Source organism: Ambystoma mexicanum, chromosome 1q (genome assembly GCF_040938575.1).
Source record: "Ambystoma mexicanum isolate Mex_15411 chromosome 1q, UKY_AmexF1_1, whole genome shotgun sequence".
Taxonomy (NCBI): Eukaryota; Metazoa; Chordata; class Amphibia; order Caudata; family Ambystomatidae; genus Ambystoma; species Ambystoma mexicanum.
Genome location: NC_090922.1, coordinates 258,786,998 through 258,859,086, shown reverse-complemented (window position 1 = coordinate 258,859,086; position 72,089 = coordinate 258,786,998). Strand labels below are relative to the sequence as shown.

The 72,089-nt window shown below is 47.0% G+C and overlaps 1 protein-coding gene and 1 pseudogene across 1 annotated transcript; one reads left to right on the top strand and one right to left on the bottom strand.

The window, feature by feature from the left end:
* Positions 1–44,707: 44,707 nt before the first annotated feature.
* LOC138521194 (ER membrane protein complex subunit 6-like) lies at positions 44,708–45,026 on the bottom strand (annotated as a pseudogene).
* A 5,324-nt stretch (positions 45,027–50,350) lies between these two features.
* On the top strand, positions 50,351–51,334 carry LOC138554937 (olfactory receptor 1f45-like). Its single transcript, XM_069642602.1, has one exon. The coding sequence runs from the start codon at positions 50,351–50,353 to the stop codon at positions 51,332–51,334; it is 984 nt and encodes a 327-aa protein (XP_069498703.1).
* The last annotated feature ends 20,755 nt before the right edge of the window (positions 51,335–72,089 follow it).

Below are 72,089 nucleotides of genomic sequence, written 5' to 3'. Positions count from 1 at the left end.
CCACTCAACTAGCACTCCCACTCCGTTATTGCCTATTTGTCAGTTTACAGATCAACTCTTTCCAATTCCAATGAAGTAATAATCTATTTTGGTAGTGTTAGACATTTCTCCTGGCTGGAAAGAGGCTCCCTGCCAGTGTGCCGAAGCAATTACAATGGTTAAGACTTGCATAAGGAATTTTGTGCCAAGGTTTGGGAAAACTGTTAGCATAAACAGCGATCAAGGCACAGATTTGTCAACAAAATTATGAAGGAAAGTTTAACAGCTCTCAATGTACAACATAATCTCCACTTCCTGTACTATCCCCAATAAGCAGGTGCAGTAGATCGACAAAATTGTACTATCAAGAATAAGCTGGTTAACGAGGGTGCTGGAGAGACTAACCAAGATGGCCGTGAGCTCTAAGCACTACGATAGAAAGATCTGGCCATTCCACCGGCCAAATGTTACATTTAAGGAGGATGACTGGCTTACAGAAGGTCTCAATTATAAAGTGCCGTAATCCAGAGATTGCAGAGCCCTGCACCACAAAGATTTGAGCTGTGTAAAAGGGGCCACAGGACCAGGGGGAACCCTGCACAGAGCCATGGTGCGACACCAGGAGGACTTCTTTAGAACCCCATTTGAGGGGAAGTCCTGGGCGTGTTGGCTCGCACAGAGGAAGTATGCTAATGCAGAGCAAGGCAGTTTGAGGGACACCACGTAAACAGCTGGCTACTGTGCCCGTGCACCTGTGAGCGGGTCGAGAGACCTTGGCATGCAACGACCGCACAGAGAGACCCAATCTGTCCTGAGGGGACTAGTCCCATCATCACCTGGGGCGTTTAGTGGAGGGGACGGCCAGGGCGGCACTGCATCTCACCACAGGGTCTCCCCCACCTCTGGACGAACAGCAACTCCTGCAGCCTGACAGCTCAAACAGCATGCACGGCTGAGATTGTAGACCATCAGGGGGCACCTGGTGACTGGGGGTCCCGCCTTGTCATGGTTTCCAATGAATGGAGGAGAGGCAGAGCCGGTACCTGCCATCACTCGCAGGAGGAATCGAGGGAGATTCCCATGCCCCAGACAGGAGACACCAATGCAGTGCTGCAGGAATCCAGCCCTGAGGGACGACGTAGTACCTCAGAAAGATGTATGTGCAGCCCCAGCCAGCTCCACGGAGTGGCAGTCCAGACCTGGCACTAGAGACCGCTTGCAGGGAGGTGGGAGACACCAGTGGCTGTGTCGTGGGGGACAACCCAACTCCGCAAAGCGGAGACACGTCTGAGCCCACAGCAGGACACAGAGTGCTCACCAAACTGCACACCAGTGTGGCAAAGGACTCAGTGCCAACAACGGGGAGATATGTTGTGGTAAAACATGGCAAGCAGTAGAATACCACATCAGGGCAATTGAACTACAACCCAGCTCTGAGCCGCTACTCCCCGAGTAACCTTTACGCTTGAGGCCTGCTTCTGGCCTCATTGGAGCTCGGGCCAAAAAACACATTCCTACCCAGCCCACATTGGCTTGCAATCAAGAAGCAGGGGCAAGGTGTTGGCCCAAGTAGACTGAACATCAGAGTGCTCCACATCTGTAGGCTGCCAGAGTAGTAAGACACAGTCAGGATAAGCAGATGGGGGTATCTGCCACGTGTGGCAATTGCTGGGGCCATGGAGAACACCCCAAACTACGGTCTGATGATTGACTGGCAGCCGAGGTCGGCCCTTGCCTTGCACGAGGGGGACACCTAGTCAAACAGCCCAAAGAAGTCAATGTGCCCTATTGCTCAATAGTTCTGAATCCACAACACTGAGGATCATCACCCCTCAACTATTCGGTGGGGATGTTGCCTCACTAAATCATCCCGGCAAGATTAGACAAAGCCACTGGGCTGACATACCCTTGCGCCACTGGATAAATGGATACAGCCATCTAAACAGAGGAGAGCACAGTGACCACCACTCAGACACCGCAAAGAGTGTCAACTCTTGATCTGTCCTAAAGAGTATAGGGGCATCTGTCCCCAAGTTCCCCACAGAGAGGAGTGAATACCGCCCCATTCCAAGGTTGGCGGGGTGGTATTTCCCCATTTCACCATGGCCCTTCCCCATTCCCATTTTTGCCCCATAGGGCTCAATGGGAATGGGGAAGGCGGCAATTATGGTACCGCAAATTGCGGTACCGTAATTGCCTGCGAGGTCCCTTTGCGGGTCCCTACTTTAACGGCTGGTCCAGACCAGCCGTTCAGGTCGGGTCCCGCAAAGGGATCTCGTAGTAAGGTGCTAAGTGGTTAACGGCGCCACAGCCTTTTACAGCGCCGTTAACCACTTAGCGCCTGGGTCGTAATGAGACCCCGTGTAAGTATTGCTCCATAGTTTGGTTCACCCTCTTGGTCTGACCATCCGTCTCCGGATGATAGGCCGAGGAGTACCGAGTGTCCATACCAAGGAGTTTCGTTAACGCCCGCCAGAAGCGGGACGTAAATTGAGAGCCCCTATCAGAGATGACAATGGTAGGCAGACCATAGAGACAAAAAATGGATTTGAAGAAAAGGCCGGCTAACACGGGAGCAGAGGGAACACCTGAGCAGGGAATGAAGCGAGCCATTTTAGTGAATGAGTCAACCACCACTCATATCCTGTCAATACCCTGGACAGATCGATTACAAAGTCCATAGTCAGGGTGTGCCATGGTCTAGGAGGTACAGGTAAAGGATGCAATAGACCCAAGGGATGTCCCCAACGGTGTTTATCCTGGGCACAAATCGAACAGGTGTTCACATAGCACTTGACATCCCGTTTCATAGACGGCCACCAACACCAGCGATTAAGGAGTGCTAGTGTTGGTTTCTGATCGGGATGACCATTGATTGCAATGTCATGGGACCATTCTAGGGCGAGATTGCGAGTATCCATTGTGGGCAGTACTAGCTTTTTCTGAACAAACAGTAAACCATCGTGAAATACAGGATCCCAATCGGACAATTGATCCGGATGTTGAGCCACCCAGTTACGGATCGAAGACAAAAGAGATACAGGGGGAGTGCAGAGACAGATGACGTGTTTCTTTCCCAGTATGGTCTCAGGATATGTGGGCAAAGGAACCCCCCCAGGAGAACGAGACAAAGCATCTGCCTTCCCATGCGCCAGCCCCACCCGATGTTTGATTTGGAAATTGTAGGATGCAAAAAACAGATGGCAGCGCATCTGGCGTCGATTGAGGCACTTAAGAGAGGCCAAATCCTGCGGTGATCAGTGAACACGGTGACCTGATGTCTGGCCCCCAAAGATGATGCCGCCATACCAGAAAGGCATCCTTGATTGCCATCAACTCCTTTTCTGTAACTGTATAATGACATTCAGTGGATGTGAACTTTCGGGAATGAAAGGCTACCGGGTGTAGAAGACCCGAAGCAGGGCAATGTTGGGACAGGACAGCCCCTAGTGCAAAGGAGGAGGCATCAGCTTCCACCACAAAGGGTAACTCCGGATCTGGGTGTTTTAAAACCGGGGCAGTGGTGAAAGCGGATTTCAGTGTCTCAAAGGCGGCTTGATGAACTTCCGACCAAAGGAACGGTACACTGGGGCTGGTCAAAGCAGTGAGGGGTGCTACAATGGACCAGAAACAACCATAGATACATCTTCTATAGAAGTTCGCGAACCCTAGGAAGGACTGCAGTGCTTTGAGATTACCAGGTCTGGGGCAGTCCAATACAGCCCATACTTTAGATTGGTTCATGGCCAACCCCCCCCCCCGAGTTATGTGAAACCCCAGGAATTCGACCTTGTCGGTGTGGAACTGGCATTTTTCGGGTTTGGCAAAAAGGGAATACTGACGGAGGCGGGACAATACTTCCCGAACATGTGTCACGTGCTCCTCCATGTTTTGTGAATATATGAGGATGTCATCCAGATATACCGCAAGGCACATGTGCAGCAAGTTGCTGAATACTTTGTTCATGAATCGGTGAAAAGTGGCCGGTGCGTTGCAGAGTACGAACGGCATGACCGTATACTCGAACAGCCCATAACGAGTACAGAACGCCATCTTCCATTCATCCCCCTGACGGACCCTGACCAACTTGTAAGCACCCCGAAGATCGAGCTTCGTATAAATGTAGGAATGGGTTAAGCGATCTAACAACGGTGTGATCAGTGGTATCGGATACCGGTTCTTTATTGTGATGGAGTTCAGGCGACGGTAGTCCACACAAGGACGTAGATCGCCCTCCTTCTTGGGGACAAAAAAGATTGGGCTAGCGGCCAGAGAGGTGGAGGGACGGATGTGCCCTAGTTCTAAGGACTTCTGGATGTATTCCTTCAGGGCCTGTTCTTCAAAAAGGGACAATGAGTAGATGCGACCCGAAGGTATTGAGGAGTCGGGGAGTAGATCAATGGGACAATTGTAAGAACGATGTGGCAGAAGTACCTCTGAAGATCCTTGGTCAAAGACTTCCTTGAAGTCCTGGTATACTGTGGGAACCCCGATTGCGTTGACCCTTACCAGATGTGAATCCGGAACAGAAGCATCGTTGTCGTTCTGTGAAATGTGAGCAATGGCGCCTAATGCTTGTGATGGTGAACCAACCCCTTCAGGTGATGTGAGACAGAAGTTCTGACATAACTCGGTCTCGAAATGTACTTGCCCCGATCTCCAGTCGATCAGCGGGTTGTGTTCTTTCAACCACGGAATGCCTAAGATCAGGCCAAACTGCGGCATGCAAATCAAAACCAAGGTGATGGACTCTTGATGGGCACTCTGAATAATAAATTTAAGGGGGGTAGTTTGTTGTTTGATTGGTCCGGATGTTAGGGCCGTGCCATCCACTGCTTGAACGGGATCCGGATGGGGCTTATTGATCAACGGGAGGTTCAAGGATGTAGCTAACATGATATCGATGTAATTCCCGGTGGTACCTGAATCGATAACAATAGTGACTGGGAGAGAGGTGTCTGGAGTGGGTTTCAGAATGGCTTGTACCAACACAGGCCTGATACGGCCAAACGCAGGTCTTGTTTCCGAGGAAAGACATGGCATGCTCGATCCGGTCCCCGGAACTAGGGTCGAGCACTCTGAAAAACCTGGTTCTTTAATTTTGGACGTCGGGGACAGGTTTTGACGAAATGCCCGTTCAAGCCACACTAGAAGCAGGCATTGTCAACTCTCTGACGTTCCCTCTCTGTGGAAGAGATGGGACTGCGAATCCCACCCACTTGAATGGGTTCACCACTTGTCTCTGAGGGGGAGGCCTGAGCTGTGTTGAAAAACCCGGCTTCGGTTTTTCGTTCTGATCGCCTAGCGTCAATCTGTAAAGAAAGATCCACTAGTTCAGTGTACTGAGCCGGTAAAGAGGGTACTACTGCCATGGCGTCCTTCATAGTGTTATTTAGCCCCCTATAAAATACCACTGCCTCCTTGTTCTCAGACCATGAAGTCTCGACTGCTAACTGATTAAATCGGGTGATGTATTCGATAAGAGAGTATTTTCCTTGGTGTAAGTCTAGCAACTCGAGGTCACGGGACTGAGCCTTATGCCTTCACCATGAAACCTCTCCGGGGCTGCCAGTGGGAACGGGGTAGAGATGACTACAGGGACCTGTGGTGTGGCACTTGGTACATGGGGTTGTGAAGTAGAGGGTTGGGCCGTGGAATCCCCAAATTCTGAATCAGCAGGTAAGGGATGTTGGGCGCTCTGAATTGAATCGAGGCGTTGGTGTATAGCGGTATTGGCTGCTGCCATGTCCGCCCGTAGTACTGTAATTGCCTGCACCAAAGCGGCCACAGGGTCCGCTGATCCCTCCATACCCAAAATCACAATAAAGGCTTCACAGTCTGTCAAGTCTTGATCTGTCGTGAAGAGTATAGGGGCCTCTGTCCCCAAGTTACCCACAGAGAGGAGTAAAAATACTCTCTGTGCGGTCCTTGATGCCACAGGTGTGGATGAAGAGATGCTGGAACCACGCTACGCAGATAACCCCAAGGCCGCTGTAAAGAAACCAGGTATTAGCACAGACAGGCACAGTAAATATCAACAGGCAAATGAGCACAAGGGAAAAAGTCTTACCTAAAAGAGGGCTACCCAATGCTGTAACATAGGCCTGGGATACTTGCAGGGAGGGCACGTGAACAGCAACTTCAGTCGAACTGAAGGATGGTAAGTGCCGACTGCACACACCTGAGCGGGTCTTTGGTGTTTTATGCAAGACGTAGTTCTGATGGAAGCGTAGTACTAGGAGAATCAATAGGGTTCAGCAAAGAAGTCAGTATAGCAAGCCGAGGTCCAATGATGCTGGGTGGATGTAGAAAAGAACAATGCCAAGGATTATCCAAGAAGAAGTCCAAAAGTCCGTAAGCCGTGATCCGTAAGTCAGTGAAGTCAAAGATGAATCGAGTGAATCGAAAATGCCGAACAGAGTTACTGGAAAAGCTGTGAAGCAAAGACCACTTATGTGGTCGTAGCTTTTATCCGGCTTGCTTTCCAATCAGACGAGCAGGAATGGAATCACGTGCTCGGGATACCGTCACGTGATCTGGAAGATGGCATAACAGCCTGACTCTGCCTGACCGTAACCTCCACGTCAGCTGCCAACGCCGTTAAGGAGACAAACAAAGCTGAAAACGGCCTTTATTTTGATGCAGAAACTGTTCACGTGACCCCTGCAGCACAAGTGGATTGGCGCTAATGGCTGACGGGGAAATCTTAGCAGAATGTCTACCTGAAGGAGTGGAATGTGATACCGGGGAACCAATGGGGGCACTGGTGTTGTGCATGACAAAGAGTCATGGAAACCATTACCGCAAGCGTTAGACCCTGCTGAACAGTTACCATCTCTAGACCCGATTACCAAGTGGAAATTAACACCCAGTCACCGGGAAGAGACAAATAGTCCATAAAGGAACTCAACCCCTAACGGGGACGAGACATAAGTGAAGAACGGCAGTGTGGAAGATGGCCAAGGCAAATAAGGGCCATAAGCAGCCAACCAAACTCCACTTCAAGGCTTCTTCTCAGTCCAAGCACAACGAGACTATGGACCTCCAAGAAGGATGTAACCAGCCACTCGCTCAAGATGCTTCAGCTGTGTTCTGTGACATAAAAGAGATGTTTAACCAGCTACAGAACACTATAGAGTCCCTCAACGGGAAGATGGATACGTTAACATGTAAGGTGGACCCCATGCAAGTTCGCCTAGATAAACAGAGAGAAAGATTGAATGAAGCAGAGGGAAGGATCTCAACGGTCGAAGTTGAAGCGATATCGACATTCAGGGGCTTGCAACAAGTGAAGAGAGCGTTAAAACAACTAACTGAGAAACAAGATGATTTATAATCGAGGTCCCGGAGAAATAACCTACAAATAATAGGTGCCGTAAGGTCCTCCTTTACTTGCATCATCATCAAGTGGGAATTGTGTTCTTATAAAGAGATGCATCTGACACCAGAGGTGGAATCCAAATTCAGGAGAGGCTGGGGATGTCACTGATATTACTCTTCCTTTTCATCATATGCGAGAGGGGTGGGCATCCTTGTTCATAGTGCAGTAGGATTTAACTTGATATTCATGGTTAAGGGCCACAAGGGGAGGGGCCTAATAGTGCGGGGTATGATCCAAGGCTGATAGTACACTCTTGTTAATTATTACGGTCCGAATCAGGACACAGTGACAACCCTGGAATGGCTTACCCTTCACTTCGGGGGATGCACCACCAGGAGATATTATCTGGGCTGGAGATTCTAACGCGGTGATGGACCAGACTTTCGACTGCACAGCAGGCCCCCCTCCTCATGATTAGGGGAACTGGCAAGTTGAGAGGTATGTGTCAAACGTGGGAGCTAGAAGACGTTTGGCGGCTCAAGAACCAAGGGGTGAGGAAATACACCTTCCATTTATCACATCAGCTCATAACTTTGCATCTCGCCTGGATTTCTTTCTGATTTCCCGGCATTAATGGGGCTATAATGGAGGTGACAATCCTGGCTTGCACGCTTTCAGATCATTCCCCTGGTATTACTGAACATGGAATTGACAGGCAGGGGAAGGGAGAGAAAACCCTGGTGGTTTAAAAGTGAGGAACTGATGGATACACTATTTTGAGAAGGCCTATTGGGATCAATAGACACCTTTTTTTTTTTAAACCAATGTCGTATCGGTGGAATCAGCAGGGACCCTCTGGGAGAGTTTTAAATGAGTGATGAGAGGGGAGTGCATTTTGAGAGAGGTGGGGATGCTAAAACAAATTAGGCGGGAGCTGGATGATATAGAGTTACGCATAGGTTGCCGATTTTTGCAACCATTCCTTTGCCTCAGGATCCTTGCCCTCCCCTCTGAAACACTCCCTGGTGAATCCGCTTCTCAAGAAACCCACAGCTGATCCTTCCTGTCCGGCTAACTATCACCCAATCTCCATTACTCCCTTTCTGGGCAAACTCCTGGAAAAGCTGGCCATCTCTCCGTTTAACCTTCATTCTGATTCTGTTGGCTGTCTCCATGACCACCAGTCTGGTTTCAGAGCAGCCAGAAGCACAGAAACTGCTCTTCTGAACATCCGTGAAGATCTGCTCTCCAACCTTGACTCTAACATTCACTCTGTCCTCATGCTACTCGATCTCTCTTCTGCCTTCGACACTGTAAACCATACCATCCTGCTCAACCGTCTCTGTGAGAACCTGGGTATCCCTGTTCAGGCTCTGGCCTGGCTGACCTTGTTCCTCTCTGATTGAGCCTCACAGGTCCAACTGGGGTCCTTCCTATCCTCTGTCTTCCTCTCTACCTGTGGTGTTCCCCAGGGGGCTAATCTCTCACCCTCGATTTTCAATCAATACCTAGCAACTCTCGCCCACTGCATTGCCATTCTATGCTCAAATTTCCAGTGTTATGCTGACGACACTCAACTCATTTTCAGGCTGCTCTCAGCCACCTCCTCTCCCTCTCTCATCTCTGATTGCCTAATTGTCATTCAAGATTGGTGTGCCGCCAATGATCTTTGTCTGAATGTGAGCAAGACGGAGATCCTCCTCATCGGCACACCTTCTCCATCCTTTCCCCTCTCTCTCTCTGGCCAGCCTCGCTTGGCCCTCCTCCTATCCCCATCTGTGAGGCTAAGAACCTCAGGGTCATTTTTGACTCCACACTCTCCTTCGCCGCCCACATAGCTGAGTTCTCTAAAACATCAAACTTCCTACTGCACCTCCTCAGAGGGAATCTTCCTTTCCTCTCCTTCCCCAAGAAGCTCACTGTCTCCCAAGCTCTGGTTCTCTCTAGGTTGGACTATTATAACAGCCTCTTTCTAAATCTACCTGCCTCTACTCTTCGCCCCCTGCAACTAATCCAGAACAGGACTGCGAGACTTGTCCTTGGCCTCAAGCCCTGGGATCGTATCTCTCCAGCTCTGAAATCTCTCCATTGGCTCCCAGTGGATGCAAGGATTACATTTAAAATCCTCTGCATTGGCCCGTAAGATCATGGCCTATGCTAAAAGGCATAGCTGTAAAATACAATTTTTACAAGAAACGCACTCCAATGGTTATACACCGAGGACCATGACTCCGCCGTGGGCCCCCGCTGGATACTTCACTTCCTACTCCACTCAATCCAGGGGTATGCTCACGATGGTCCATAAATCTATTAAATTTGTACTACACAAAAGTTACATAGACCCCAAGGGGCGATATATCATACTACACTGCACACTGGTAAACAGAAGTACCTGCTTGTTAACACCTACTGCCCTAACGTTCACTCTCCTGAGTTCTTTGACACTGTGGCCACCATACTGCTAGGTTATGTGGGAATCCAGGTTATATGGGGAGGGGACCTGAATCTTATTCTAGACTCTGTTCTGGACAGAAATGGGACTGCCACCCGATCTCTATCTAGTGCTGCACGCAGGCTACATGGCCACATTGAAAACCTTAACATCTGTGATGCCTGGAGGACGCTATACCCCCAACGGCGGGAATATACTTATTACTCGACGGTGCATGATAGTTCATCCAGAATAGATCTGTTCTTCGTATCAAGGGAAATCATGGGTAGGGTTGGGGAGTCCCAGATGTTGCCCCGCACATTGTCAGACCACGCCCCAATTACACTATACGTGGAGTTGGGAACATCTGTCCCGACATTCAGCACCTGGCGCTTTAAATCCGAAGCCCTTAAGGACATTGTGTTTAAGGCCGAAATTCTGGCTGATATTGAGACTTTTTTTGAGAACAATTCCCTCCAAGCCACGTCTGCTGGGGTTAGGTGGGACACCTTCAAAGTGTACATTAGGGGTATGTCTATATCAAGGGAAGCTGGAGTTCTGAAAGCTATTAGAGCTGGCCTTGATCGTTCCCAAGTCAAACTGAGGCAGCTGGAGTTGCAGTGCTCCACGGGTGCTGACCCCGCCATGCTCGCCCAAATCAGCAGAGAACTCCAGACTTACAATGCACTTGCTACTAACAAAGTCCAATACTTTAGCCGCCCACAGGCCGCCCGGAAATATGGTGAGGGGGACAGGCCGGGGAAAACATTAGTGACACTTGTAAGAAGGGAACTTGGCCGAGCTCAAATTGCATCCATCAAAGACGAGCAAGGTAACGCACAGTGGGCGGACTAGCAAATCCTAGACACATTCACCGAGTTTTACAGGTCCCTCTACTCCCAGCCTGCTGAACACACCGAACAACAAATGCGTGAACTCCTTGACCAGATTCCCACCACATGCATCTCCCCTCTCAACCGGGACCAACTTGACTCCCCAATCACGCTGGACAAGATAGTCACTGCCATCTCAGACTTGCCCAAAGGTAAGGCGCCGGGCCCGGATGGGATTACTATAGAATTCTATCAGGAACACATCGCTATACTGGCCCCCAGGTTGCTCGAAGTTTAGGACGCATCACTCCGTGCCTCCATTCTTCCTCCCTCCTTGCGTGAAGCTGCCATAACGGTATTACTTAAGCCTGGTAAGCCTGACGATGAATGTGGATCATATAGGCCTCTCTCTCTCATGAACCTGGATACAAAAATCTTTGCAAAAATCATAGCGAATCGCTTTCTCCCCATCATTACATACTTGGTTCATGAGGACTAGGCAGGCTTTGTCCCAGGGTGGACCACCTCCCATAACATCAGGAGGCTGTTTAATCTAATGTCCCGCATTGACCAAGATGTGTAGGCTGTGGCGGTCACCCTAGATGCTCAGAAGGCCTTCGATATGGTCTTGTGGAGGTACATGTGGCTAGTGTTGGAGACAATGGGTGTCGGCCCAAACATGATTGGGTACATTCAATTGTTATATGCTTCCTCTGTGGTGCGAGTACGAGCTAATTCATTGACATCTAACCTGTTCACTCTTTTTAGGGGTACCCGACAGGGATGCCCCTTCTCCCCAGTAATAGAGCCAATGGCAGGCTATGTCCGTGCACGCCATGCCCGCAAGGGAATAAGATTGAAAGATGACCCTGAAATTATATCCCTATATGCGGATGATGTACTATTATACATCAGAGATCCCACTACCCATCTTGACACCATACTGAGAGACATCAATCGCATTGGCACCCACTCTGGGTTCACAATGAATTACTCAAAGTCTGAGATGTTCCCGCTCACTAGATCTACCCAACAACCCACAACCGAATATCCTCTTTGCTGGTCCCCGTGTGGTGTCAGGTATTTGGGTGTTCAGATATGCCTAACCAAACCCACCTTGCTTGCCGATAACTACCTGGCGGTAGCACAAACAGTTGAGGCAAAAATAGCACGGTGGTGTGCTCTTCCATTATCCATGGCTGGTCGGCTCTCCCTCATTAAAATTATTCTACTTCCCAAGCTCCTTTACACTTTTAGTAACATACCCGTATGGCCTAGGAGGGAATACTTTCCCAAACTGCACACACTATGCGCACAGTGGCACTCTGGCGCAGTGCGCAAGAAGTGGACCGACATGATGCTTCCATACAAACATGGGGGATTCAAGGCTCCTGATCTAACACTATATTGGACTGCGGCCCAGGCCCAACACGCCTCTCACTGGTACCCTGGCTCTCCAAAGCGTCCACATGTTAAATTGGAGGGGCTGGCAGCGGCCGGCATCAACATAATGTCCCTTATACTGCACCAACAGTACACACCTGACTCTCCTATTGATCCAATCGGCACAACTCTTTGGGTCTGGACACGCTTGCTGCACCCTACAACTGAGTCCTTTCCATACTATAAATGGTTCCCTGTGTGGGCCTTCCCTGGCCTGGAACCTACACATGACAACGCTCTGGCGCGACACTGGGGGGGCTCTGGGATACCAGGCACTGTCTGACTTCTACCCCGATGGCAGGTTCATTGACCCCCAGACATGGAAACCAGGGCACATCAGATCCGTCATGGAGACCCTCCAATATTACAGACTCCGGGCTGCATTTCGCAGCAAATGGCCCTCATTTCCGGATGAGCCCCCAGATAATCTGGCGATCGCATACATTGCTAACTCGGGCGGCGCCCGTGGCATCGTCTCCTCATTGTATAAGATCCTACAGGACACTTTCCCGATTCGGGCTCTCAGGGCACGAGACGAATGGGCAGTGGAACTGAGCCTGGAAATAACCGATCAAATTTGGGAGAAAATGTGCCTACACACTCAAAAGGTCTCACTCAACTTCCGCTACCATGCTATGCTGTATAAACTTCTGAACAGGCTCTATTATACCCCACATAGGAGTTCGAAGATCACCCACACCATTGTGCACCCCTCCCCCTGTTGCAGAGCGGAGGAAGCGGATCACTTACATATGTTCTGGACCTGTAATGAACTGCTTGGATTTTGGGAAAGCATCTTAGAAACACTCACTGTAATAACGGACACTGTGATTGTTCCTGACCCCCTAGCTGTCCTGTTTGGAGTATGGAGAACAGATGACACCAGACGTATGGCTACATTTCTGAACATAAGCTGTATGATTGCTAAAAAGTGTATACTCCAGAGTTGGAAAAATCCCCCACCCCCTGGTCTTTCAGAAATGGCTGAGCTTGCTTACTCAGTCCCGAAACTGTATGAAAGAATACCTGACCATGCTCCCCGCCCACTCTCACCCCAAGAACATCTGGGTTGAATTCAATACCTATTTTAACAATCAAGGTGAAAGCACACCCGGGTCTGGCCTGTCCCTTGCCCGGTCAGGAACTACTCCTATATCATAAGTCCTTATACCCCTTTCCTCTCATGTGATGTTCTGTTGATATTGCAGTGAATACTGTATTGTGTCCAATGTGTTGCTCCAAAGTATACCTGCTATGTACAATTGATGCCTTAATTTATGTGCCTGCTGTGTGCCTCTGGCGCAAAAAATAAAAGTAAAAACAAAAATCAAAAAGTCCTCTGCATTGTCCACAAGGCTTTCTGGGGCCTGGGTCCAAAATACCTTCAGCTATCCCTCCGCAAATACCTCCCCTCTCGAGCTCGTCACTCCTCTACCTCAAACTCCCTCAGGGTCAGTCGTTTTTCGAAGAAACGAGCTGGGGGTAGATCTCTGTCTTCGCCTGGGGCCTCCCTCTGGAACAGCCTCCCTGCCACTCTAAAACTTGAGGAGAACCATCTCTGGTTCCGGAAGCACCTCAAGACCTTACTCTTTGCATTCGCCTTTGCCCCCCATCTCCCTTGATGATCTGCTTTCTCTTGGCACTGTGCACCTGGCCACCCTTTGTCCCCTGGGCACAGGTACCTGCTCACCCTGCCACCCTTCTGCACTGCCTCCCGGCCACCCTTTGCACTGGGGACTGTATCTGTACCCAGACTGTATCTGTACCTATACAGTCCTCCAACCCCCATTTTCTTCTTTTATGCATTTATCAGACTTACCCAGTTTTGCTGCCGTAATCACAGCACTTGCCACTCGCTGGCTGCACTACCCCTGTTTATTGCTGCATCATCTATTTTATTTATATTTATTATTATTGAACTGTTTCTCCTCTGATCCACACTTTCCACTCTCTCCCCTCCATGCACTTTTCCCCTTTCCCATGCACTTGCACGTTCTCAATGTCACTGAGCCTAGTAAGATCGTTGTTTTGTTCTCCCCTGTTCCCCTCCCTTGCCTTGTCGCGCTCTGAAACACTTGTGTACGAGCACGATACAAATAAAATATCATATATTATATATATTTATCACACTGCAGGCGGCTGGGTCCCTGGCGACCCCTCGTCAACAAGCAGAAATAAAGCAACACATGGAGCAGTTTAATACATTAGCGCATAGAGAGACAAAACTGCTAGGATGGGGGCAATATGGGGAGGGACAGAAACCAGGCAGACTGTTAGCGAGGGCCGCAAAGCTGGAGTCTCACAGGGGACGGGTCTTGTCAATAACAGCCATGCAGGTAGCAGAGAGATTTGATGACGTTGGGATAACGCAGGAGTTCTACTGATTTTATAAGGAACTAATTTCCTCTCACACACTCACCTGCCAGGCGTAGCTAGATAACTACTGAAAGTAAGTGTCCCCCATTAGGCAATAAAGGAGACACCCCGAGAGGGAATGAGACCAGGACCAAGTGCGGGTGAAGTAAAAAGGTTTTTTATCTAATCAATATAGGGCATGCAAAGGACTCTGCAAACTCTGAGAGCGCTATGTCTGACAATAGCAAAGACAGTCAGTTATATTACAAAAACATGTCATGCATAATCTACTCTATAGGGGCCACATAGTCTCGGGATTGGATGGCAACGTCTAGCTACTATACAGGCTGTATGTGCTCCGTGATTGGCAGGGATCCACGTGGTGGCATCACGAAAAGCTTGGGTCAACTGGTCTCATCAGGGTGGAGCTCCTGGGCACTGGTTGTCAACCGGAGATTCACCACTGTGGTTCTAGAAGCTTGCCCTTGTGGCCTTTCATTCCCATTCATCACACTCATCTATACCAGGTTGTTATGTAAAACCGCTAACACATCAATCTAATACCTGGGTGGGGACACAGGAAGGCAGTTATGCAATATGTGGCTTTTTCCATACATCATCGTAAAGTTGACATTATCAAGGGGTCAAGTCGGAGAGGTCCAGGTGTCTTATCTGGGGGCACTGGTCAGGCTACCGCCATAATTTTATTCTGTTTGATGCAGTGCATAATGGCTTTGGGGGATGTTTGCACAAGGACAGATAACTGCCTTTGTGGTTTGTTGAATTTGGGGTGAACTGGAATACCATTAGGTCAAAGGGGGCACCTTGCTGGAACCTCAAAAGCGGTGGGATTTAGGACCGGGTAGCTCATAATTCACTTGGCCGGGCCATGGCGGCCTCTGACTTGGGGGAGATAAATACTTGAAGCGGGTCCAGCAGGAATGTGGGGAGGTGAGGCTGTGCTGCTCGAACACCAGCGAGCCCCGGCTGGCCTTGGCGGGAGGAGTGGGAGGTGGCCTTGTAGCTTCGAGCGATTCTCTGTTCACTAGGCTGCACAATCTACCATTGGAGGGGATAGATGTTAAAGCTGGGGGGCATTAGGGGAAATACACATTTCTGCCGTTTACATGTGTTTACATTACTAGGTTCATAGCAATGTAGGTGTTCATTGGCACATACAGTTCATACTGTTAGTTGGTCTAATACTTATAGTTCATGAGAAAGGCAAACGGATAACAAACGTGAGGTAGTATCAGGTTGGATTGTATACTCCGGAGCAAGAGAACAACATGTTAAGCTAACATCTCGATTACAATACAAGCTAACTCAATGCCCTACGTGGCTTACATGCAATATAACATATTTTGGCACAGGATATCCAAGCATTTTATAGATTGCTTTTCAATTACCCTTTTTACAATAGCAGCAAACATTGGCTGGTACAAAATGGATATTCAAATAGGCATACACTGGGCCTTGGGACGTGCAGGTATCACAGGGGTGGGTGGGGTCACTTTGCTTTAATATGAGTAATTTGTGTTCTATGTTTAGAATTATTTACCACACATTCTTTAGCAGCATGAATAAGACTGAGGAACTCGAGGGGTTAGTATGTATGGTTGACACTTCATCTGGGGAACCGGGATAGGGAGTCATGGACACCATATATTACCCGTGCAGAGGTTAGGTGTGGGGTCGGGGTATGCTTGGCAGGGAGGGTTTTCTGTTCTTTTCCAGACTCTAACTACAAGTCCGGTCACTTCTAGGGCAATGGTGTGCTGTGGAAGGTAAATGATACAGTGTTTGTTCTGTTACTTGTTTGTGTCTAATTGCTCGTGAGAACGGGCTTTCAGCGGATCTGCCATGGGCTGGAGGCTGGGGGAAGTGCAGGCCTCTCTGTGCGTGGTCAAGTGGGGGCCGGGCTGCAGCTTTTGTATGCAGGATATTCGGCTGTGGCCTGGGTTCTGTATACTTAAAATGGAGTCTTGCTTATTACAAAATGGTGCCTAGGTTATGCTAAACTATGGGCCGTGCAGCCTCACGTGTCAATCCGCAGCCACCCTGCCTCCCGGGCCCAGGTGCATGGGGGGCTGCCGATGAGTCATGAGCCTCACGTAGGTGGGCAATGTGGGGGAGGGGGGTCCTACAGACCCATCCTCCCATACATTTCCCCCCTTTCATTACTTAAGTAACGAATACTGTAATTCGCCCAACCTCTGACATTCTTTTTCATTCATTAGCAACTGCTGCATCCCACGCTGGTGTCCCCTTTATTGGCATCCAAGCTCTACACACCCCTCAGAGACTTCCCCCCTCCTAGCATAATCGTCCGGTGTGCAGGTCATGTATATACATCCCCCATCCCCCTCCAAATCTACCCACACCTCCTGTATCATTCCTGTTCCAGAGGTTCTTTTATTGTTGTGTGGTATAACCTATCCACTATGTCCCCGTCATAGTATAATGGCACTATTCTATATTTGGGTTCAAGGTCCTCACCTGTTTGTACTTGTGCCTCCTGCATGATCTGTGCTGTTCCTCTAGCGTTGCCCATTGTCACCATCATCATTGCACCATTAGGGACTGCGTTTGCGCAGCACCGAAGACCTAACTGGCACACACAAAAAATCAGGAGTAAAAATACGATGATGGGTACCAGCATTTTGACGGTCAATCCTAGCCAGGATGATACCCAGGAAAACATTTTGTCGAACCAAGAGCTTGGATCCGCTCCACCTTCTTTCTTCATCCACTCACCCAAATTGTGCACCGCTGTTATAACGTGTGATAGTTTTCCGTTATCCACATCTGTCGAAGGCACAAATGTGCAGCATGCGCTCCTGATTTTTTGGCAAACACCTCCATCCATCACCGTTAACAGGTCTAGGACATATCTGTTCTGCATTGTCATTAGCCTTAGGGCCCTTAGCTCCACCTTGATCATGTTTAACCCTTCTTCAGTGTCGTTGGCCAATTGGATCAGCTCCCAACGCGTTATTTGCAGCCATTTTGCATTGGCTCGCGTCTGGATACTCGGGACAAGGGAGGCAAAGAATGTTTCAACGGAGCTGAATAGCCGCTACCTGTCAGGGATTTGTGCCAGTAGTTCTGTGGAGGCCTTCGATATGTAATTGGATGATCTCCGCTTTCTGGATATCACACCTCGCGTGTTGTCTGCGCACAGGACATACATCCGTGGTTCCTCTGTTGGCTGCGAATTTTCTGGGCGACGGGCAGCATGCAGTCCCTCATCTCCGTCGATGTGGCTCTCTGGGATCACCATCAGGGCAGAGTGTAGCGTTGCCAAAGAACATGTGCCCCTCCAAGATTGTGTGAGGTGCAAGTATGCCTGTTTACCGCAGACCCAGTAAGTGTCCATAAGGGCTGCAGTCCCTTTCTTCATATCAGGGATAATGAGCATTCTTTTGCAGTTCTTATTCGTGCCCATGTTGTTTTTCCCCTCGCAATAGAAACATAGTTTGCATGCTATTTCTTTTTGCAATTTGAATGTTTTTTCTATGGCTGCTACCCAGGTTAGCTTTGCGATATGCTTCATCCAAACTGGTGTGCATGTTTTCTCGATCCATTCCAGTTTTTCATCTGGCAATCCTCGTAGTGCTTCTGCTTTGCATGTTACTACTTCCTCCTTCCACTTATTTTCTGAAAACAATGTTCCTTTAATCACTAAGAATGGCTCTTTTAGACAAATCACTCGTTTGGCTCTTGAGTAGCACGTTTTCTCTTTTTGTACCATTTCAAAAGAAACTGTGTGTGCCTGGAAGGTGTTCTTAATTCTACATAGGGTGAGATGAAGGAGACACTAGGCGACTGCGATAGGCAATTCTTGAGGCAGTAATACCTTAGGTATGCCAGAGGCGTGGGGATTCATGGAGCTTATATAACAGCTCTCATTTGTTGTTTGCTTTGCGGTAGAACTCAAATCTGCATGCCATCTATTTGACTGATGTGGATGTCTAGGGTCTTCTATTGTGTCTAGCCCCAGGCCAGAATACTCATCATATTTTCTCCTCCCAACCTCCCTCCTCCGTCGGCTGCTTTTTAGGTAGCTTTTTGCATTTCTTGCTGCTTGCAGTGTTGTCCCCTGTTTACCCGCCCCCCCTTTCCCACTCATCATATAGAGTCAGAAATCTTTGGTCATCGCTGCATTTTCTTCCTTTCTCCTTGTGGGGGTTTCATGTTCTATGATTGGAGTGGTTGTTGGTGCGGGCAGGGTGGTGTCATATAACCAAGATAAAGCAGAAGGGTTTTGTCATTTAATCAATAAATACTATATTCAGAGGTGTTGTACGAGGAAGTAGGGAGTTGGATCATCTTATTGCCGGTGTCATTTCGGTTTTGTGCATGATCAGGGGGAGTGTCATATCTCATATGAGCTGAACACCACCCCAGGTTAGATAGGCCCATTCTTTAACCATCCTCCTTCCATTACCCATGTTGGTTCCATTCCCTCCCCCCTCATTCATCTCAATAGAGATGAATGTAATAGCCCAATACAATATTAGGCCAAACATCATTGTGAAGAATATAACTGCACATACGAACAGACTACATTCATATGAATATCTCTGCAAATCAAAGCACTCATTGCTATTTCTATCTACCCTAACGTTATTCTGTGTGGGCTGCCCTTTCGTTGCCATGGTTTCTCCTATATGTTGAAACATAAAAGTGCATTAAGCATACTCATATAACTATGTATGTTATTTTCATTAGAGAAAGAGAGAGAGAGAGAGAGAGAGAGAGAGAGAGAAAGAAAGAGAGAGAGAGAGAGAGAGAGAGAGATTCACGTCACTTTAAAAAAATATACATATATTAATTTTACATATTACATGATTATTTTGTACATTTTTACATGTTCCACAATTATTCTTATTCAGTTGTTTATTTTTAACGTATACCACTAGGCTGCAGCTACATTTCTTCCCTCCATCTATTGTGACACTGCGTCTGTATTCTGTACCCCTTCGTCCTGTCCTTGTGTGACATTTTCATAGGCTTATCGCACGTCTGTACAATGTATCCAATATCTCAGGCCCTTTACCTTCACTGCCATTGGTGTGCAATACACTACCTCGTACGGGCCATGAAATCTTGGGGCATTCAACCTACGCACAAAACTCCTTACATATACCATCTCCCCTGGCATTAGTTGACCTGTCGGGTGCTCTTCTGTTATTTTTATCGCTTCATTTCCTTCCTCGTGTGTGAATGGGGGCACAAGCTGTCTTGCTATCATCCGGGCCACTTTGGTGAGTTTCGTTAAATACTCATTGCACTCTTCACTTAGTACAGTGGCATTTCTATGGGCATCTGAATGTCTGCATAATGGGGAGTGTGCCGTGTGCATGCGCCTTCCTGTCACAATTTCGTGTGGTGAAGATGGTGGTCCTTGCTAGGCTGATTTCTCAGCTCAAACAAGGCCAAGGGCAAACAGTGCACCCAGTTCTTTTTCAGTGAGAAACACAATTTCGACAACCTCCCTTTGAGGAGGCCATTGATCGTCTCAACCACGCCATTACTTTGCGGGTGATAAATCGAGCATAGTTTGTGTTAGATTCCTAGCAATGCTGTTACTTCCTTGAAAAGATCATTGACAAAATGTGTGCCATTATCTGAGCGAATTACGTTGCAAATCTCCCAGCGCAGGAATACTTCCCTCACCAAGAACTTTGCAGCACACTTGGCATCCAGATGTGCACATGGTCCTGCCTCGACCCATCATGAAAATGGACAAACCACTACTATCATGTAACATGCCCCATTACACCTCTCTCCCATGTCCGCATAGTCAATATGAAGCTCTCTAAAGGGGCTTGTAGGTTTTGGTATTGTCCCTCGTAACATTCTCAGTGTCATTCCTGAATTATATGTTTGGCATGTTGTACATTCCATTGCCATTCTTGAAAGTTGCTCCTGTAGACCTGGGACAAACCAATTCTCCTGGATCTCTGCTGCGATATGCTGTTTTGCATTATGTGCTGGGAAATGTAGCTGCTGGAAAGCTACTTCTAATAGTTTGATTGGCATGCCTGTTTTACCTGTGTTGTTTTGACGCCATAGGAGGTCTGTCGCTGACTGGCTACATCCCCTTTTTTCCCACAGCTCCTTTTCCTCTTTTGTTACCCCATCTTGTAGCTCCAGTATTTGTGACACAGGCATGGCATTATAGCCATCTGGGAGATCCTCTTCTACGTGTTTTTGTATCAAGTACTTACCTGTTCTCTCCTTTATTAAGTAAGAGGCTTCCTTGGCAGCAGCGTCCGCTGCCGCGTTTCCCAAAGAGATCACATCTGTATTATTTGTATGGGCCTGGCACTTCACTATGGCTACCACCGTGGGGTTTTTTAATGCCTCTATCAGTTATTTTAGAAGCTCTGCGTGTTGTACCAGTGAGCCATCTGTTCTGTGGAACCCTCTCCGCCCCCATCTTGCCAATCCCCCGTGCACAGTACTAGTCATATATGCCGAATCTGTGTAAATTTTAACCGCACACCCCTTTGCTGCATGCAATACTTCAATCAGGGCTATTAATTCTGCAGCTTGTACAGAGTAATGGGCAGGCAGGTGCTGCTGTATTAGCACTTCGTACTCACCATCTTCTGACCTTACAACAGCTATTCCTACGTGTTTCTCTCTTGTCTCAGAATCTATTAATGCGGGCCCGTCTATAAAGAATACCTCTCCCTCACTTAGTGCGTTTTCACTTACCGTGGTTGTTTCTCCCTCCTCATCCTTGTATGTTGCACAATCGTGTGCTTGCATGTCCTCTACTTTGCATGGCTCTGTAATGAATCGTGCTGGGTTGCATCTCACTATGTGTATGTTTGCGCTAGACAGAATAATTTCATACGCAGTGGCTTTTTGTGTCGTGAGTGTGCTTTTTGATCGTTCCAGGATTGCGAATAGTGAGTGCTCCACGAACAGTGTCACAGAACCTCCCATCACTATCGTTGCACTTTTTTCAATTGCGAACGCTGCAGCTGCGAGAGATTGCTTGCAAGCGAAGCGTCCTTGCATTACAGCATCCAGTGTGCCACTGTAATATGCCAGGGGCTTGTGTCCCAGCGATGTCTTTTGTGTTAGTACTGCTGTCATGAGGGACCCCTTACAATGTGAAAACAAATAGAACTCGCACTCATAATCTGGGTTCGCAAGTACTGGTGCGCTTGAAATTAGTTCCTTGAGTAATGTGACAGCATCATCTAGTTCTGCAGACCATTGTACCTCAGTGTTTTCTCGTTGAGCTTCTTTGAGTCCCTGCAATGAGGGTCTTGTATATGCTGCGTAATCTAGTATCCATGCTCGGCAGTAATTGCACATGCCGAGAAATGTTTGCATTTCCTTCACTGTTTTCGGTCTGTCTACTGCTGTGATGGCTGCTACCATGTCTGGTATGATTCTTTTACCGTCTTTTGAAATTAGCTGTCCCAGGTACAACATTTCTCGTTGGCAATATTGCAACTTTCCTTTGTCCACCTTGTACCCTTTGTGGGCCAGCAATGTCAAGAGAGTGATAGAATCTTTCCTGCACTCCTCCTCATTTTTCCCGCAGATCAGCAAATCATCCACATGCTGAATAATTGTGCTGTCTGTGTCACATTTCCTAGATCTTCACGTAGAATTCTGTTGAATATATTTGGGCTTTCGCAGTAACCCTGGGGTAGTCTGCAGTGCTCATACCTTTTCCCTCCCAAAGTAAATGCTGTTAGATATCTGCACTCTTCTGCAAGTGGTATGGAGAAGAATGCGTTTTTCAAATCCACCACTGTGAAGTGAGATGCATCTTTTGGGATGCTGCGTAGAATGGATGCAGGATTGGGGACTTAGGGGAACTCTTTTTGGATGACCTCATTGAGTGGGCATAAATCTTGGATCATCCTCCAAGCCCCTCCCTTAGCTTTTTTAATGTGGTAGATACAAGTATTGCATTGTGAGGTTGAGGGCACTATTATTCCCTGTGCTAGTAATGCGCTAACTGTCTCTTTTATCCCTTCTTCTGCTTCCCGGGACGGGGGTACTGTTTTACTCTGGGCAGTATGGCTCCTTGTTTGAGTTTTATCTTAATTGGGGTCACCCCGTGCAACAGTCCCACATCATGGGGGCCGGTGGTCCACAGCTCCCCTGGCACTGATTGCATATCATCATCAAAGAAGGAAGGTGGTGCTCCTACCACTGCCATTAGTTGTACTGGCACTTGTCTTTCCTGTATCATGATATCACAGGGGATGGCTATTTCCATTATTATTTCCCCATCACTATCTGAATCTGTGAAGAGGTCTTCATCTGATAAAACTCGCAGTGCAATGTCAGCATTGATGCACAACACTACGCGCCACTCGCAGCCATGTATGTCCATTGCAATTACTGCTATTCTTTGGGTTGATACTTGGACCGCATGTAAGTCTAAGGACATGACCGTTCTGGGTACTATGTCGGACGTGCTATGGGGCGGAAAACAAACTCTGCAGGCACCCTCCATTCTAGGCGCATCAATTCTGGGACCACCAGTGCCAATACTTTTAACCCCTCGATGAATATGTCTGGGTCCACTGGTATGCCGCGCACCTCTGGCGCTGTTGCTCGCGCGTGCACTACCAGCATTACTCGCATAGGGCAAATCCCTGGTGTTGAGCATACTATTCCTGTTTCTGTAAAGGAGATGGTCATATTAAGCTCACTGAGGAGATCCCTCCCCAATAAGTTAATCGGCGATTGTTCATAGTACAATAGGGGTGCTTTTACTGTTTTACCCCCTACTGTTACATCTAATTCTTCTGTGTAAGGAACTTTGACCACCGCCCCAGAGAACCCCTGCGTCTCCAATTTACGATTAGATAACGGAAACCTGGCCTCACATAAGCATGATTTTTCAGCTCCCGAATCCACCATAAAAATAAATTGTTTGTTCCCTATCTCCGCCCCTATCAATGGATCCTCTGCTGCATTGAGGGTCGTCGATAGTACTGGACATGCAAGTGCTCTCTGTGGGCTGTCCTATGCTGGATGTCTCGTGGTCCCCCCTTGAATGAAAATTTCCTGATACCATTGCCACTCCTCCATATGGTGCAGGTGCACCATTTGCTGTTGTGGTCCTTCTTTCTTCTTGCTGTCCCTGTCCCATAGGTAACCCGTATGGGCTCCCTGGGTGCGGCTGACCATAATGTTGATCATCTTGGTAATTATTGTTTGGCCTGCTCCTGCATTCGCGTGAGAAGTGTCCCCATCTCCCACATTTCCAACAATTTCCTTGCCCTCCTCTTGGTCCTTGCCCCCCATACCTGCCATTTCCTCCATACCCCAGGCCACCCCCTCTGCACCCTCTGTATCCACCTCTTCCTCCCCGGAGACTCCACACTTACCACTGCGGTCTTCCGTACTGCGCCTGTCCATTCCACTGTGCCTGCCCATTGCCAGCCCAGCTACCATCCTTCCTTGTATCACTACTGATCCCTCCTCCTCCTCCGCACCCCTCTCCGTGGGGAGTGCTTCTACAGCTGCAGCGACCTTCACTAGTTTTGTCTGTATTAACTTTGCCTCGTCTGCCAACCTTTTCTGTGCTATCTCCTTCTCTCTTTCTTTAATTCTCTTGCAATGGTGTACTATTATACTTTGAATTTCGGGCCAACCTTTCGCTTCAATCCCTGCTATATTGTAGAGTGTTTTCTGAACTTCTTTTGGGAGCCCTCTCGTTATTATAAAGTAAAATAGGGATGTTGATTGATCCCAGGCTGTACCTGTCGCCGCTCTCCACATCTCCTGTACCTGTAAAATGAAATCCATAGCATCTTCCCCATCATTCATGGTACATTGCATTACTTACTGTAAATCTGGCGTGTCTGGGAAGGTCTCTCTAAAAGTATTCCAGATTCTTGCACGTACTGTATTGAAGAAGGCTCCATCATGGCGGTCACAATCTAGTGTTATTCCCGGGAAACCAGCCTTTGCCCAAACTCTATCTGCTTGGTCACCCACAGCTGATACCAACACACTTTTGACATCACCCACTGCTAATGGCACCCCTGCTGTATGCTTCTCAAATGCGTATATCCACTTGCTTGCTCCTCCCAACAGCAGGGGCAATGCTTTTAATAGGTTAGCCTTATCCATCTGAGCCCAGGGTATGTAATTTGGCCTTCCACGTCCTCTATGTGTCAGCGGGATCTGTAGTTTGTTTTTGACTCCTTTCCCAATACTTACCTTTGACCCTTTTCTCCCTACCGTGGCCATTCTTCCCATCCTGTTTCTTAACCTCCCAGCCCACTCTTCTTCCATGGCCCTCCCTAGAGGTGTCTCATCCAACTTTTCTGACCTTCCCCGTGCTGCTACCCCCAATCTTCCAGCTTCCAGCGCTGTCATGGTGCCTACCCCCGGGGACCCAGACCACGTGCAGCAACCCCGGAAGCAGGCATCAAGTTATCCTAAGCAAGCCCAACAACCCCTGCTAGGGGCTATTTGGGTCCAGTCCTGGCGCCTATGGTGCCAGGCTCATATGGAGAGTCAGTCCTGGATCCATAGGCGCAAAACTCATAGTTTAAAACTTACCTGATGCAGACCATGCTGCAAGAGCTCCAAGCCAAAAGAGGCTTGGAAGGGACTACTTTACTTAGGGACTATTTTTTACTCGGGCGGGGCTGGGGAGGAATACTTACCTTGGACTACTTTGGTGGCTATTTGAACCACGCCCGAAGAGCAGCACACGCTTCGCGTTATTCTGCATCCGGCAGCGTAACGCTCACCGTGCCTGCAAGCCTGCATCCAGCCTTCTGCCACGCCCGCCTCGAGTTTGGAGCTCCTAGAAAAAGGGACAAAGAAGGAGAAAAGGTTAGAACAAGAGCAATACCTTTAATCTTTACCTGAATTCCCGATCCATCGTGCCCTCGAGCTGGAAGAAAGAAGCTATTTTATGCGCGTCGCCTCGCCTGCTGCAGCGCCGCACAGAACTCACCGGCCTTCGCAGCATCTTCACATTCCACCGCATCCTCCTGCATGTTCCGGCGCACTCCGGCACCTAAGGAGAAGACAAGAACAGCAAGGTGAGCTAAGGGAATACACAGAGGAATATTAGTTACCTCCCCATAGACTTACCTGATTTTACCACCGGGGGTAATATTCCTCTTCATGGGTCGGCGCAGCTTCCACTGCATCTTCGTTGAACCCCGGCCCCTAAGTGGAAACAAAAGGACAGCAAGGTGAAACAAAGGGACTAACAAGTGGAACCCTCCTCACCACAATAGACTTACCTGATTTTACCACCGGAGGTATTATTCCCCAAGACTTCATACTTTCTCTCAGCGCCTGAATAAGGGAGAAAGCAACAGGTAATATATTGACTTTATTTTATCGAACTGTGTTGGAAAATACAAATCCTTACCAGAATACCACGAGGAACTCTTCATTAGGGTCAAGCTGCAACCTGCAAGGAATCGGACAAAAGTGAAAGTCAGGCATTTGAACTCGTAGGAACTTAATACTTAAGGGGGCTTGCAGGGAATCTCGGAGTCAATATTGTTCTGGAACTCACCAATTCCTTCGAGCCAGTGAAGCAACTGCGCTCAATGCAGGATGGAGAGCTCATCTTTTCAAACCATCAGGTGAGACTATAAGAGGGGACATCAAAGGCGATCTCTGGTGAGAACAGCGAGGGTGGGGGGATTTACGCTCAACTCCACGGGTGGTTAATTCCCTTTCTCCATTTGCAGAAGAATATTCCTACGGGCCAAGCAAACAAAGCGAGGTGGGCCAGTCCAGTCCGTCATCTCGGCCCTGCGCGTCACATTGGTGGAGACCGCAGCTGTCCAGTTCCGATCGACGCCTCTGTGGGAGCCAGGTGAGTGTAACAGAACGTGAAGCCTACCCACAAATTCCCACCCGGGCGTTATGGATACCTCAGAGATGCTCTTAGAGAGAACTGATTTTGTGAAAGGAGCGAACTGATGACCTTGCTAGGCAACTATTGCAAAGCCAGGCTGGACAGCACCCCACCTGGTTCAGGGGGAAATCCAGCTCCTGTGTTATCAAGTAACCATGTGCAAATAAACCTACCAGGAAATATTCCATTAGCTTCACCCGAACGCTTTGCCGGAGATCCCAAAAGGTTTGCCGTGTTTATGAACCAATGCCGCTTGCACTTTTTATGCAGACCTGGAGCCCTCCCAAATGATCAAGCCATGGTAGCCTTTGTATTGTCATATCTCAGCGGCAGTGCAGCTGATTGGTCAATTCCATTAGTTACTCGGGATGACCCAATTCTTCGGGATTTTCCGGGCTTTCAAACGAACATGGAAAGACTATTTGCCCGGCACTCCCAAGGACAGGCCCTGGATAACAAACTTTTGTCCCCACGACAGGGTTAGCAGGACCTTCTATCCTACATCGCAACCTTTAATAGGTTGATAGTGGAAACTGGATGGCCTGAGGTAAAACGAATCACGTTATTTCATCGAGGGCTTCGAGGAGAACTCAAGGATGTCTTGGCTCAAGTCGGGAACCCACCTCAAGACTGCGCTTAATATATAGACTTAGTGGTTCAGTTAGATTACAGACTTCAGAACAGAAAGGCTGATCGAGCCAAGTTTGAGAATCTGGTGTTGGTCAAAACCCACGCTAACCCCAAAGGAGCAGATGCTTCAGAACCCATGCAAATCCGAGGGGTTAAAGGACCCCTATCCCAGAAGGAAAGAGAAAGGAGACGGCAAATGCAATTGTGTCGATATTGTGGAACTTCTGGGCATTTTCTACGGGATTGCCCTGTAAAACTACCCAAGAAGGTGGTAGGAGCTGCTGATAAAAGCCATATGGAGTCAGACTCGGGAAACGACCACGCCCGACAAGCGTAGAGGTCCGCTTGCCGAGCTTGAAGAAGGATACTCAGACCTCGCATTTCATCATACCAATGGTCCTCGTAGATCCAGGACAGCCAACGCGTATGCACACAGTAAGGGCATACATTGATAGCGGGGCCATAGGAAACTATGCAGACTATGAATTGGCTTCCAGGATGAATCTACCTCTCTGCCGAAAAACCACCTCAGATGTCATCACCACAGTCGATGGAACTGAAATTGCCTCTGGGCCTGTAACTCATTCCACCGCAGAGATGACACTATTGGGTCAGGATGGGCATCGAGAGACTATTGTGTTTGATCTAATCAAAGCCCCACAGTTCCAAATAATACTGGGGATACCTTGGTTGGAAACACGTAATCCTTGTATTGATTGGCGAGAGAAGAGAATAACCTTCCCGGATTGTGCACAAACCTGTTACCCAAAGAAAAGTCAGAACGCAGGCCTGGCCATAGTAACCACAGCAGTCATGCAACTACCTCCAGAATACCAAGAATTCCAGGATGTCTTCCAAAAAGAACAGGCAAACACCTTACCTCCTCACAGATCGTACGATTGTCAAATCGATCTCATACCCGGTGCACAGCCCCCTTGTAGCAGGATCTATGCCCTTACGGAACCTGAGAACCTTCACCTACGACAATACTGTTAAGACGGATTTCTGAACTCTGTCCTGGTGGCGCAGAAGTTCAGAAGGCCAACCTAATTACTTGGAACAGGGTAACCTCTGGACGAGCCAGACCAATCAAGGTAGTGATCGTGGCGGTCAAGACTAGGTCTCAAGAGGGGTGAGGGTGACTGAAAGCCCGCAATGAGCACACAATGCAAGGACACTTACAAACTACTCCAAACAGGTGTTATATTAAAAATATATACACATTTATTCCAAGGCCTTTAAAAGAATGACCGTAGCGAGAAATCACAATACAACTCTACTAAACCAACACATACCATACCAATACAATATATATACAAATACAACAAGTCTCAAGCGTTAGATGCACGAAATGTGTAGTCCACCTAAAAGGGAGGGAAAACAGGCAGTGCGAAATAATGCTTAGACCCAGTCCGCCTTCAGAGGCACCTAACTAAAAGGAAGTCCGAGCCCTGCGAAGAGTGGAGCCTTGTGCTCAAAAGTACCTGCACACGCTGGTGCCAACGGGCAAAAGGGGAGTCTCTTCGAGGGAAATCAGGCAGTTCAGTTTAGTGCACAAATGAAGAAGAACAAGTTCCGCGACTCAAGCGCAGCCTCCACTGTAGGCAGAAGCAGAGCGCGAGTACGGAAAAGGGTGCTGTTTTGACACAGCGGGGAAAAGCTATGGGCTCCAGCAGGCGGGCGACCAGTTCCTAGCTATGCTACTCACCGGTCCCCGATGCAAGCAGACCCAGGCTTCTCCGCGTCAGTTTCAGTCGCTGGCAGGTTCAGAAGAGCAGGGAACGTCTCGTCGTCGTGTTGAGTCTGCAGCAGCAGAGTTGAGTAAAAGACGTCCCAATCGAAGAAACCCGCACAGTTTGTTACCACAGCAGGGCAACTGAGCGGCCGTGTGTATCTGAGCCAAATGTACACTACTCACTTCAGACCTGGGAACGCCAAGTGTATGAAGCGTGTGAGAGTGACAAGGACTCAAAATACTACACAACCTGGTGGCGGTTACAGAGCAGGACTCCGGTGTAAGCTGGTCAGTCTGCTGGATGGCCCAGAGACGCTTCCGAAGGCTTACTAGCAGGAGATGGTGAAGATGCCGAGAATAGCTGTTCCCGCTATTCCAAGGGTCGAAGTACCAGTACAGGCCTTCTGGTGCGATCAAAGGTGAAAAGGGTTTCACAAGGCGACAGCAGTGCAGAGGAGCAGTCCTTCAGCGGGTCACCAGCGATTCCTCGGTTCAGCCTCTTGGTTGCAGGATACTTGGCTCCTGTATTCCTTCGTTCGTGAGAACTCAGGAGATCGACATGGTAGTGGTGTTTCCAGCCCCCTCTTATCCACGGTTCCCTTCGCGCCAAAACGGAGGGGACCCAATGGGAGATCCGCTCATCAACACTCACACCATTCGTGGACCAATCACGGACCACGGTGGTCCCAGGCATTCACACCACCCTAGACTCTCTGGCACCCAGGATGTGTATTGGGACCAGACATCCCAGCCCACATCCTGGAGGCACACACAAGACATGTAGAAGCCCGCGAAAGCATCCGTGTTTCGCGGGAAAGTACATGCCCAAATAAGGAAGGCCCCGGGTCGGCTCGACCTGGGGAAGGTGAAGGGAGCAAGACGGTCAGCGGACAGGACAAAGGAGCCTCGTGGTCTGCCCATTTTGGGAGCCAGGCCACCATTTTGGGTTAAGCGCGAGAAACGCGCTTAGAACGCCAAAAGGAGCTCAAAACACAAGAAACGATCGCTGCCACCATTCCTGTCCGTGAATCACTTGCAATGATCAGTTACAATCCTAAACGAGTATCTAGGGCCTGTAGAAGGCTAGAGACCCAAGAGAGCTGTAACTTGGCTTACAGTGCCCTCTTGTGTCATGTTGCACGAAAGCCGCAACATGATGAAAGAAACTACGGAAAACAGCGTTTCCCGGTACTGACTGTCTTAAGGGCATGTCAGTTTCCCCGTAAGAAAGGAGCGAAAGCCCAGAGGAGTGCGGCAGAAGGCTGCACTTCTCTGGCAAAGTCGAGACCAAGGTAAAAAACAACAGCAAAAGGTTTAGGGGTTGCCACATGGAAGGAAAATTACCTACAATTCCGAAATCTTTCCTAACACTCGCCCCTCCCAGACTATGGACAGGGGGAACTAATCGACCCCTGGATGAGTCTCTTTTTCAGGTCGGTTAAACATTCTGGACAACCCATCAGCATTGCTATGTTGGACACCTGGCCTATGCTCAATAGTGAAGTCGAAGCCTTGTAGAATTATGGACCACCTAAGCAACTTTGGATTCTCCCCCTTCATGTTCATTAGCCACTTTAAGGGCTTATGGTCAGTTTGCACAGTGAAGTGGGTCCCATAGAGGTAGGGCCTCAGCTTCCTTAGGGCCCACACAACAGAGAAACATTCTTTCTCTACCGTGGACCATCTGAGCTCTCTGTCCTTAAGCTGGCGGCTAATAAAACCAATAGGGTGTTCCTTACCCTTCTCATCTACTTGTGATACTACAGCTCCTATCCCAGTGTCAGAGGCGTCCGTCTGCACGATAAAAGGTCTTTGATAATCAGGGGCCCTGAGGACAGGGGCCTGGCACAAGGAGTCTTTTAAGCCATTGAAGGCCTTCTGACACTCGTCGGTCCAAGTTACCTTCTTGGGTTTCTTCGGAGTTGTGAGGGCAGTCAGAGGGGCAGCTATGGTGCCATAGTCTGCCACGAAATTTTGGTAATACCCCGTGAGTCCTAAGAAGGCTCTCACTTTGGTTTGTGTAGTGGGGGTAGGCCAGTCTTGTACTGCTTGTACTTTACTGGGAAGAGGCTGTATCCTCCCTCCACCTACTTCATGTCCAAGGTAAACCACTGAGCCTTGTCCAATCTGGCATTTACTAGCCTTTATGGTCAATTGTGCTTTCTGAAGAGCCTGGAGCACAATCCCGAGGTGTTTCACATGGTCTTCCCAGGTGGCACTGAAAACTGCTATATCGTCCAGATATGCAAGACAGAATTCGTCCAACCCATTCAAAACATGATTCACAAGCCTCTGGAAAGTGGCAGGTGCATTCTTCAACCCGAACAGCATTACCCGGAATTGGTAAAGGCCGCCTGGAGTAGAAAATGCTGTCTTCTCCTTGGCATGTTCTGCTAAAGCTATTTCCCAATAGCCAGTAGTGGGGTCAAACGTGCTGAGGTACTTGGAGGCACCCAAAGTATCCACCAGCTCATCTGTTCGAGGCAAGGGGTGTGCATCTGTCTTGGTGACAGCATTCAGGGTCCTGTAATCCACGCAGAACCTCAATTCAGAAGTGCCTGCCTTTGGAACCAAAACCACAGGGCTGGACCAAGGACTACTGGAGGGTTCAATCAACCCAAGGTCTAACATCTTGTTGACCTCGGTCTTAATATAAGACCGTACTTTGTCTGACATCCTGTATCCCCTACTTTTGGTAGGTACACTGTCTCCTGTGTTTATGTTATGTTTGCACCAAGGTGTCAAACCAGGCGACTGTGAAAACAGGGGGGAAAACTGCCTAAGCAAACTTTTCACCTCAGCCTGCTGATCAGAAGTCAGGTGAGGGGCCACTCGGACACCCTCAAAGGAGCTATCTGAAGGACCGCTTTGGAACAGGTCGGGGAGAGGTTCCGACTCCTCTTCCTCAACATCTGAAGCCAGTAGCAGTGCTGCGATTTCGACTCATGGGACGAAAGCCTTCAGCCTATTCACGTGAAACACTTTTGGAGCCTGTCCAGGCCTTCCAAGGTCCACTAAATAGTTAACCTCACCCAGGGGCTCCACCACTGTGTAAGGGCCTGACCATTTGTCCTGTAAAGCTTGAGGCCTTATGGGATTCGTGATCAGGACTTGCTGATCAGGTGTAAAGTTGATGAGGGAAGCTTTCTGGTCGTACCAATGTTTCACCAGCGCTTGTCCTGCCTTCAATTTATCACTAGCCAAGCCCATCAGAAGTACCATCCGTTTTCTGAGCCCTAGCACATAATCAACTACGTTGGTAGTAACAGGGGGAGTGGGCATCTCCCATCCCTCTTTGACTATGGCTAAGGGTCCCCGTACAGGATGACCGAACAGAAGTTCGAAGGGGCTGAAGCCAACACCCTCCTGTGGTACCTCTCGGTAGGCAAACAGTAAGCATGGTAAACGAAGATCCCATTTTCTTCTCTGAGGTTCCTCCAGAGCCCCAATCATGCTTTTTAACGTTCTGTTGAAACGTTCTACCAGACCATTGCTCTGGGGGTGGTATGCAGAAGAGAACTTGTAGTGACCCCACATTCTTTCCACATAGCCTGCATATACTTTGACATAAAGTTGCTGCCACGATCCGACACAACTTCTTTAGGGAAGCCAACCCTAGTAAATATGCCAAGTAAAGCTTTTGCAACTGACTTGGCAGTTACAGTTTTCAATGGGATGACCTCAGGATATCTGGTTGCATGGTCGACCAGCACCAGGATAAACTTATTGCCCGAGGATGTTTGCGGGTCAAGGGGACCAACGATGTCGATCCCTACCCTTTCAAATGGTACCCCCACAACTGGGAGCGGTACCAACGGAGCTTGGATTGTCGCGCCAAACTTACCAGACAACTGGCAGGAGGCACAACTCCTGCAGTGACTTTCTACTTGCACCCCCATCTTGGGCCAGTAGAAGTGCATGGATAACCTTTGCTTGGTCCTCTTCATACCAAGGTGACCAGCAAGGGGCACTTCATGCGCCAACTGCAGGAGGAAGGGCCTAACAGCAAGGGGAACCACCAACCTCCTATGGTCTCCTTCTGTAGACTCTGTGGGCTCACTATACAGGAGTCCACCTTCCCAATACATCCTATGCGTCCCAGGAGGTTCACCCTCAAGCTAGGAGCAGGCCTGTCTCCTTAGGCCTTCCAGAGATGGGCACTCACATTGGCCTTTACTGAATTTGTCCCTATCAGGACCTCCTTCAACTAACAAGTCTTTTAGTTCAGGATGGTCATTGGGGTCAAATACTTCAGGCATCGCCACCTCCTCGTCAGGCCCGGGCGATTGACCAACTTCCTCCACCGCAGTGGTAGGCGAGCTCGGGGGAATATTCTCTTTCCCTCGTCTTGACTTGTTGACTCCTTTCGCCTTGGGTTTCCCCTTCGGCTGGGGCGGCGTATTGGTCTTGGCCAATGCTGCCCGTGCTTGAGACCGTGTGTAGGGTCTTTCGGCAGTGTCTCCTACGAGCCCTAAAGCTCTGAGATCATTACCTAACAAGACCTTTCCCGGGACGTTTCTCTGAATGCTCACTGGAATCCTGACTGCTGTACCATTTAATGTAAGATTTACAGGTATTACTGGGAACATACGGAGTGGGCCTTCAGCCAACTTAGTGGGCATCAGAGTAGCTCTGGCAACTTCCTCGGAGTCTACCAAGGTAGAATCCACTACAGTGCGACTGCACCCACTATCCCTAAGAGCTGGAGTATCTACTCCATTGATCAGCACACTGTCTTTAAAGTAGTGCTTGGTATTATCTGGAATCCTAGCATAAGCCTCTGCGACTTTAGGCTCCCAGGAACCCAGGGAAACTAAAACTACCTCAGCCTCTATCCCGGTGGGAAATGAGTCTGAGGAGAAGGATGCTCCTGTAATCTCTTCTTCCTCGTAGGAGGAGAAGGCCAGATTAGCGGAGTGGACCCCCAAAGGTCTAACCTTACACCGGGGATCCCCCTTCACGTGGTCAGTTGCTCCACAAGCAAAACAAGATCCATTGGGTCAGTTTACATAGGGAGGCTTATTGTAACCAGAGTTCTGTTTCGGAGGCTGACCTCCACTACCCTGTGAGTTCTCTTGTGTCTTACCCTTATTTTTCTTTTTGTGGCCCTTTTGAGAAGAAGATTTATCAGATTCTCCACCCTCCTTATCTTTGGACTTTTACCCTTCCTCCTGCTTACCAGGATGAGTTTTGTCCTTAAGGGACACTCGATGTGACACCCATAAGTCTGCTGCAATGGCCATAGGATCTATCTCCTTCGAATCGGCCAAATGCTGCTTAAGCTCCGGGGAAGAAGATGCAAAAATGTGTTCCAGCATGACAAGATTTATCATGCCTTCGAAGGTAGAAACCTTATAACCTTCGACCCAGCCAGTTAAGTTTTTCAAGGATTCAGTGACATAAGATACCCAAGTACCACCTTCCTTTTTCTTATACTCTCTGAATCGTTTCAAATATTGGACCGGAGTCTTCCCAAACTTTAAAATGAGAGTTTGCTTTAACATTGCGAAATCAGCTCGCTCAGCCTTCGACATTTCCATAATGGCACTACAGCCAGAATGGGGCAGCCTGCTGAGTAACCAGGCAATCTTATCAGCATTGTCAACTTGTTGAACTTCGCATGCATACTCAAACGCATTCAGCCAGTCCATAATGTCATTCCTTTCCTCATACACACTGAGCAGATCTTTCGGAAACAGTGGATGAGAGGAGGCCCCAGACCCATGTCCAGGACCCTTGGGCCCATTTGCAACCTGAAGCTTGGCCAGTTCCAACTGGTGATCCCTGTCTTTCTGTTTTTCTGCCTGTTCGATTTTTAGTTTGGCTATGCTGAATTCAAGCTCCTGCTGCCTAAACCGCAGCTTTTGCTTCTTGAATTCAAGCATAGCCTCCCCATCAGCACTGGCAGAGGAAACATTAGACATCTCATCCTCCCTGTCCTCGTGGTCGCGGTGGATCAGTGCAGCGGCAGAACCGTCGGTTCTACCAGTGAGAGCAGCCCCACCTCCTTCCGCACTGTCCTCAGAAGTTATAGCGTCAAGCTGCGCTTCTTGCCACGCCACGATTCTTTGGATCATATCCAATTTCGTGCCTTGAGAGGAAACACCTCTCTCTGCACACATCTTTTTCAATGTTTCTGATTTGGAAGCATTTAAAGTTAACAAGGTATTTGTTTCCATACTGTTAGATAGGACTGTGGCCTTTTTAAAGTTATACTACAACAATTCACTACGTGTCCTGGTTGGAATAACCTGAAATGCCTTAGTTCGTGCGCAACACTGGATACCTTCAGTCGTATCCCACCGCAGTACACCAATTTGTTAAGACGGATTTCTGAACTCTGTCCTGGTGGCACAGAAGTTCAGAAGGCCAACCTAATTACTTGGAACAGGGTAACCTCTGGACGAGCCAGACCAATCAAGGTAGCGATCGCAGCGGTCAAGACTAGGTCTCAAGAGGGGTGAGGGTGACTGAAAGCCCGCAATGAGCACACAAAGCAAGGACACTTACAAACTACTCCAAACAGGTGTTATATTAAAAATATATACACATTTATTCCAAGGCCTTTAAAACAATGACCGTAGCGAGAAATCACAATACAATTCTACTAAACCAACACATACCATACCAATACAATATATATACAAATACAACAAGTCTCAAGCGTTAGATGCACGAAATGTGTAGTCCACCTAAAAGGGAGGGAAAACAGGCAGTGCGAAATAATGCTTAGACCCAGTCCGCCTTCAGAGGCACCTAACTAAAAGGAGGTCCGAGCTCTGCGAAGAGTGGAGCCTTGTGCTCAAAAGTACCTGCACACGCTGGTACCAACGGGCAAAAGGGAGTCTCTTCGAGGGAAATCAGGCAGTTCAGTTTAGTGCACAAATGAAGAAGAACAAGTTCCGCGACTCAAGCGCAGCCTCCACTGTGGGCAGAAGCAGAGCACGAGTACGGAAAAGGGTGCCGTTTTGACACAGCGGGGAAAAGCTATGGGCTCCTGCAGGAGGGCGACCAGTTCCTAGCTATGCTACTCACCGGTCCCCGATGCAAGCAGACCCAGGCTTCTCCGTGTCAGTTTCAGTCGCTGGCAGGTTCAGAAGAGCAGGGAACGTCTCGTTGTCGTGTTGAGTCTGCGGCAGCAGAGTTGAGTAAAAGACGTCCCAATCGAAGAAACCCGCACAGTTTGTTACTACAGCAGGGCAACGGAGCGGCCGTGTGTATCTGAGCCAAATGTACACCACTCACTTCAGACCTGGGAACGCCAAGTGTACGAAGTGTGTGAGAGTGACAAGGACTCGAAATACTACACAACCTGGCAGCGGTTACAGAGCAGGACTGCGGTGTAAGCTGGTCAGTCTGCTGGATGGCCCAGAGACGCTTCCGAAGGGTTACTAGCAGGAGATGGTGAAGATGCCGAGAATAGCTGTTCCCGCTATTCCAAGGGTCGAAGTACCAGTACAGGCCTTCTGGTTCGATCAAAGGTGAAAAGGGTTTCACAAGGCGACAGCAGTGCAGAGGAGCAGTCCTTCAGCGGGTCACCAGAGATTCCTCGGTTCAGCCTCTTGGTTGCAGGATACTTGGCTCCTGTATTCCTTCGTTCGTGAGAACTCAGGAGATCGACATGGTAGTGGTGTTTCCAGCCCCCTCTTATCCACGGTTCCCTTCGCGCCAAAACGGAGGGGACCCAATGGGAGATCCGTTCATCAACACTCACACCATTCGTGGACCAATCACGGACCATGGTGGTCCCAGGCATTCACACCACCCTAGACTCTCTGGCACCCAGGATGTGTATTGGGACCAGACATCCCAGCCCACATCCTGGAGGCACAAGTACGACATGTAGAAGTCCGCGAAAGCATCCGTGTTTCGCGGGAAAGTACATGCCCAAATAAGGAAGGCCCCGGGTCGGGTCGACCTGGGGAAGGTGAAGGGAGCAAGACGGTCAGCGGACAGGACAAAGGAGCCTCGTGGTCTGGCCATTTTGGGAGCCAGGCCACCATTTTCGGTTAAGCGCGAGAAACACGCTTAGAACGCCATAAAGGAGCTCAAAACACAAGAAACGATCGCTGCCACCATTCCCGTCCGTGAATCACTTGCACCAATCAGTTACAATCCTAAACGAGTATCTAGGGCCTGTAGAAGGCTAGAGACCCAAGAGAGCTGTAACTTAGCTTTCAGTGCCCTCTTGTGTCATGTTGCACGAAAGCCGCAACATGATAAAAGAAACTACGGAAAACAGCGTTTCCCAGTACTGACTGTCTTAAGGGCATGTCAGTTACCCCGTAAGAAAGGAGCGAAAGCCCAGAGGCGTGCGGCAGAAGGCTGCACTTCTCTGGCAAAGTCGAGAACAAGGTGAAAAACAACAGCAAAAAGTTTAGGGGTTGCCACATGGAAGGAAAATTACCTACAATTACGAAATCTTTCCTAACAAATACTTAGACCAGTACCTTGCCAATGGCTTTATTCGCCCATCCAAGTCCCCTGCATCTTCAGCTTTGTTCTTCGTGCCCAAAAAGGAAAGTGACCTCAGAACGTGCATAGACTACCGCGCATTGAACCAGATAACTGTTAAGAACCGATACCCATTGCCTCTGATCCCTGAACTACTAGACCAAGTGAAGGACGCTTGTATATACACTAAATTAGATCTCCGGGGGGCATACCATCTGGTACGTGTAAAAGAAGGTGACAAATGGAAGACTGCTTTCTGCACTAAGTATGCGTTGTTCGAATACCAGATGATGCCTTTCGGGTTGTACAATGCACCAGCAGCCTTCCAATACTTCATGAACGATGTCCTTCGTGAACTCATTGACATTTGTGTTGTCGTATATATCGATGATATTCTAGTATACTCCTCTTCAGAATCTGACCATGTGAAGCACGTCCGAGCAGTCCTTGAGAAATTGCGCCAGCACAAACTATATGCAAAACTGGAAAAATGCGTTTTTCATGCCACAGAAGTTGAATTCCTTGGGTTTATCCTGACCCCAAAGGGAGTCCGAATGGACTCACGAAAGGTGGACGCAATCCTTAAGTAGCCATCACTAAGTTCAGTTAAAGGAGTACAAAGCATGCTCGGCTTTGCCAATTTCTACCGCAGATTCATCCCGGATTTTTCACATGTTGTACATCCCATCACAGCACTCTTGCGAAAAAAATAAACGCGTTATGTGGACTGAAGAAGCTGAAAATGCCTTCCAAGAGCTGAAAGCGAAATTCACGTCTGCACCTGTATTAAAGCACCCACGCCCTGAACTTCCATACATAGTAGAAACCGATGCATCCAGTCTAGCCATGGGAGCTGTCCTGTCTCAAAAGGACCCTGAAACCGGCCAGCTTCACCCAGTAGCATTTTGGTCCAGAAAGTTCTCGGCACCCGAGTTAAACTATGCGGTTACCGACAAGGAGTTATTAGCCATTAAGTCCGCCTTCAAGGCTTGGTGGCACTATCTTCTCGGTGCCAGGCATACCATTACTGTGATCACCGATCACCGAAACTTACAGTATTTAAAGACAGCCAAGGCCCAATGTTACGTCAACTCCGATGGGCACTGTTCTTTGCCGAGTTTGATTTCGTAATAACCTTTCAACCAGGTTGTAAGAATGGTAAAGCAGACGCCTTATCCCGAAAAGGGATGGGAGAGGCAGAAGTGAACCCAGAACCAGTACCTATAATTTCCGAACAAAGAATTCTTGGCATGACTACTCTACAGACACTAGAGGACATTCAGGTAAAGATCCAGCATCTCTTTGATCCTACAGCCCAACAGGACTGGGTAAAAAAAGGCCCAGACTACTCTGTCACCAATGATCTGCCTTATTACCAAGGGCGGCTATTTCTGCCATACAAGGAACTGCAAGAGCTAGTCATTTCCCGTTATCATGATACCCTAATGGAGGGGCACCCACGTATTGCAAAAACTGAAGCTAAAATTAAAAGACAATTCTGGTGGCCCACCTGGCGAAAGGATATTAAATCATTTGTGATGTCTTGTGGCATTTGCGCCCAAAACAAAAGTCAAAAGAAAAAACCAGCTGGACTCTTACAACCTTTAGACATTCCGCCTACACCTTGGCACACCTTATTGTTAGACTTTATTACTGATCTACCCCCATGCAATGGATTTAACACCATTCTAATTATTGTGGATCTTTTTTCCAAGATGGCCCACTTTATTCCTTTAAAGGGAAGCTTGAATCCTGGCCAAGGAGTTCCTCGAAAACATTGTTCGCATACACGGATTTCCGTCCATATTGGTCTCTGACCAGGGCAGTCAATTAATTTCAAATTTTGGAAAAAATGCTGTCAATTGGCGCAAATTGATGTGAGGTTATCGACAAGTCACCACCCCCAGACCGATGGTCAAACGGAGAGGACCAACCAGACTCTTGAACAATACCTGCGTTGTATGTTACATCAGACTGAGAGTAATTGGAAAGACATTCTTTGGATCGCCGAATATGCATACAATAATTCAGTACACTCTGGAACTGGACAAAGCCCCTTTTACACCTTATATGGGCACCATCCTCGAACCTCAGACCTTGACTCACCCCAACACTTAGAAATGCCCGCAGTGGACCATCTGCACGCTACGATTACACAAGCCTTTAAGGAAGCAACTACACATTTAAAACAGGCGAAAGAAAAATACAAGAAAGATGCTGATTGGCATAGAAGTGATACTCCACAATACCAGATAGGGGACCAAGTATGGTTAGCCACAAAACATATACCTCTAAAGGGAACACGGACCTTTAACCCCAGATATTTGTGACCTTACTCTATTAAGGCCATTATCAACCCGGTGGCTGTCAAGTTGGACTTAGCTGCTAATATGCAAACTCACCCCGTCTTTCAAGTGTCACTTTTGAAGCCAGTGCAACCAGGGACAAGACTAACCAAGCCACCAGACCCTATCCTTGTAGACGGAGAACCTGAATTTGAAGTTAAGAACATCCTGGACTCCAAGCTGATAAAGTCAAAACTCTTTTATTTAATCGACTGGAAAGGTTATGGACCACACGAAAGGTCATGGGAAACTAGTGACCATGTTCATGCACCCCGGTTGGTGAAAAAATTCCACTGAAATTTCCCAGACAAACCGAAACCACAGGGAAGAACGACTTTAGGAGGGGCCTTGGGGGGGAGTGCTGTCATGATGCCTACGCCCGGGGACCTAGACCACGTCCAGAAACACCGGAAGCAGGCATCAAGTTATCCTAAGCAAGCCCAACAACCCCAGCTAGGGGCTATTTGGGTCCAGTCCTGGCGCCTATGGCTCCAGGCTCATATGGAGAGTCAGTCCTGGCGCCATAGGCGCAAGGCTCATAGTTTAAAACTTACCTGATGCAGACCATGCTGCAAACTTACCTGATGCAGACCATGCTGCAAGGGCTCCAAGCCAAAAGAGGCTTGGAAGGGACTACTTTATTTAGGGACTATTTTTTACTCGGGCGGGGCTGGGGAGGAATACTTACCTGGGACTACTTTGGAGGCTATTTGAACCACGCCTGAAGAGCAGCACACGCTTCGCGTTATTCTGCATCCAGCAGTGTAACGCTCACCGTGCCTGCAAGCCTGCATCCAGCCTTCTGCCACGCCCGCCTCGAGTTTGGAGCTCCTAGGAAAAGGGAGAAAGAAGGAGAAAGGTTAGAACAAGAGCAATACCTTTAATCCTTACCTGAATTCCCGATCCATCGCGCCTTCGAGCTGGAAGAAAGAAGTTATTTTATGCGCGTCGCCTCGCCTCCTGCAGCGCCGCACTGAACTCACCGGCCTTCGCAGCATCTTCACATTCCACCGCATCCTCCTGCATGTTCTGGCGCACTCCGGCACCTAAGGAGAAGACAAGAACAGCAAGGTGAGCTAAGGGAATACACAGAGGAATATTAGTTACCCCCCCATAGACTTACCTGATTTTACCACCGGGGGTACTATTCCTCTTCACAGGTCGGCGCAACCTCCACTGCATCCTCGCCGTACCCCAGCCCCTAAGGGGAACAAAAGGATAGCAAGGTGAAACAAAGGGACAAACAAGGGGAAAAATCCTCACCAAAATAGACTTACCTGATTTTACCACCGGAGGCATTATTCCCCGAGACGTCATACTTTCTCTCAGCGCCTGAATAAGGGAGAAAGCAACAGGTTCCATATTGACTTTATTTTATCGAACTGTGTTGGAAAATACAAATCCTTACCACAATACTACCGGTTGCCACGAGGAACTCTTCATTAGGGTCAAGCTGCAACCTGCAAGGAATCGGACAAGCGTGAAAGTCAGGCATTTGAACTCGTAGGAACTTAATACTTACGGCGTCATGCTGGGAATCTCGGAGTCAATATTGTTCTGGAACTCACCAATTCCTTCGAGCCAGTGAAGCAAATGGTTATCAACGCGCACCTGCGCTCAATGCAGGATGGAGAGCTCATCTTTTCAAACCATCAGGTGAGACTATAAGAGGGGACGTCAAAGGCGATCTGTGGGGAGAACAGCGAGGGTGGGGGGATTTACACTCAACTCCACGGGTGGTTAATTCCCTTTCTCCATTTGCAGAAGAATATTCCTACGGGCCAAGCAAACGAAGCTAGGTGGGCCAGTCCAGTCCGTCATCTCGGCCCTGTGCGTCACATTGGTGGAGACCGCAGCTGTCCAGTTCCGATCGACGCCTCTGTGGGAGCCAGGTGAGTGTAACAAGCTCATCGTCCTCTATGTCACACCAAAGCTCTTCCATTCCCCATTTGGCCATTCCTTCATCCCCTGTATTTTCCCCGAGTGCATGTGGTTCCAATTCCATTATCCGAGTTGGCTCTTCCTGTATTTGGGATAATATTTCACCCTTTTTCCACCCTTCCTCGGAAGACCTGTCAAGTGCTTGTGTCCTTGGTGTGTGCTCTGTTCTTGCCATGCTCGTTCCACCCTGTTCACATATATTTTGTATTCTAGATAGCTTGTTCTGAGCCATTGAGAGTCTGGAATCTAAATCCTCTGTTAATTTCTCAATATCTACTGTAGGGGTACTTAACTGTCAACTAGTTCGGGGGCAGTCATATGGTGGCGGTGCAGTGGGCCGTGGGGCAACTGCAGAGGAAGGTGTGGATACATACACAGGATCACTATACCCTTTGGCGGGTACTGGCTTATTTAGGAGGGGAAACAATCGTGTTACCTCTATTGATCCCTCTTTCCCCTTACCCTCCCCTTCAGTTTTGTTTGCTGCCAGGGGAGTACTGGTAGTGGTGGGCTGGGCGGGTGCTATGTCTTTCTTTTTAAGTGAGGGTACCTCTTCAAACAGCCTCCATAGATCTAGTATCTCTCTTCTATTATGGAATTGTTTCCCCTTGTATTTTATGAATATGCATGTGGCTACCATGTCCAGGACACTTTTATCAAACGACCCTCCTTGGGGCCATACCTGGGGCAACCATTCTCCCTTCAACTCCGTGACCCACTGGTCATGGTACTTTGTTATGCGTTCTGCAAATGTGGGCATGGGGTGTTTCAGCCCCCATGTTGTTCTCTCACTGTTTACCTTCCTGTGTCACCTGTGACTATAACTGTGGCTTATGTATGTGTATGTGTGTTAGTACTAACAATTCACCACTACTGTAATATTTCAACGCAATATATCTACCCTAAATCTTACTGGGCCACACTTACAATGACCATTTGACCGAAACCTTTGGTGCCATTAATTTAACTTTATTACTTTGCAGTACAAAATTTTCATTTACAAGAACATAGCGCAGTCAATTTACGAAAAACAACCAACAAACATTTAACATACAACATGTAACAAAGACCCTCCCTTTCCTTGTCCTACAATTTTTTCTTTACAGCAGAACCTCTGTCCCTCACCCAGTTATTCCCTTCCACCGTTTATATAATATTCCCTAGTTTTAGTTCACCCAGAATAAAGAAGAGGAAAAAAGCATTTGCTAATTTGTACTCTGTGTCTCTCTCTTTTCAGGCACTTTTATTTCTATTTTCCACAATTCAACTTATTCCCAGTACTAGTCAAGATAGCAATTCTATCCCCTTGCAGAGCTAGGTTCCCGTCTTCCTTTTATCACCTTGCAATCTCCTTAACTTGTCCTAATGGCCACATGCAACAGAAAAGAGAAAAGTATTAAAGCACCAGTTACTTTACTCCTAAAAGAACACCTTTCTTCTGTCTTGACCTCGTACCCCCTTATCTATGTCCCACTTCATTTAGTGTCACTCGCACTTAATACTCACGTGCCCGTCTTGATCCGAGACTCTCTGGATTTGGTCCATCCAGGCGGCGCTGCCTCACACACAGTGGCCGGCCTTGGCTCTGGCGAGCGGTACTAAGGGTTTTTTGGAGCGGGACCCGTGTCCTTTCGCCCTACTGCGCACGTCTAAGCGTACCAGTTGCTGTAGGTGGGCAGCTCTCTTGAGCGGGCGCGCCGTGCGTCTCCACTGTGGCCGGGGACGTCTCGTGCCAAAAGGGAACAATAAAGACGAATCACGTCTAAGGAGTCACCACTGAAAGTAAGTGTTGCCCACTAGGCAATAAAGGACACACCCTGAGAGGGAATGAGACCAGGACCAAGTGCGGTTGAAGTTAAAAGGTTTTTTATCTAATCAATATAGGGCATGCAAAGGACTCTGCAAACTCTGAGAGCGCTTTGTCTGCCAATGCCAAAGACAGTCAGTTATATTACAAAAACACGCCATGCATAATCTACTCTGTAGGGGCCACATAGTATCGGGGATTGGATGGCGACGTCTACCTACTATACAGGCTGTATGTCCGGTGCTCTGTGATTGGTGGGGATCCACGTGGTGGCATCACGAAGAGCTTGGGTCAACTGGTCTCATCAGGGTGGAGCTCCTGGGCACTGGTTGTCAAACGGAGATTCACCACTGTGGTTCTAGAAGCTTGCCCTTGTGGCCTTTCATTCCCATTCATCAAACTCATCTATACCAGGTTGTTATGTAAAACTGCTAACACATCAATCTAATACCTGGGTCGGGACACAGGAAGGCAGTTATGCAATACGTGGCTTTTTCCATACATCATCGTAAAGTTGTCATTATCAAGGGGTCCAGTTGCATGGGTCCAGGTGTCTTATCCGGGGGCACTGGTCAGGCTACTTCCATCATTTTATTCTGTTTGATGCAGTCCAAGCTAAAATCAACGGTTACCAACCAGGAAGAAACCTAAGACAGAGCAACAACGTCCATATCGAAACGAAACACTACAAGAATAGAAAATTAGGAGAACTGCATTCTCCTATTTAATAGCCAAACTATGGAACTTATTACCGAAAACGACTGAAAACCTGGCTATTTAACTCACTGAGACAAGCATAAAACCACACACCCATGCAAACCATACTCTGAGACCAAAGCAAACATGGGACAATACGGATTGAACAACCAACAACATAACCACCACACACCGAGAGCCAATCAGAAACCAACTAACCACCCCCTCCTCTTTTCCACACCCGCATACCTCTCATGTACTACAAACACCCAAAAAATACTGGCAAAACCGCACACCAAAAATCATGTAAACCACACACCCACTGCTAACCATGGCACAAAACCAAATAGTTGCAAACAACACATACACTGTATGCTGCCCCTGCGAACACAACAAGGCCAGCACACACAATAAAAAACACCCAAAAGCTCACACCCACAGAGGTCAGTTTCTCATGGTTCTGCAAGCATCAACAGAAGGGCACAACCTCTATCCTATCCCTCTTCCCCCGCAAGCCAACCCACACCCACTTCACAGAACCATGTGAGCTCCTGGAGACCATGCAAATGGCAGCTGTGCGTGGTATAAATCATCATAACATAACATAACTACCAACATTAGTTGTATTATTAGCACTGATAATAGTAATAATACAACTATTCCTAATATCTGTAATACTAGTATTACTAGTATTTAATTTGGTAAACAGAAACCATGTACAACATAAGTTACTACAGCATAGGCACACAATTAAACAAAAATAAAAATGAATAGGGAATCTGGATTTGGTTGATTAAATGAACTGAGCAATAGTCCTCACATTTCATGAAAAAACACTAAGACTGCTTCAATAGACGTGCACCATACCATAAAGGAAAGTCCAGAAATGGACATATGTAAAAAGGCCTCTAACGAGCCCACCAGTGAAGAGCGGTCTTGGGGATTTGAAGTATTTGTTCCACAGCCAGCCATACTTTAGCATGACGAGCAAAGACAGAAGACAAGGAAGTAAAAGAAGAAGCCATAGAGACCAGTCAGGCCACAAATTCCTTCCAAGACAGAGCAGACACAGATGCCCTGCAATAGTCCAAAACTGCTGCATTGACTCTCACTGCACCTCTGCTGATGAACTGTGGGCCTTCCCACTTCATAATCAACATGGCCATTGCGGTAGGAGGTTTCTGTAGTTAGAGAACTACATCTCACGATATCCTTCGGATGGGACAGGTAACAACCTCATATCCCCCTCTAACGCTCAGATACAGCAACCATTAGGGCCAGAGGATAATAGTATTAGTAGTACCAGTTGTATTACTAACTTTAGTGGTAGAAGTAGGAGTGGTACTATCACTAACAATAATAGCTGTAGTAGTACAAGCCATAAAGTGAGTGGCCATTGTGACGCGTCAGAAATGTGAGGCAGACAACACTTGGATGTTTTCTCAATTTGTGCCATTTTATTAAATTATCATTTTCATCAAACGCCTCACTACCCCTAACCTGACGAGGATTTTCCTGCCTATCAATACTAAAGGAAAACACTATAACAGAGGATATCTGGCCCTCACACTTAAGCATAAAATAAACAAGAAAATATATGGCAAACAAATCTTAACAATGGCATTTCTAATATATTTACAGTCTCCCCTGATAACCTGGGCAAACGCCCCCTTCCCCAGTTTCAAGTTAGGTTTAGTTCCAAAGTTCAACAACAAGAAACAAGGAAATCCAGGTTTGCAGCAAAGTTCCAATTCAGTTCTTGCCTCATTCACTTTGTCAAATGGAGTCCTGTTAACCAATGTTCAACCAACAGAAAGATTTCTCTCCTTCCTTGAGTAATAATTTCCACTTCATCAAATAGCATCAATGAGGTTCTGGGTCACAGTGCTTTTTCACATCTTAGAAATGTCATAGACAAACACAGTTCCTTGTCAGATTCAAAGAAACACAACTTCTGGCAAGGGAAAAAGAATCCCAGCTTTCTGGCAGAACTTCTTAAGTCTCTTTATAACATTAGAATTACAGTACATATATTTGTCAGGATTACTTCACAGCACCACTGCTTCTACCTGGGTAACTCTCACACCAGATTAACTTCTGTAAGGATTCACCATGCAGGATTACTCTCTAGCCCCATAGTGTTCCCATTCAACTAGGATTCTGATGTTTTAAATCTACTGGCAACCACATTTTTATCACAGCTCTCATAGTTGCCAACGTTGTGACTTTTATCAACTTTCCAGCAAAGACGATATTCACATTAGTGTTCCACGACACCTTCATGTAGGCAAGGCACTCTTCCAATGAGCCTTCACCTTTCAGAAAGGCAGCCTTTTGCCATCCTTCTCTTTCTGCAACATGGAGAACCAATATTGTCTTTAATTCTACATTTGTTCTTGACGACTTTGGCAATGTGAGTTATACCAGTTTTTATTAACCATTTACTATAAGCGAGCTTCACCTTTTCACAACCTTGCAGTCGCTCTTGCTCTCTCTGCCCACCAAAGCAGCTTATTTGTATGTCTGGTGTTAGACTCTTTGGGCTGAAGACAATACTTGCACAGTTCTTGGCTTGGGCACTGCTGGTATCCCTTTAGGCCTGAGGCGGTAACACTTGCACCATTATTGGCTTTGGGAACGTGTTTGTTTCACTCTTGGCTTATGAAATGTGCAATTCCCTCTTGGTCCAAGCAATGCTGTTCCCTTACTCTTTGGGCTGAAGATAATACTTGCACAATTCTTGGCTTGGGCACTGCTAGTATCCCTTTAGGCCTGAGGCGGTAACACTTGCACCATTATTGGCTTTGGGAATGTGTTTGTTTCACTCTTGGCTTATGAAATGCGCAATTCCCTCTTGGTTCAGGCAATGCTGTTCCCTTACTCTTTTGGCTGAAGACAATATTTGCACAATTCTTGGCTTGGGCAATGCTTGTATCCCTTTAGAAAGTGTCTGTTTCACTCTTGGCTTATGAAATGCATGTTTCCTTCTTGGCTTAGACAATGCTTGTTCCCTTAACTCACAATGCAATGTTTAATCACTTTACTTCAGTGAAAAATCATCTTCAACAACTTCATAATGGACTTTATCAACTTTCCAGCAAAGACGATATTCACATTAGTGTTCCACAACACCATCATGTAGGCAAGGCACTCTTCCAATGAGCCTTCACCTTTCAGAAAGGCAGCCTTTTTGCCATCCTTCTCTTTCTGCAACATCGAGAACCAATATTGTCTTTAATTCTACATTTGTTCTTGACGACTTTGGCAATGTGAGTTATACCAGTTTTTATTAACCATTTACTATAAGCGAGCTTCACCTTTTCACAACCTTGCAGTCGCTCTTGCTCTCTCTGCCCACCAAAGCAGCTTATTTGTATGTCTGGTGTTAGACTCTTTGGGCTGAAGACAATACTTGCACAGTTCTTGGCTTGGGCACTGCTGGTATCCCTTTAGGCCTGAGGCGGTAACAATTGCACCATTATTGGCTTTGGGAACGTGTTTGTTTTACTCTTGGCTTATGAAATGCGCAATTCCCTCTTGGTTCAGGCAATGCTGTTCCCTTACTCTTTGGGCTGAAGACAATATTTGCACAATTCTTGGCTTGGGCAATGCTTGTATCCCTTTAGAAAGTGTCTGTTTCACTCTTGGCTTAGGAAATGCATGTTTCCTTCTTGGCTTAGACAATGCTTGTTCCCTTAACTCACAATGCAATGTTTAATCACTTTACTTCAGTGAAACATCATCTTCAACAACTTCATAATGGACTCTTCGGTTAACCTTTTCCTCAGAGTTACCTTTTACGCACACACAATCAGTCTATTAGTTGTTTTCAGAAGTTTAAATTTCAATTAACGTGGTTTTACTCTTACGTGAGTATTAAAAAGAGTTCACTCATATGCAAGTCCTGCTTTTGTAACCTCTGATTGTCTGACAATCAACGGTTAGTTTATAAATGCTTTCACTCGTGCACGAGTGATTCTGCTTGGCTACAGTTACCTGTCTTTGTTGGCAGAAGGATTCAGAACACTCAGTAACACTCACTGGCTTCGGTCTTGCTCCCTTCGTGACTTCCAGGACTTTCACTGCTTCAGGATTTGTCTGGACACACACCCTTCCTCTGTGAAGTTGTCTATGACCCTGCTATGCAGGAACAGAGCTCCTCTCACTTCTGAGACCCTCGGCTGCACACCAACACTAAACCACTGTGTTTGGCACATTCTGGCTGCGCAAACTCTGCAATTAGGTTCACATTGGGAAAAGCAGTCTTCCTTCACGTCTTCTGCTGTGCAACCTCTGCACTTCAGATTTTGGGGAAACAGGACCCTGTCCAGACAGGTAGCTGGAATCTGCTTGGTCAAAGTCATGGCATCCCTTCTGTTCACCCTCTTTTGCTTGGATTTCCAACAGTGTGCTCTGCTTCTACTGCTGTTACTGCTGCAACCATTCCATCTACAGCTCGTTCGCAATCTAGACTTAATGACCTGCACCTGATCGGTCTTTTAATCCTCTCTGCTTCCTTCAGGTGTGGGTCATAAAGCTTAACAGCCTGACTACGACTGCATAATTGCTCTTCAGCCCTCTTCCTCGTCCCAGTGTTTAGGGGATTATGGGATTTGTAGTCCCAACCAACAGAATTAGGCTTTCTCGTCAGTTTTCTCATTTTAAATGCATATCTATTTGTCTTAAATGTATTTAAAGAAGAATCACAAAAGTTTACTTGAAAAGAGGAAGGCAGATCATTCAAGCCATTATTCATATATTTCTTTTCACTGTACCTCTGGGAGTAAGGGGGATGTTTAACCTTAGAAGTCTCAAACGGTTTCCCTTTCCTTGTGGTATGTAAAGATGTTGCACCAACTTTGCCCACATCAACAGACATAATATGTGGCTCAAACACATCATAACGATAATAAGCCATGACTTGTCTTGGTACCTTTGAAAGGTTCTTCCCTTTCAAGAAAAAAAAAACTGTGTCTCCTCCCACGGGATCTCTTCACCACCCTAGGCCATGTCTTCTCCCAGGTGATCTTCCCGCAGCAACCACCCCCAAGGTCAGGATCAATAAGCGTCAGCCTTTCCCTGGCAACCAGGGAGGAGACTTTAAGCAGGGTTTTAGTGAGGGATCCATAGGATTCCTCACGCTGTAAACTGAGTGTCTTAACTGCATCCAATCAGTTTGTTACTTGACCACTACTCAACCTCCTTATCCTCGATCATATTCTTCGGATTCATAGTAAAAAGATTGTGGTATGCAGCTTTTGGAAATCGATAGATCATTCTGGCAGGCAGGTGGGAGGATAAAGGATTGAATAGTTCACACAGGCCCGAGCCTGACACATCATGTTAGCCAATACAGGACTAAGATGGATATTTTAGAGTGGTGCTGGACTCTTACGTGGGATGAACTGTCTGCCTCGCTAGGAGATGCTCAGAGCTGAAAAATTAAGAGAAGAGAGAAGGGACACATTTAGAACTGACAGTGATCCCCAACTCGGCATCCTGGTAACTCCTCATGAAGTAAATCCAGGTCTCTCAAATTAGAGGGTGTTGAATAATGCTTAACATTTCTTTGTTAGCAGAAAAATACAATTTTCATTCAAGGTCCCACCAGATTATTCCTTGAATTTAAAGCATTTGAATATAAAGTTTGAATCAGATCAGCATTTCAATGTCAGGAGACCATCATTAGAACTTTAAAAGGTTAAGCTGTGTAGAGATCCCCTAAGCAGAAACCCAGAGATGAGCCCTCAGTAGTCATGTGTCGGGGCTGGTAAGGGAAGAGCAGGGTCAGAATATGAATTTACCCATCTGAGGCAGAGCTCTAGGGTCTGCCAAAGGATCCAGGAAGAATTTCAGTACTCAAAGACGTGTCCCTAATGCATTCAAAGTCCTGGTGCAGCAGGAGACTGACTAAACATATTCATTTCTGTTGTGTACTGCCACTCTTTTGTGTTAGCTCAGCAATTTGTGGTCCTCCATTAAACATTGAAAATGTGTTTCCTCCATGCTAATTGGGCTCATGATGATGATCACATATTCTGGTTTGGAAGGCCTCCTACATGAATATGAAAAGGAGTTAAGGAGAAATATACATTTTTGTACAGATGCCACTGAAAACACCAGTTATTATTTCATCTTGTATGTAAAAGAAAGGTTTAACTCTTGACTACGATAGAACATATATTTACAACAAGAGGTCCGATTTCAATTTTTACCTTTCATTGTATTTGATTGGGCCATTGCAGTCTTGATTGGAGGGTGACAGAGGTGGGGATGGGTGGGAGAGGTTAAAGGGTTAATAATATCAGATCCTGTGTCTTTGGCCAAAATATATTGTTTTAGCTGCTGGTGAGCGAAGGGGTGACAGAGGTGGTTGAGTGGTGCTTAAAGGGTTAATCTGAAGAAAATGTGTGACGATGATTGTCTTGGACAGCTCACTCTGATATAAAATGGGAGCATTAAGTCTACCCCTTTCTTACTTGTTCAGGTAATGAAGCATGACAACCTGAGCAGTGTCACAGAGTTTATCCTCTTGGGTATCTCAGAGCGGCCAGATCAGCAGATATTTCTCTTCTTCATATTTTCGCTCATGTATACTATAACCTTGGCAGGGAATTTTGCTATACTTGCAGTCACAAAGGCTGACCCAAGACTGCACAAGCCAATGTACTTCTTCTTGGGGACATTCTCATTGGTGGACATTGCCTTCTCTTCTGTCACAGTCCCTAAAATCCTGATCAACCTTCTTCTGGAGAGTAAAGCAATTTCGTTCCATGGTTGCTTCACACAGCTCTTTTTCTTCATGTGGTTTGGAAGTATGGAGGTCTTGTTTCTGGCAGTCATGGCTTACGACCGTTATGTGGCAGTCTGCGACCCTCTGCATTACACCATGATCATGAAGAAGACTGTCTGCCTGCAGTTGGTGGCTTGTTCCTGGGTGGTGAGCCTCTTGAACGCATTGTTACACACTGTAATGACGTCCCAGTTGTCCTTCTGTGGTCCTAACACCATCCACCATTTCTTCTGTGACATTCCACCACTCATGGAGCTGTCCTGCTCAGATATATTCATCAATGAACTTGTTGTTTTCATGGAAGGGGGGTTAGTTTTGCTCAGCCCCTTTCTTTTTATTGTGCTATCATATGCACAGATCATCTCCACCATCTTAAAGATCCGTTCTAAGGAGGGAAGACGCAGAACCTTCTCCACATGCTCCTCCCACCTGGCAGTTGTGGGTCTGTTTTATGGCACTGTCCTCTTCATGTATTTCCGGCCTTCCTCCAGTTTTGCCCTTGACTATGATAGAGTTGTGAGTGTAGTGTATACAATAGTAACTCCAATGTTGAACCCATTCATCTACACCCTGAGGAACAAAGAGATGAAGGATGCTTTGATAAAAGTATTTGGATGCAGAAAAAGGTCATTCAGAATAAAGACAGCGACTATGATCTGTGTGACGAAGGCACATTTTTAACCAAAAATGATAAGCGTATATTTATTTTAAATCTCAGGTTATCATTGGTAAATAATTGGATAAAGTCTAGCACAGCCATGCCGATTCCTTGGGAAATTTTCCCAGACAGCTATAGACACATTTCTGGACCACAGCGATCCACCTCATGAATCTTTATGTTTAACAAGGAAGGGTGGTCTGATACATATTTATTTAGGTTGTGATGCTACATATTTCATAGCTAGAGATAACATACAAGCAATTGCCAGTGCCTCGACCCAACAATTAGAACCGCAATTCAAAGTTCATTTAATACATGTATCTTTATTTGAAGATGTCACGTTCCTTTGGGGTACCAGAAGCCTTAATCATCTTTGCTCTGAACTTAGGCTGACATTCTAATTAAGAAATAAATTCAGACTGTATTTTGAGTCAACCTTCTTTACCTTCTCTTTCCGGCTGATGCAGCTCTAGGCTGCTAGGCCGGAGTTTTGCCATTATTTTGGAATCCCACCTAACAAGGTTGCATAGTTCTTTTCTCATAATCCATCACTTTAAGTGGAGGCCAACTAACAGCATATAGGTTTTTATTTTTGGCTTAGGAGTACCAACGGAAGGCCTTATCATACAAGATCTCTCTATTACTTCCGACAAACCACTAGAGAAAAGCCCAGTCTTGAGAAAGATGTGGAAAAGGTAGAAACGTGTTGCCACAAAGGGCATCAGTAGTATTTGACACTACAAATGATGTTTGAACACTAGCATTAAACCTGTTTCTTACACTACACGACAAAACTAATGATGATATGATTATTTGAGATTATTGAATTTACCAGATTGCCATTCTCAACTACTACCTGAATAGGATCATCCAAATAAATAGCAGACAATCAACAGGTTATGCGCTTGTGATATGGTGCATTAACCCAAATCTTAAATATTATTAGTATTATTACCATGCCAGCTCCCAACAAATTAAATGGTTTATTCTTAATACTTTCTAGAGTGATCCGCAAAATATCAGAAATAGTTCACAAGGTAGCAGACTGGTCTGTGGTTTCTAAGGCTTTTCTCTTGACATCATTAATATTTTGTATAATGAGTGTCTACCTATTTCCGAGGTTTGCTGGACCATTAAGCAGCATAACAGCAGTGGTCCGGACATACTTTGGCATTACTAGTTGTTCTATGTGATTTGACTTCTCCTCTATTTCACTCTGCATGCATTCCTTTCCAGACGAGACCTCATTGTGCCAGTCCGCCATGTGATTGAACTAAGTTTTGTATTGTGGCTTTATGATACTAATTGTACTGTTGAACTTGACGGTTCTCTTTTGCATAGTAATTCTCTACAATAATAATAGCACTGCAATACATTGCAGCGCACAGGTTATGTGTAAAGCACTTTAATAAATGTTAGTGCCTTGCAGATGTAATGTTTGCCTTGTTTGCCTTCTGTGATCCTCACTGCACATATCAAGTGTGTCATGGACTTTTTATGAGCCCAGTCACAAAACATTGGTTTCATTCGAAGTTTCTGGTAGCTTCATGGTAATGAGATTGCCTGAATGCATTTGCCATTCAATGTTTCTCACCAAGGATGAATAATTGTAAATAATGTATCTATTTTCAGCTAGGGACATTTCCGAGTGTATTACACCTTTTCCTTTCAGCTAACCAATATAGGGTGTGCGTCCGGAGGGTCTACACAAACCGAAATGCAACTATCATTGACTCAGTTCCCTCTAAGAAAACTCATAACCTAATCTCTTGTAACATATCATATTAACCACTACTACTATCTGACCTAGTTCATTTTTCGGACATACTGCAATTGGGGCAGTTCCAAGGTCCATAAATGCCTGTTGGTTTTAATACCTAACCATACATCCAGCGTTATTTCTGGGGCACTGAGCACGAATATTCTAGGCTTGCCCCTCAGACAGTCTTTATCTGCTCACATTTCTGTGAATAGGTTCTGGCCCAGTAATATATTGCCCAACACCTGGGCAGTATCCAACTAGTCAAAGTCCAAACTTCTTCGATGGGTCCATAAGCTTGAAACGAACATTTAAAACACTGCCATTTTCAGCTTGAATACTTTCAAAACAGCCGCCATTGAAGGCTCTTCAGTGAGCTCTCTGAGCCAGATTTGAAGTTGCACATCCTCACAAATTCTTAGCAACTGTGCATTGAGGAAGTCATAAACTTCTGAACAAAAATTATCGAACTCCATTTCTTCACCTGTGGTTGTGACATTTCAGATCAGGCTCATCAACAAGTCCATAATGATGGTGTTCAGTGCAGAAAAGACTCAATACGCACCGACAAAGCATTCAACATTTTCAGCTGCTTAACAGTTAGATGCCTGATTGCTATTTATAATTGACACAGTTGGATGTGAAGTAACTGGCCCTCGTACACGGCCAAAGTTCCCGGCTGCCCTTTTAACTGTGAGATATCAAAGTGGATAAAAAGGAATATTCAATGAGAGCGTAATCTCCTTGTGAAAGATTGGACTATTATTGACTTTACAGGAAATACCAGACACATTTTGAGAGACAAGACGAAACATAGGGGAAGGGAGAACCCCTTTCCTGGAAGAACTTTATTCCATTCTATTTCTGCACTTTAGAACTTTATGTTTAACATTTCAAGAATAAACTACAGGTTTATAGCTCAGAGGAATCCCCCTTTTCCCCTTGTATTTAGTTTAGCATGTAAGGGTCAGTTTAGGGTTTTGGACACAGGACTGAGGAAGCTTTATTTATTGAACATCCAGACACAGACTTTCCTTAATTTTGTTGAGGCAGGGAAACCCCTCATAGAGTTAATGATAGACAGGATTCATGCAACCACTCCTATTATTTTGACAATAAAACTCAATAACCAACATCTAACATGCCACTGTGTCCGACCCTTACTCTTGGTCGCTTACGGTACCTACTAGAAAGGACTAAACCAAGATGAGCTTAAAACTGTAATAAAAAAGTTCCATCTTGTCATTTGTTTATTGTACATATGATATTATGGCATGACTAAAATAATGTTTAGTTCTTAGTTATACGTAATAGTACAAACTAAACACTGAGATGAGATTGGCTGCAACCTTCCAGGGCATTCATTCATAAACATCTCTAATCGCTCATATGTTTATCATGCCATAGTCTGCATATCTATCATATTTCTTGTCCCGATGTTCGGGCTGTGACAATTCTAGACTATTCATCCCTTCTCCCCAGAGGGGTGCCACCCCTTTGAGGCTAGGAAGGTGAGTCCGCTCAGCAAGACACTACCTAGGGGTCTGGGCAAGTGGGACCTCACTGGGAGTGACTCTCCTCTTGGGGACAAGGCCTTCCCTTCCTGGAAGGAACTCCCTGTCCAGAGTACATCATCTACCTACATGGATATCAGAAATATTGTTGTTACTTCTGGTTTGGACTTTCCAAATTGTAATGTTTCTTCAAACTCTTTCGCATCAGGTAATGCTGGGTCCACCTGAACTCCACAGTCAAAGAGGAAGGACATGTGCCCTTTCTTTGTGATGATGTACATAAAACCACAAAGACTTTGGAATTGGAAAGAGAGAATCCAGCACAGAGGCGAGTCTCTGACGGGAAGATGTCATGGAGGGGCAGAGCCAAGCTAGCCCATGGAGCCGGTGGTAGTGTGGAGAGTCACTGAAAGGCTTGTGTCCTGACTGGCAAAGAAGACAGAGTCGAGACAGAAACAGAGATGGCAACCATCTTTCCTTTTGGCACAAACACACAGAAGCTGTGGTGGGTCTGGGGCCCGTTAACTGATACCGAGTGCAGACCGCAGTGGAGAGACTGGATTCCTGACCTCCACATACAAAGCGTATTAGCTGCTGAGCCAGGCAGCCGAAGGGACAGGAATGCTCCCGAAGAGGTGACGCCACTGAGAGAGACAAACAGTGGTATTAGAGGCTGGGAGATCCACAAGGGTTATGGGAGCCTGACAAACCTGAGCGGGCAGACACCCAATGGAAACCAACTTAAAGCAAGCCTATTAGTGAGCCAGAGGGATTTGAGGAACCCAGGAAACACGAAATACAACAAGCAGAACTGGAGAAAGAGAGAACCTGGATGGTTCCAGATCTTAAGCACAAAACCAGCATATTGTCAAGCAGCAAGGTGAAAATGGTGGAATTGTGTTAAGAAAATCTTTTCTCCCTGGGACAGATGAACCATATAGAATTAAGATTTGACATACAGAGAGACTGAGAACTGTACTGATGGGAAATTCATGAATGTTTAAAACAAGCCTTCTTACGAAAGGGATTCAAGTCATTGTGTCAGGTACAGCTAAGGACAGAGGCTATTTCTCTGTCCCACTTTTTTTTGTGTTATTTTTCCTAAGTGATAGGGCCAGTTAGCTAATAGGATTTGGACTAAGGACTATTTTCTTTGGACTTTGATGAGCACACATATGTGTAGTTTGGTTAGGCAGGAAACCTCACTCATAGCAGTAGAGCCAGATAGTATTGTATTGCATCATATGTATAGCACCTTTCACCATTGGTATGGTCACAATGCTCTGTAGGTTGAACGCCCTCGGGGGAACGAAGTTGAGGTATCGTAAAATTCAAGAAGTGATAATGCGTGTGTGCAAACCAGCCATTACAGAGTTATAGAGGGGAGGCCAAGCCCCTGCTAGCCACCCATGTCGAGCTGGCATGTGGATGGGTTTTGAGAGGCAATCTAGAGGGGGTATGTAAGAGCAGGATAGTTATTTTGTGTGCAGCTATTTATCAAATAGTTGCATTATTGTGGCCGAGCTGTTGTGCAAAAGGTTTTGAATGGTGTATGATTACAGATGCATGCAGTCTGTGGTTATCCCCTCGTTCAAAGTTCCATAAGCCTGGAGTGCAACAGGTTTAAAAGCATTGGCTATAAATTAATGAGTGCCACAGTGCTGTGGCTACATTCAACATTAACCTACAGTCTTTGATTTAGCTACATTCTACCCTCACCTAGATATCATGCACTGGATGGATTGTATGGTCATCATGCTTAATGCACTGTCTATGTTCTACTCCATTCTTCTAAGTGTGATACATGGTATATCCTTCACAATTATTCTGAGTGTGATACAGGGCAAACTGCATATTCCCTCCAAGTGCAATACAAGGTCTAACCTTCACAGTTCTACTGAGTGTGATACAGGGCTTTCTGCACGTTTCAGGATAGTTGGGGCTTGACAATAGATGGTGCACCGCTACATCTAGCCCAGCTAAGTTTGGTACAATGGTTACCCTCCACATTTCCCCAAGTGCCCCACATTGCCCGTTCCCAAAATGCATCCAAGTACAAGACCCTGCCTGCTCCCAAAATACATCTAAGTGCAACACACTGCCTGTCCCAAAATAAATCTATTTGCAACCCATTGCCTGCCCCAAAATACCAACACATAGGCATTGTCCTTCTAATTTTAATAAACACCATTGAACATGTCACTACTTAGTCCGACTCCATCTTCTGGTTTGTCATATATGGTGTCAGAGTGGGATGTATAAACAAGGGGGGTTCTGGGAGTTTCTCTACTACCGGCCTATATCCCGGGTTAGAGTCTCATTTAGTCTTTAACTCACAATCCTTTCACAGAGGAGAAAAGTACACTACATATCAGTCTTTGTCCTGCCCAAGGGCAGTCCAGCACCAAAATGCCTGGCAATTCTCTGCTGAACAAGAGTACCAACAGCAAATCCAGAAACGTGTTTCGGCCTGGTTGGGCCTCGTCAGTGAGGTGGAGCTGTGCCTCTCTAAGAACAGTGAGCAAGGGTTCCACGTCTGGATTACCCTTGTAATTTAGGGTGAAAACCCAAAGCCACTTAATATGCACAAACAAGGCGGGTTGTGGGAGTTTCTCTACAACCGGCCTATATCCTGGGTTCGAGTCTCACCCAGAGTTTTAGCTCACCATCTTTTCACAGAAGAGACATTTCCACTACATATCAGTCTTGGTCCTGACATTTAGTGACTGATATGTTTTAGATATTTCTTCTCTGTGAAATATAGTGACCTAAAGACTCTGGGAAAGTCTCTCGTAACCGGGACTAATATCTGGCAGAGGGACTCCCAGGACCCTCCTTGTTTTTGGCATATTTAAGTAACTTTGAGTCTCACCCTAAGTTACTAGGAGAATCCAGACGTGGACCCCTTGCTCACTATTCTTGGAGAGGCACAGCTCCACCCTAGTGATGAGGTCCAACAAGACCAAAACACGCGTCTGGGGTTGCTGTTGGTACTCATGTTCAGAGGAGAATTACTTAGCAATTCGGTGGTGGACTGCCCTAGTGCAGGACAAAGACTGATATGTTTTAGATATTTCTCCTCTGTGAAAGATGTTGAGCTAAAGACTCTGGGTAAGTCTCTCATAACCGGGACTAATGTCCAGCCAAGGGACTCCCAGGACCCGCCTTGTTTTTTTGCATATTTAAGTAACTTTGGGTCTCACCCTAAGTGACTAGGGGAATCCAGACGTGGACCCCTTTCTCACTATTCTTAGAGAGGCACAGCTCCACCCTAGTAATGAGGTCCAACCAGACCAAAACACGTGTCTGGGGTTGCTGTTGGTACTCTTGTTCAGAGGAGAATTGCTTTGTGTTTCAGTGCTGGACTGCCGTAGGGCAGGACAAAGACTGATATGTTTTAGATAGTTCTCCTCTGTGAAAGAGAGTGAGATTAGGACTCTGGGTAAGTCTCTCGTAACCGGGACTAATGTCTGGCAGAGGGACTCCCAGGCCCCCCCCCTTGTTTTTTGCAGAGTGAGATGTATGCCAGCTGATATATGTTGGGAACCCCTGCTATTCTCAAAGTTGTCAGAGAATGTAAAAACCCCTACTTTAGTAACTCCACAGTCCATCGGATTTCATGTCTGTAGTACCGAACAAGTTCCTATCCCGCCAAACAAAAGGCACTTAATACTGATAAGTCAAAGGGCCTCATTACAAGATCCCCGGTCCGGTAAAAATTCCAGGAAAATTGCTGGTAATACCAGCATTTTAACTGGGCCTGGGAAATCCAAGTTTTCCGATGGGGGCTCTGATCTACAGTCAGGCCTGACCTGCTGGTAGATCTGGCCCCTACCAGCAAAGAAATGCCAGAATCACTGGCACCGGTACTACTGGTGATGGTCATTCCAGTAATCCCATCCCATGGAGTCCTAATGGGCTCCATGGAATGGGAATTTACCACCGTCTCTGGTGCCCGTAATATCCCGGTAATACCGGGATATCAGGAGGCAGAGATGGTAGCAGCAGTTTCCCGGTATCCCGCCGTAATTACCGACAGGAAACGGGGAAACTTGTAATGAACCCATACGTCTTTTGCTTCCACTGGAACATTCATCAGATTAGCGACTGAATCTGGACTTGCCTGGCGACATGCAAAAGAGGTTTCAGCAGGTGCGATAGATCCCGATTATAGGGGCATGGTGAAGGTGATCCTCCATAATCATGGGACTAGAGCCTATTTGTATAAAGAGGGGGAAGCCGTAGCCCAAGGCATCCTTGAAAAATCCATCACCCCAGTACCCCAAGAGGTAGGAAACCTAGCCAAAATAGATATAGGGTCACTGCAATTCAGAGAAGCCGACCTCGTTAGAGATTAAACCAGTAGGGGAGAAGCTGAAGACATTGCCCCATTGCCCAATCTGGCCTTTGCCCAATGGTATGACCCAACCCTAACAGAGGCCTTTGCGAGGGTAACCTTAGAGACGCAAAGGACATAGTCAAGCCGATCCCTTCTCCTTTATAAAGAAAGGGTTACTCTATCGAGGGGATGTTGGGAAAGATGGGCTTAACCAACCAGAATAGGTAATCTCACGTAGACTTTGGAGGATAGTGTTGGAGCTGGCCCCTTCCCATCTAACGACCACATATCAGGGAATAGAAAAAACCCAAAGCCAGGGAATACCCCATTTCTGCTTGCCTGCAGTGTTCACAGATGTGAAGAACTATGTCTCTACCTGCGAGATTTGTCAAAAGACCTCAGCCACTCCAGTTCCCCAGACCCTGTTACAACCCCTTCCCATCATCAAAGTACCTTTTTCCTGCATAGCAACGGACATAGTGGTCCAGCTAGAAACATCTAAATTGGGAAATAAATTCATACTTGTGATTGTTGACTATGCTACTCGGCATCCCAAAACACTTCCTCTTAGGAAAAATACCAGTCAACAAATCCTGAAACATCTACTTCCCTTCCTTTCACGAAGCTACCACTTTTATGTCTAAAATCATGTGGGACGCAAAAGAAATATTGCACATTAAAATCCTACATACTTCTGTGTATCACCCACAGATATATGGCCTTGTGGAATTGTTTAGCCAGAGGAGAAAAAGAATACTCCACAAGTTGGTAGAGGCCGATGGTAGAAATTGGGATGTCATGATTCCCTGGGCCCTTTATGTGGTTAGGAAAGCTGGAAGTAAATGAACACAGGTGTTCGAAATGAAGCGACATGTGATCCCAATGCACTCCAGAGAGCTACATAAGGCACACCCCTACCCCAAACACTGTTTTCAACAGCATACTGCCATTAGCCACTGTGAGCTAGGACAGGCAGCTGCTCATGCTGCGCCTGGAAGTAGAGATGCAGGACAACCAGTCCATGGCACAGGAAGTACAGGGAGGGGGAGAGCCGAAGCAAGGCGTGTACCAATCCCCAGGGTCAGGCCCTCACTCTGGACCCTCACTGACTCAGTTGGTCACCCTGTACTACCTCAACAGGAGACCAAAACTGAGCTGCTCACCGCAATACAGGACAACATAGGGAGCAGGATCAATATCTGGACAGCTGTGCATCCACTGCCTAAGCTAGTGTCCATTTTACAATTCCTGAGAACTGGCACCTTCCAGCACTCTGTGGCCATGATGCAAAGCATGGCACAGCCCACATTATGTTCAGTGTTGGCCCAGGTGCTTGAAGTCCTCCTGCAGTAAGTGGAATGGCACATCCCACTGCCTACCATCCCAGCCCAGGTCAATGCCATGAAGGCACAGTTCTATGCCGGTGCCCAAATGCCATATGTGATTGCAGCCCTGTACTGTACCCATGTTGCATTGGCAGCCCCGCAGGCACACAAAGCTGTGTCCCGTAACTGGAAGCACTACCACTCCATGAATGTGCAGGTGACCTGTGACCCCAACCTGTACATCACACATTGCTGTGCCTGCTACCCTGGTTCCACCCACGATTCCATGCTCCTATGGAACAGTACAGTTCCAGGTTACATGGAGAGGCACAGAGGACAACGGACATGGATAGTGGGTGAGTATAACTGTGCACGTAGTTACTCTGACGCACCTGACCAAATGGGGGATGTGAATAACTGCACAAAGCATGGCATGACAAGCAAATGCAAAAGTCGTACCTGGCCACCTCCCGCACCAATGTCACGGTACAGCCCAGGAAGCCTGCACATGATGGGTATATCTGTATGGAGAAGCTGATTAACACATACAGTAGAAACTTCTAAGACAAACATGACTACAGGTACCACAATGCAACATGCACAATCCAAAGCAATGCAGACAAATGGCCACATCGCATCACACAACAGCAACCCTGCTAGTACCACAACCATGCACACATGTGCACCCTGCCCGCAATGCTGACCTGGTGGCCCCAGAAGCCTAGTGACGGCCAATGGTAAACCCAGCATGCCACATGTGCGGGAGCAATACACAGCCACAAGACAGCCACCATGTCAGCTTCACATGAAACTGACAAACACCTTAGATATCATCTGCTGATAGGGAATAGGGGGCATGTGAAGTTAAAACAATGCATGATACGAGTGACAGAGCATGCACAGACATTGTACAGACACATGCTACTAAATGAATCCCCATCTGCATCCGCATGCAGGGGACTCCGGATAGCCACAGCTGCCCTGGCTAATGACCCTGTGCATGATCCACAAACACAGCAGGCTATAACCTACAACCACGCCCACAGCAGGACCTGTGTGTGCATTGAGCGTACCTTCGGCCTCCTGAAGGCACAATTCCGCTGCCTTGACTGTAGCAGTGGAGACTTGATGTATGCTCCAGAGAAAGTGGGTAAAATTGTGCTTGTGTGTGCCATGCTGCACAATATCTGCCTGAAGAGAAATCTTCCGCTACCCCCTGATGTGGACATGCCTTCCCCTGAGGATGCGGATGCATTTCCTGTGGCAGAGGCAAATGCATGCATTGCCAGAGATGACGTGAGGGAAGGGAGACTTGCTCACCAGGGACTGATAGACAATTTCTTCTGACACATTCACATGGCACAAGTCAAGCACAACTGTATGACACTCACCTCTATTAATAAAAACCACAATGGCACAATCAGGAATGTCCTTGAATTGATGAAGTTCAACAGTTTTAATTGAAGAATGTGCACCAAATATCCCCCCTCCCATCTCCCACCACCAACTCTCCAGCACACTATCTCCTCTCCCTGCTCCCACCACCAGCTCCCCAGCACACTATCCTCCCTCCCTCCTCCCACCGCCAAGTCCCCAGCACACTATCTTCCCTCCCCCTTCCACCACTAACACTCCAGCACTGCCACTGAGGACAGAAAGTGTCTCAATGTGCTGGAGTGTGACCTCTGTGCTTTGGCGGATGGTCACCGCAAGGGCCGAGACCCCTTCAGTCATCTCCTGATCCTCTGCCCATAGACAGTCAAGGTGGCAGTGCTGGCAGCTACCTCTACCCATGTTACTTGACATGGCCCGCACAATCCTGCGGGTGACCCCTTGCAGGCAGTCACGGATCACCTGGAGGTGTTCCAAATGTGTATGCCCTATTGCCTCCATCTCCCTCTGTCACCTACCCATCTCCTCCAGCCTCTGCAGCACAGTGTTGCTTGGTGGTGTGTGCTGTATGGGATGGGGGGTGTGCAGTGGCTCTGGGCTGGGTTCTGGGGAGCCATAGGATGTCGTGTTGATGTCCATCCCAGGTGTCTGGGCATGCTGGCGGTGGTGAGGGCTCTTGGGGATTTGTGGCCCTTTTGCAGGTGGTGACACTGGGCTGATGTCCCCCTGTGTATCAGCAGTTGCCCTGCCAGGAGGCGTGCCCTCTGTGTCAGTCACTGCAGCTGCGGGAGTGTGTGCAGTGGGCTTTGGGTTTCTCCTGTTGGCCTGGGATGTTGCCTAATTACTAACATTGCATAATAATTCATTAAGCCCTGATGAAGTGAGCATAAATTGAAATACGTTTTGGCATGGTTCAAGAAATTGATTCTGAATAAACACATTGAGAAAGGAAAGTTGATACGAATATATAAATCTTGATGAGCTGGCACAACCTATACCCAAAATGTTAATCATTTTCTCAGTAGATTAGATACTAATTTTAGCAGATGGGACACCCTTGATAGATGATTGGATAGTTCTACCCAGAACACTCTCTGACCACAGACAGATCAAGCTAATTGCCAATCTACCAGCAGACCATAGTGGGTTCAGCCACTGGAAATTCAAGGCACACACACTCACAGGCCATCTTTTAGGTCTGAGATTCTAGAAACCATAAACTGCTTCTTTGAGCTGAATGAAATCTCTAAAATGAAGATGGTGTATACTGTAAGGAAGGCATGGTATCAAACAGTGAAGACAGACACAAGTGATCTCAGTTCAAAGGTGTTTATTGAACTTGAATGGGGTGGTAAAACACCTGTAGCCCTATAACTAAGATGGGAGTAGTCTCAACCATCAAACAATAAATAATACAGTCCTAGTGGAGTCTGTCAAAACAAAAGGGCCTATACTTAAAAACCCTATTTCCAATGCTTACTTTAATAACAAATGGGTGTGGGAAAATAGTGTATGCAAACTAAATAGTGTTCATGAAATTATATGTCAGAATGACTGAGTTCTGAAGCTCCCTTCCCCACGTTTTGAGCACGGGACAAGGTGGCACCCTTAGACTCAGTTTCTTGCACAGTGAGAAGTTCAACATGTGGATCGAGGCCCACCTGGCCTTCCATGTTAAGTCTCTTTTCTTGGACTTCCAAACAATTTTCCATCAAACCAGTTCGCAAAGACCCCCTCTCTCAGGCGCATATCTTGTACTACACAGTTCTTGCAGGTCCCCCTCTGCCGGGCTCAGACCTCTCCAAAAAATAAAGTTAAAATACAAATAAGCAACGGGCTCCCTTCCCCCAGCTGACCATGCTTCGGGTCCCCCTCTTTTGGGGACCGGACCCCTTTTGGTTTCAATTCAACAAAAACAAGCCTACCTTCCACAAGCGTATGTTCCTTTGGGTCTCCCTCTGCCAGGCTCCCTTTTTGGATGTCGAACACTTTCAAATGCGTGTTGGATTTTTACAAAGACCTTTGCAGGACCACTTCGACTTTCTGATACAGTTCACGCTTTCCCCCTTCTCTGGAGTTTAATTGTTTTCTTCACTTCACAATTCAATTATTTTCTTTTCATTCGCACCCATCTGGTATACGTGTCAACTTCACTCTCTCTTGCCCAGATGCTTTCTGGTACTTTGAGTCCTTTTCAACAACTTGCATAGGCTTCCCTCTCTTGGGCGCAAGCCTCATTCATTTAACACTTTGGTTCACTTTCTCCATATCAGTCGAATTCTGTGCAACTCACCAGCTGTATTAATACTTGGTTGTCCGTCCTCCCCAACTCTGCCGTTCACCTGGGAGAGAAAAGCAGGCATCTGTGTGGCACCTCCAAGGAGGGACTTCCTCCACTCTCTGGGTCTCGCCTCTTGAAAACCTTGTGGCCTCTTGGAAATGTAATTCCCTTTGATTGGCTCTCTCTGGCTCTCATTAGCTTTTGCTCAGTCCCAGGGTAAATTAATTTCCTCAGCCCGATTTGCATCAGTCGAGGAAGAGCTGTTCTCTCAAGTGCCCAGTCCTGCTGGTTGTCTGTTTGTGAGTCTTGCAGCCTCGATCCTGTCTTCCCAAGAGCGACTGACTTCTCTTCCCTGGCAGACTGCTTTTAAACACCTGTGAAAGGTTAAAGTGTTGCAGGTGTGTGGTTAGGGTTGGGCCTGCCTGACTTTGCCTGTCCTCATTAACAAGCACAGACTGATGTCCAGGTGGAAGAGTCAGACTTCTGTGTCTTAGTGTGTGTTTTGTCAGTACTCTTCATCCTCTCAGTCCCTCTCTTCCTCGTCTCAGTGTTTGTGTAAAAAAAGGGGGGAGTTGGGAAGTCATAGGGCCTCATTACGACACTGGCGGTCTGGGAACTACGGTATCAGTAAGCATGCCGGTACCGCAGTTCCTGGACCGCCATACTACGAGTTGTGGTTGCAGGTGCCGTACATCCCTCCAGGTTTTTCCTGCCAGGCTTTGCGGCACCCGCGAGCACAACTCGACGAATGCACCAGCACCGTTCAAGACGGTGCCGGTGCATCCAATGTCCCCATCCCCATTCAGCCCAATGGGGCAGAATGGGATTGGGGAGGCCCTTGTTTCCGGCACCCGAAAATGAGCAATTACCGGGTCCGCCGAACTCGACATGACCAGGTTCTTGCCCATTCACGGGTGCCGGAAAAAATGCAACTCTGGCGGCAGCCATGCCAGTTTTACCGGCAGGGCTACCGCCAGAGTTGTAATGAGGCCCTTTGTATCCTACAAAATATGATGGAATAGAAGTGTTGGCAAAGGGGGAATACCACGTCCCACCTTTGGATGTCCCCACCCCACTACCGGAGGACCCCTCAATCAGGTGATCCTCCCGCACTGGTCTACCCTCAGGGACTGGTTCCAAAGGCGACGGCTGTGCCATGGCCACCTGAGTGACAAATCCCTGAGGACTTGCTTGTGAGACACCCTTTGGTTTCTCACAATACCCTTTGAAAGAATGATCAAACTAAATGAAAGTATCACACTAAGGCAATGACCTTATACTACTGCAGAGCTTCCAAATGGTAAATCACCTGGGCTTGATTGAATTACTACAGAATTCTATAAGACATATGTGGATGTCATTGCCCCTCGGCTTCATTAAAGAACGATCGTTGTGCTTAAGAAGTCTGGCAAACCCCCAGACTTCTGTGGCTCATACCACCTACAGTTTATGCCCAATACTGACTAGAAACTGCTAGCCAAAATAATAGCTAGCCATCTTACACCAATGATGCAGGGCCTGATACACCCAGACTAGTCTGGGGGGGGGGGGGTGACCGCTCCAAGTGCAGGGGAGGGTCCCACCTCAGCTGGGTGGGGCCAAATAGTGGCTGGCTAGCGGTGGGGAAAGGGAGACATCCACCTCTGGCTCCACTGTGCATGTCAGAGAGAAATCAGGAAGCTCTCCCTGCTTCGTGGGTTCTGTCTCTATGCAGCGTGGGAGCAGGAGGCCTGGAGTGACAAAGCATCAACTGCAGCGCACTGAACGTGGTGTATGTGTGTATTACGAGTGTGTGTATGTGTATGTATGTATATATGTAAATATATATGCATGCATGCTTGTGGATGGTGTATGTATGCATGCATGTATAGGTGTGAGTTTGTGTGTCATGTGAATGAAACTGTAGTGTGTGTGTGAGTTTTCTGGGTGGTTGCCCGAGTGGAGAATGCAGTATGAATGTTCTGGGTGTGCGTATAAGTGAATGTAAGAAATGGTGTATCTGCGAGTGGCTGCTGGGTGAATGGGTAAGAATGTGATTGTGTGGAAATGTTCTGAGTGTGTGTGTATGTGGAGAATAAAGAGTGAATGTTCTGGGTGCACATTTGAATGACTGTGAGAGAAGGTCTATGGGTAAGTGAATGGTGGGTGAAAAGGTATGAATGTGATGGTGTGATGAATTTACCGGGTGGGTGCACATGTGGAGAATGCAGTACGGATGTTCTGGGAGCACATGTGAGTGAATGTCTGTGTGTGAGAGAGAGAGAGAGAGAGAGAGCGAGGGAGAGAGAGAGAAAGAGAGAGAGAGAAAGAGAGAGAAAGAAAGAGAGAGAGTGTGTGTGTGTGTGTGTGTGTGTGTGTGTGTGTGTGTGTGTGTGTGTGTGTGTGTGTGTGTGTGTGTGTTTGGGGGGGCAGGGGCATTGTTATCCTTTCCTTAAAATGAGATGACATGTTTACTACCATTTTAGGATAACACCAACTTGATGAGTACTATTACATGGCTATACTGACATTTTGGTGCTGCCAGTCTAGCTATTTCTTAATGTAGCATGACATTTTTTTACTAGGCATATGTGATAAAGCAAGCATAATAAGTGTTATTACATGTCTAGACTGCCCTGCATTTGAGCCAATTTGGACATGCTTTCTTATTGTGACATGACATTTTGGTAGAGCCAGTTCAGCGATTGCTTATAGCTATATGCTATTTTTACTGAGCATGTTTTAAAAAGCAAGCATGATAAGTGTTCCTATGTGGCTAGAATGGTGTTAGGCAGAAACCTGTGCAGTTCTCTTAGGGACCACTGCAAAAGGCTTAAGACTACAGGTGTTGGCAGTAAACCCAATTGGTAGCAGTCTGTACCACCCAGATTTACCTAGTAGCTGTGGCTGAGCAGCCACACTTCTCTCAAGAAGAGTTAGACAGTATATAGAGTATACAAGATAGGTACCAAAATACAGTAGCACAAGCAAACACTGACCAGAGCTTTGGTATCAAAGTATGTGATTATTTATTTAAAGACACACTTATAGAAACACTCCAGCACTATTATTGTAAGCAAGTTCGAAACACAGTCACTATTAATATATATACATCCCTTATTCCTTATTAGACAAGTCTTAGTTAACACCACTTATTTCCAGACAGAGGTGAGCGCTTAACTAAAGATGGCATTCCAATAAGTTATCAAAAAAGGGAGGGAAAAGGCAGAAATTAGAAAAGCACACAACACAATACTTTAGAAGCACCCAGCAAGGCAGGAAAGTCAAAGTCTACTAGTGAGCAAAAAGTTCAGAGGCCAGGCTCCCTCTTGGAGAGAACAGAACACCAATGCGCCCAATTTAAGAGGCTTTGAAAAAGTCTTGCAGAAAGTTCAAAAAGGAATTAGTTCAGCTCAGAAAAGTTCAGTTTGCCAGCCTAGGGTCAGCCCAGGTGGTAAATCGAGGATTTAGTAGTCACCCTGTACAGACCGTTGCAAGGGAGGCTAGGCAGACACAGTACCTTTAAGATGGAGAGGATCCTCCAGCGGGGGCAGTTGTTCCTGGCAGGGGGTGCAAGTCGCAGCGTCATCCAGAGGAAGAGAAGATCTCGACGTGGAGGAAAGCTGAAGGTCGTTGCACTGCCAGGGAAGAAACCAGCCGCGGAGTTCTCGGGTTAAAAGGTACTGCCCTTTTATTCGCGGTAGTGGTAAATCGTGGTATCCCGGTTGCTGGGGTGCTTGGCACAGGCAAGGAGGCCACGAGATGATCCGGGAAGGCGAAAATACGGGCAAACTGGTTATCCCCACCAGTCAAAGGAAGAAGACTCCTCGGATGAAGATCTTCTCTGTCGTCGGGAAAAGTGGTGAGACGGTTCAGCAGGGCTCCACTGGTGGTGTCGTCGTTGCAGGTCAGCGCAGCTTCTCCCTCCTTGGATTCTTAGGCCCTGTCGCGACGTCTGAAGTTCAAGTCCCCAAAGCCCTGTTTTTATGCAGAAAACCCCCATTCATCAGTCCTAGCTGTCATTCAAACATGCTAAGTGGTGAGCCGGGCTGCTCACCACTGGGCCAATCATACAAGAGTGCAACATGAGTTGCCAAGGCAACTCAGTCCAGGGTGCCTAAACCCCCCTCCCACACATCCTGTAGACCCAGACAGAGTGGCACCACTTTTGGAGGCTTCTGTGTAGAAGCCCGCCAAAAAGTGGAAAAAAGGGCTCGACTTGGGTTGGAGTTACAGGGGCGAACACAAACGGCATTTTAAAACCGAGTTCTGACAAAAAGACCCAACCGGGGAATAAATATTAAATAAATAACCCGGCGGTATCTTTAACATTGCACCAAAAAGTGGTGCGTTTAAAATGAATGGGAAAATCGCATAGAAAATATTCTGGTGGAATATTTCGCGTGGTAACCACTGCCACCAGCCAGAAACTCGACGACGGGGGACTGCACAGTGCCCCCCCCGAAAAACAGACCCAGGGGTAATCTAATTACCCCTACCAGTACTTCCACAATATGATGGTTTGCACTGGTTCTGTTCCCAATTTAAGACTAGTAAAGTCAATGGTGACTTTACATACCCTGGGAGACAGTAGTCAGTCCCAGGATATGGAGTCTATGTTTGGGGGTCACTATAACACCCCTGTGTTACTGCACTGAGGGTGCTGTGTAACACACTCTCCAAAAACCACATAAAACCCTATGGAGTAAAAGACCCCATAGCCCATGAAACACATTACAAAGTCAAAGGATATCTCAAATCATGCCTAAGAGTGGGAGGAAAAGAGTCTCAATTTTAGCAGGAGAAAAAAAGAAACCCCGAAAATCCAGCAAAGCTGCTGGGGGACTCACTAGGTTTGGGAAATTAGCCTTAACAGAGAATTCCCCCTAACAAATGGCATTGTGGTGCAGACTGTCTAGCTATTTCTTACTGTGGCATGACATTTCTCACTAGGCATCTGTGATAAGGCAAGCATGATAACTGTTATTACATTTCTAGACTGGTCTACATCGGAGCCCGTTTGGCCATTTTATCTTATTGTGGAATGGAATTTTTAATGACAAAGCCAATAGAAGTATGTTCTTATGTGGGGGTACTGGCATATATTGACTGGGCCAGCTTAAACATATTTTCTTATAGCAGCATTACTGGAATTATGTGCAAAGCAAACTCAAGTATGTTCTTATATCGGAATGCTGGCATATATTGGTGCATCCAGCAAGGAGATGTATGAGCACAGCCAGTGTGAACATTTTTTTATACTGTCAAATAGTGTGGAGAAAGGCATGAAAATGCATTGAGAAATGCTCCTGTGCAATGTTGGTGATTTGCATCTATTTGATTATTTCATGAGCTACAAAACCGATTGGAAACTATCCGGCTTTTTCCCCAATTGTTGACCGAGAATGTGCTGTACAATGCACCATTTTACCGCATTATTCAAAAGATGTTCTTGGGGGGAGAATCCCCCACAAACCACCTTTTGTTGGTTCAGGCTCCATCGCTATCACATATTCGTGCCAAATATTTACGCCCCTCAAATTAAAAAATTCACCAGGCGTACACTTGAGTGACAGGGCTTAGGCCCCGCCCCTTGGTTTCTACGCTAGGCGAACCATTTAAGCTTTGATTTAAAAACATACTTGCATGATTCACCTAGTGCAGTGCATACGTGCCCCTGGAACAGAATGATCATCATGCAGACGTTGCCATGTGTGGTGGTCCAGGATTGCCATAGTGCTGAGCAGCCCGTACTGTTTTGGAGAGCTGGAGGGTGCCTCATCATGGCTCACAGGGTGGCCCCCACATTTTCTGATTTTTACTTCACTGTACCCACCTGAACTAATACCGAATATGTCTCTCAATTGCAGAACTAGGGCCTGAACAACATTCAATAGTAGCAATGTTAGATGCAGAGATAACATTTAGCTCAGTAGAGTGTTGGTTCCTGTGGAGGACACTGCGGAGCTTTGGTTCAAGCCTATCATCACTCGGATCAAACTGATGTATGGAGCTAGATTATCTACCAATAACGACGCCTCACCTTCATTCCTGCTGTTTAGGGGCACATGGCAGTAATGTCTGTTATCACGTATCCTGTTTGCTTTCGCTGTGGAGCCCCTAGCGTTACTGTTGTGACAGAAACACTACACAGGGGAATGCATGTAGGTAGAGAGAGTAGGCTAACCTTGCTATATATGCCACTTAGATGGCACTATACGCCATCCAGTAGATCCACAGATCAACCTCTCACCCATTGTATCAGAGATAGCAGAGTTTGGGAGATGGGTGGCTCTTAAAAGCAACTGGAGAAAATCTGAAACGTTTCTCTTGACTGAAAGAGATGCTTGCAGCCCAGTACAGGGAGACATTAGATGGGGTCTGGACTCGTGTGAAACGCCTTGTAAGGGACACGTGACGCGGGCACTGTGTTCACCCTAAACTACACCACCGTATTCAAGCAACTTGAGCAACGAAGGAAAGCATGGGTCAATCTACCAATGTCCAAGACGGGCAGAGCAACAGCGAGAAAGATGTTCGTCTTAACAAAACTATTGTATCTACTTGAAAACATTCTGCTGCACTCTAGCTGCCCAAACAATTGGGACGCTGAACTGAAATCTATGAAATGGACGGGCAGGCACCCCGGGGTAATGTGGGCCCTCCTTAAGAAACCATTTGTGCTTGAGGGAATGTGATTCCTGAATGTATTCATATACAAATAGCAGCCCAGTTTGCACTATACTAGACGGGAAGGATGCGGGGCCGCCACATGCTCCCTTGGAGCAGTGGTCTCAGAGGGAGCTGACAGCCTATCTAGGGCAGCGCACCCTGTTATATCAAGGCACTGTGCGTGGCGCCAAGTAGGGACCATGATGGACGACTTTACACCTTGTTCCCCTTCCCTTGGATGCTGGAAATCCCCGATTTAAGAAATAACCTGCGACCAGGGGAGCCGACTTATGAATTTCATGGGGGGGTGGGGGGGATGGGGACGAGAAGTAAAGACGTTTCCCGATAAAAACTACCAAGCAAGACGTGTGTGGTGCCATAGTTCATTAAAACATCAACAATTCAAACTTACAATAGTGCTGCTGTAGATTGGCCAGCCACAAGTGACATTTGCTAAGATGTTACCTCTGGGTAACCAGATAGAGTTAGGGATGTAGCTTAATCTTAAACCTTTCAGTGGCCACATCAGATGTGCTGCTGAAGTATAATGCAATCCTGGCTGAAGTATAATGCAATCCTGGCTGAAGTATAATGCAATCAAGTGTGGTTTCAGACTTGGGGGGAAGAGTGTTAACCGCTTTTAACATTGTAGTTTACCAGAAATTCTGGTAAAGTAGTGTACAATGTTAAAAAGCAGTTGCCCAGGCTCACCCTGCACCCAGGTGATGTTTGGGACTGATGGAAGCACTCGCGTCTAAATGTTGTAGCCATGGTTGACTCCATGTTTTAAAAACTCCCACTTTACGGGTTTTCAACATTCATTTGAAACACCCCTTATTCAAAAAATGAAGGAGTCAGTAAAAAAGCCAATGCTGAAAAGCCTATTTCGGACAAGTAGTAAGACCCAAAGGGTAAGAGCGACTGTATAGCAGACCATGCCAATGTAGGATACTCCAGGATTACCTTCAGTCAAAATTCACCCACTGCAATGTTCCTAAATTCAGATTGCAGAGTAGTGTCCGACTGAACCTCAATCAGCTCTTCCTGGGCATCAAATGGATTATGCACCACCTCCTCTGCCAGAAAAGTCTGCATCACCCAGTCATTAATGCCAGCATTTACTTCAGGGAAGTATTCATCAAAGCTGGACCTTAATGTTGCTCGGTGGCTTGCCCAGCTCCAACTGTTCTTTTGCAAAGGTCTACCTTCCTCTTGAAGGCAAATACGTCTTTATTAATTATTTCCTCTGTGTTCTCGTGTCCACAGAAATGCCCCCAAAGGTGGGATTGGGAGTTTCTGGGGTGGTGAGTTCTAGTGGTCTTAGTTTCCTTTATAAAATACACAAATCACATAGTATGTCAACCAGACAATGTATCATTGTGTACAGCTTAAAGGGGGCCACCTGACCCAAAGCAGCACACTAGGAGATGTATTTTGGAACAATCAACATTGTAAACACACCTCTAGTTTAGATTGTAAAGAGTGCTTGTGCTGCAATTACAAGCACCCAGTTA

What these genes read in the sequence shown, in the direction of transcription:
- LOC138554937 (XM_069642602.1), top strand. Translation starts at nt 50,351, where the DNA reads ATGAAGCATGACAACCTGAGCAGTGTCACAGAGTTTATCCTCTTGGGT.